This window comes from Phyllostomus hastatus, unplaced genomic scaffold (genome assembly GCF_019186645.2).
Source record: "Phyllostomus hastatus isolate PE091 unplaced genomic scaffold, TTU_PhHast_1.1 phas_contig_468, whole genome shotgun sequence".
NCBI lineage: Eukaryota > Metazoa > Chordata > Mammalia > Chiroptera > Phyllostomidae > Phyllostomus > Phyllostomus hastatus.
In genome coordinates, this window is record NW_025333884.1 from 1,817,411 (window position 1) to 1,888,442 (window position 71,032).

At 46.1% G+C, this 71,032-nt stretch overlaps 2 protein-coding genes across 14 annotated transcripts; both read right to left on the reverse strand.

Annotated features, from left to right (window-relative positions):
- Positions 1–9,378: 9,378 nt before the first annotated feature.
- On the reverse strand, positions 9,379–33,046 carry ZNF180 (zinc finger protein 180). 8 transcript variants are annotated; one of them, XM_045845155.1, is made up of 6 exons: positions 32,818–33,046; positions 29,797–29,870; positions 29,452–29,600; positions 20,157–20,231; positions 13,188–13,311; positions 9,379–11,847 (listed from the first exon to the last, which is right to left on the reverse strand). In XM_045845155.1, exons 3-6 carry the CDS (start codon positions 29,452–29,454, stop codon positions 10,112–10,114), a joined length of 1,938 nt encoding a protein of 645 aa, XP_045701111.1. In that variant the 5' UTR covers positions 29,455–29,600; positions 29,797–29,870; positions 32,818–33,046; the 3' UTR covers positions 9,379–10,111. The 8 variants fall into 8 exon arrangements, with proteins under 8 accessions (XP_045701111.1, XP_045701112.1, XP_045701106.1 ...); XM_045845156.1 differs by having other exon boundaries at positions 32,913–32,924; XM_045845150.1 differs by lacking the exons at positions 29,452–29,600; positions 32,818–33,046 and adding exons at positions 31,003–31,096; positions 31,885–32,807.
- Positions 33,047–34,126: 1,080 nt separating this feature from the next.
- On the reverse strand, positions 34,127–53,495 carry CEACAM20 (CEA cell adhesion molecule 20). Of its 6 annotated transcripts, none has more exons than XM_045845166.1 (13): positions 53,225–53,492; positions 50,751–50,968; positions 49,410–49,487; positions 48,558–48,836; positions 47,820–48,101; positions 46,185–46,463; positions 42,941–43,219; positions 40,701–40,815; positions 40,388–40,473; positions 39,530–39,594; positions 39,130–39,165; positions 38,795–38,904; positions 34,127–35,082 (listed from the first exon to the last, which is right to left on the reverse strand). In XM_045845166.1, exons 2-13 carry the CDS (start codon positions 50,959–50,961, stop codon positions 35,043–35,045), a joined length of 1,860 nt encoding a protein of 619 aa, XP_045701122.1. In that variant the 5' UTR covers positions 50,962–50,968; positions 53,225–53,492; the 3' UTR covers positions 34,127–35,042. The 6 variants fall into 6 exon arrangements, 5 of the variants coding, with proteins under 5 accessions (XP_045701122.1, XP_045701121.1, XP_045701125.1 ...); XM_045845165.1 differs by having other exon boundaries at positions 38,782–38,904; positions 53,225–53,491; XM_045845169.1 differs by lacking the exon at positions 42,941–43,219 and having other exon boundaries at positions 38,782–38,904; positions 53,225–53,495.
- Between the last annotated feature and the right edge of the window lie 17,537 nt (positions 53,496–71,032).

Sequence of the window (71,032 nt, forward strand, 5' to 3'; positions counted from 1 at the left end):
GTGTATAACCTTTTACAATATTATTTTACGATTCTTTGTATTTCTGTGGTATTCATTGTAACTTCTTTCATTTATGATTTTCCCTTAAAGATTTTATGTGTTTATTTTTAGAGAGATGGGAAGGGAGGCAGAGAGGGAAAGAAACATCAATGTGTGAGAGAAACAACAATCTGTTGCCTGTCACACACACACCACCCAGGGACTGGGCCAGCAACCCAGGCAGGTGCCCTGACTGGGTATCAAACCAGTGACCTTTCACTTTGCAGGACGATGCTTAACCTATTGAGCTACACCCATCCTGGCTCATTTCTGATTTTATTTGAGTCTTTCCTCTTTTTTCCTAAGTAAGGCTAGCTAAGGTTTGTAAATTTTGCACATCTTTTCAAAGAAAAACTCTTTATCAATCGTTTCTGTTATCTTTTTAGTCTTTCACTTATTTTTGCTCTAATTTTTATTATTTCCTTCCTTCTACTGTCATTGGACCTTCTCATTTTCTAGTCCCTTAGAGTGTAAGATTCCATTATTTGAAGTTTTTTTGTTTTAGACAGACCCATATTGCTGTAAATTTCCCTCTTATGCTGCCTTTGCTGCATCCCAAAGATCTTGGTATGTTGTATTTTCACTTCTCTATGTATCTTTCCACTTTCCTGTTTATTTCTTCCTTGACCCCATAGTTATTCAGTAGCTTTTGCCTTATTCTACCAGCTAGGGCCTCATAAAATGTTAAATAGAAATGGTGAAAGATATCCTTGTCTTGTTTCTAGTATTAGGGAGGGAGAAAGCATTCAGTATTTAGCTATTAGGTAAGATGTTAGCTTTAGGGTTTTTGTAGTCCTTTGATCAGGAAGTTTACTTTTATTCCTAGTTTACTGATTTTTAAAAAATCATGAATGAGTGTTGAATGTTTTCAAATGTGTTTTCTGCATCTTTTTAGAAGAGCATATGTATTTTTCTTTTAGCTTGCTCATATAGTGGATCACATTACTTACTAAATGTTAAACTTGTTATTCCTAGTATACTTTTTATAGACTGCTGGATTTGACTTCTTACAAATAATTTAATAATTCTTGCATCTTTGTTAATCAGGGATATTAGTATGTAGTTTTCTTTTAATGTCTTTGTTGGGTTTTGATATCAGGTTTATACTGATAGCATATAAAATAAGTTAGAGTATGTTATCTTTTTCTTAAAATTTGCTAGAAAATGTGAAGGATTGGAATTAATGTTCCCTTAAATGTTTGAGAATTAACTAGAGAAGTCATCTGCACCTGGAGTTTTCTTTGTTAAAAGTTTATTTCATAGATTTATAAATAAAACTTTGTTTACTTGTCTCAGATGCATGGCAGATGCATGGTAGTATCCCAGATACAGTTTTCTACAAGAGGAAGTAAGCCCGTATTTTCAGTCAGGTTCTAACACATCTGCTAAACAATCCTGGGAAAATCATGAGTGGTGTGGCATTCTTCAACCCTGAACAATGGTAACGACTGTTAGATGCAGGAGGATTAAGGAAAACGAACTGGAAAAAGAAGTATCAACTGAAATTCCATTTAGATATGTGGTTCCTAAGCCTTGCTTTAGAGTTGGTACTCATATTTCTCTCGGATAATTTACACTTTGCCTGCCCTGCCCCATGTAATGACATGGGCCATATTCACTTTTTTCCTCATTTTCTTCCTAAGCTCTAACAGAGAAAATAAGGGCTCTCACTAAAGGTGAGTGTCAACAATCCCAATCACTTCTTAAAACCTGCTCCTTTCAGTGGTAAACATAACCAAATAAAGCTGAGGATGGGCCCATGTATGTTTCCTTACACAGCTCATGGTCCACCCACCAGAGAGGCATGAAATAGAGACCAACCTTTGAGTGTCAGTGAGGGGCCTGAGCAGGAATTTTATATGCCCCTTTCAGCCAGTGGGATGAAATCTGTAGTTTCTAAATCATCAGTCTTGTGAAGGTTTTATTTCCTGTGTGAACCCATATATGACTATTTTATCATTTGTCATAAGCTTACATGCTGACCCAACACTTGGCCTGTAGGATGATTTGGATTGATCAATAAGCATTTTTCAGGAAGACTATTAGAAGTTGAGTTTGTGACTTCCGGCAAGATGGAGGAATAGGTGGACGCACCGTACCTCCTCGCACAACCAAGATTAGAACAACAATAAAATACAGTCAGCGTAACACCCAGGACCGACAGGGGATTCATCTGAATGGAAGTCGGACAGCCAAGAAGTTGAAGTAGACCCGTACATCCAGACTGGTAGGAGACAACGAGCCGAGCGGGCGCAGGGCTGGCGCGGGTCGGCAGCGCACGGAGGTCGGGGGAAATTTGGCGCGGAATCGGCGCGACAGCCATCGGGCGCAGGAACGCAGCGGTGGACCCTGAGTACGCAAGCTGCGGCTGCCGGACCCAGTGGGGGCAGCGATTGTGGACCAGGGCAGAGCTCGCAGCCCAGGAGCCCGGGGAAAGGTCTGGGCCCAGGAGAATTGAACTGCCGCCATTGATTCACCCCCCCCCCGCCCCCGCCCCCTGCCCCCGCCCCCGCCCCCGCCCCCCGCCCCCGCCCCCCGCCCCCACATATAACGTCACAATCTAGCGACTGGGGCGCCCAGCCCCGGTGAACACCTAAGGCTCCGCCCCCCACCTTAACAAGAGCGACCAGACCGGGAAAAAGGAGAGACAGGGTAAGACATAAGACATGTGTGCAACAGAGCAGATCAGTCCCCCAGGACTCATCCTTTTGAGCGACCAAGAAATAGCCAATCTATCAGATGCACAGTTCAAAACGCTGGTGATTAGAAAGCTCACGGAATTGGTTGATTTTGGACGCAATTTAGATGAAAGGATGCAGGTTACCATAAAAGAGATGCAGGAAGATACGCGGAGGAGAGCCAATAGAGAAAGGAAGGAATCTGAGTCTCAAAACAATACAGTGGACCAGAAGGAAGATAGAATCAACCAAGCAGGAAAGCATGATGAAATAAGAATTAAAAAAAATCGAGGAGAGCCTTGGGAACATCCAGGACACCTTTAAACGTTCCAACATTCGAATTATAGGGGTACCAGAAGGGGAGGAGCAACAAGTGGAAAAGTTATTTGAACAAATAATAAAGGAGAACTTCCCCAATCTGGCAAAGGGAACAGTCTTCCAAGAAATCCAAGAAGCTCAGAGAGCCCCAAAGAAGTTGGACCCAAGAAGAAACACACCAAGGCACATCATAATTACATTAGCCAAGGTAAAAACGAAGGAGAGAATCCTAGAAGCAGCAAGAGATAAGGGGACAGTCACCTACAAAGGAGTTCCCATCAGACTGTCAGCTGATTTCTCCAAAGAGACCTTACAGGCAAGAAGGGGCTGGAAAGAAATATTCCAAGTCATGAAAGACAAGGACCTACATCCCAGATTGCTCTATCCAGCAAAGCTGTCATTTAGAATGGAAGGGAAGATAAAGTGCTTTTCAGATAAGGTCAAATTAAAGGAGTTCATCATCACCAAGCCCTTATTTTATGAAATGCTAAAGGGACTTATCTAAGAAAAGAAGATAAAGAAAAAGACATGTATAGTAAAAGGACAGCAAACTCACAATTATTAACAATTACACCTAAAGCAAAACCAAAAGAAACTAAGTAAACAACTAGAACAGGAACAGAACCACAGAAATGGAGGGCACATGGAGGGCTAGCAACAGGGGGGTGGGAGGAGGGGAGGGAGGGAAAGGTATAGAGAATAAGTAGCATAGAATATAGGTTGAAAATAGGGGGAGGGCAAGAATAGTACGGGAAAGGTAGAAGCTAAAGAACTCATAAGAATTGCACATGGAAGTGAACTAAAGGGGGGGGAACGTGGGTGGGAGAGGGGGGTACAGGGTGGAGGGGAGGGAAGGGGGTAAAGGGACAAATGTAATAGCATAATCAATAAATTAAAAAAAAAAAAGAAGTTGAGTTTGTGCCTATGCTGGACTGAATGCTTGTGCGCTCCCAAAATTCATGTTGAAATCCTAACTCCCAATGTGACTGTAGTAGGAGGTGAGGGCCTTTGGGAGGTGATTAGGTCATGACGGTTGAGTCCACATGAATAGGACCCAGGCCCTTATAAAAGAAGCCCCAGTGCCCTGTCCCAACTGTCCTCCCATGTGAGGACACAGCAAGAGGACCACCTGATAACCAGGCAGTGGGTCCTCAACAGACACCGAATCTGCTGATGTCTTGATCTTGTTTGTTGCTTCAGCCACCTAGTCTATGGTATTTTTGTATTAGCATCCTGAGCAAACTAGGACAGTGCCTTTTTGCAGCACTCGATACTGCATCTCATGATGAACCCATGGCTCTGTGCAGACCTACCGTGGTCCAGCTGTTCATAGCTAATGGTTTCTCAATGCTCCAAGTGTTCCTAATAGCTGGTAGGAATTTCACTCAGGTTAGTGGCCCCTATGGCCAATGTCACATCATATGAATGTATCTGAAAACATTTTTATCTATTACCCACAAGATATTACAAGCCCATTTCTATTATTCCTTGAGATATAATACTCAATACTGCCTCGAGATAAACTACTCACCAAACAGCCCTGGTTCCACATTGCTGCTGCGTAACTGATGGATCCTCAGAATGATGTGCAACCCAAAGGCTGTCCAGCCTTTAAGGGTATGAACTAAAGCTGTTGTTTCCAATTTAACTCTTGTTTTAACCTAGTCTCCATCTTTTACTCAAACTTTTTTTTTCATTCAGTGTTTTCTGACCAAGTTGAATATTTTATAAATACAAAAATACCCCATAATTCTGTAGTTTCTTTTAAAGCTAGAAACTTTAGTTTTCCTTTTATAAAAGAAACACAACTGAACTTTACCCAGCAGTAACAGAACAAAACCCCAAACACAGCAGTCTTCCCATCTTCCTTTTGGACATAGCAGCCGTAATTGGAGACTCATCTGCAGAGAGAGGCTACAGCACTCAAGGATGGGTGTAGCCTGTGGTGACTGGGTGTCCAGTTTCTCGGGGACACATCTTGGAATTAGCTATACTACATACAGGTCTAGATGATCAACACTCACCAATATCTAGTTAAAGCACCAGATCATGAAGAGCATCCAATGGACTCTACCCCAGTGCAAGTATTTAGTAAAAAAAATACTAAATCAGAAAGTTCACCAGTATTATCCATGGCATCCCCATGTAATTAGTAGAGAATAGTAATATTAGAGAACACAAATAAGTAGTTCAAGGTTTCATCAGAATAATCCTCTCTGGCTTTTCTGTTTTGTCCTTTATTACCTAATCACTACTCTAAAAATTCAGCAATATTCCACTTATGATTGCATTCTACATATTGTATGTTTTAAAAAAGAAATTACCAACCCGGGTTAATAGCATGGCCTTGACATTTTTCTGATGCACAAAAAAATCAGGAACTTACACCCACAGACAGTTCCAGTCTGCAGGAGTAGTGTGGTTCTTGTCCTTTCAGAAAGCAAGTAATGGTGGAGAAAAAAACATGGACAAACCAAATACAGAACAAGAGGACGTGCTTATGGTGAAAAGAATCACCGACCTGTTTGATCTGTGGTGCAGTCAATCAAAGGCAAAAGATACCAACAATCCAGACCTCAGCAAACACTGCCAGGGAATGAACTAGTAGAACTTGAACAAGAGGGAGGTACAATATCCAAGACTATCCGTGTTTCAAGAACTTGACCCAACAGTGAAATTCCAGGAATCCTCCCTAAAGAAGATAGGCAATGATCATGAAGATGGTCATGGCCTCAGAATGAACGCTCAATAGAACACAGATGTTGAAGAGTCCAGACAGGTGATGTGAGGACCATGGAAAGGTTTATCAATGCTATTTATCAGCCTATGTCCACTGAAATGCCATCCTCAGTGGATTACAAATCAATACCATGTGGGCCACAAGATATTTTGAAAATCCAACATTAGTGTTCCAACATGAAGATCCACTTGTCAAATGTCAGAAGTGAAATTTTCAAAAGTAACAATACTATTTTCACTGTAATGAAAGTCATTGCTTTAGTTAGACCCCAAATGAACCCAAATACAGATTAAATTATCCTAAGCAGTAAAAACTATGTCACCAACATAGTGGTTTCACAAAAGTGATTTGAGAAAGCTTCTGAATACCTACTGGCAACAAGCAAGGTAACTGAAATTAGCTTAGTAAAATTTGACCTGGTTTTATGATCTTTTTTCTTAAGGCTCAGCATCTGAACTGTAGAAAAGGAATGAACACCACCCAGAGATCTCAGACTTGGAACTGGATGCAATGACAAGAGAGGGTACACACATTTTTTGCTGTAAGAGAGACGTGTTATGTTAAGTAGGAGGCTACATGTACAATGTAAGTATAGAAAATGAAGAAAGTGTTGACATAATAGCTAGGCAAAAGGGTGGACTGCACTAGAAACTTTTTTTTTCCTTTGCTGCCGCTTAGCAAATGAATAACAATTCTGTGAATAACAAATTGCCCAAACAATTAGAGTGAGTGGAAGGTAGAGCCCACCTAGCACTATGGATGCTCTAGGACACACCAGGCACTAGCATCTCTGACTTCCCAACCTCCCACATAGCTTCCACCAGACCTAGGCACCTGCCCCAGACTTGCAACCAGAAGTAATCAATGCAGAGATATATTAAGGAAATTAATGTGCCTTAAGGAACTTTGAGAACATTAAGGAACTCTCATAGACCCTTCAGCATGACTTGCCAATTGCTTTTGTTAACAAAGCCCCCAACATAGTCTTTCTTGCCAGGAACTGGAGCCACCTCATACCCTTTTAATGAACTCCTTTTTCTGAATCAACTTGCTAGAATTGACTCATGTGCCTTCCAACTAAGAACTCAGGCTGCCACAATTTATAAAGAGCCAAATGCTATTTACTGATGTGACTCATCTAGTCTTCTAGAGGGAAACTGAGTCCACGTGCAACCTCTTCAAACAAACTGAAAAAAATACAGATTTTTTAAAGATAAAGTTCTAAAGGCTGAGGTAAGATTAATTGGTCTTATCAAGTATACTAAAGAAAACATACAGAATGCATAATATTGAACACAAAATCCAGAAGAAATTAAAAAATACAAAAATCATGTATGAAAGCAGCAGTGCTGTGTGGTATATCTGAAAGTTGCTAAGAGAGTAAATCATAAGAGTCCCAATCACAAGGAAGAAAACATTTTCTTTTTTTATATCTATATGAAATGATAAGTGTTAATTGTGGTAATCATTTCACAATATATGTAAGTCATTATGTTGTGCACCTTAAACTTAAGCTTGTCAATTATATCTCAATAAAATTGGAAAAAATGTAAAACACAAATGGTTCTAGGAGTACTTTTCAATATCCATGTAGTTAAAAACATTTTGGTCACCTTTCATTTATTTCTAATTTTATTGGAGTATGGTAAAAGAAATTTCACCTGTAAAATCTCTATTTTTCTATGGCAATGTACTATTTTATTTTTGTGAGTTTTATACAATTTTAATGTAAGGGGAATATTACATGTAAGTTATATGGTATATATGTATATATACATATAGATGTAACATACATCACATATGATTATATATAAACACATACACATCATTAAAGTCAAGTTATTGACTCCCTTTTTCAATCCTGAATTTTAGTTTCAGAAATTTAATTACATATTTTTGGTATATTTTTACTTTAACTTCTTTTCATTTTTGGTTAACCATTTTCATAATTAAAAGACTACCTTTCCAACAAAGGGAAATTATTGAGAAAATGATAGAAATTAACATTTTTGTTTACTTATTGAATGTCCTATTCAAAACACTTGGTAACCATAAATCACCACCTATGAACTGATATAACACACACAGATGACTCTCATATTCAACCTGGCCAAGAAAATTACACACACACTCACTTCAAAAATTGTTTTTGCCATTTTATCAACTTCTCATTTTCAATGACATGTTTTTAACATTTACTCAAGAGGTTACTTTGCAATAGATCACTTCCAAAACTTGAAATCTTTAGAGCCCTCCTTAGCCATCTGGCTTTATATGTACTTTTGAAATCATGACTCCTTACCTTCAAAGTAAGATTCAACATGTCCAGCAACAATAATCCACTTGTACCTAGCACTGGCATCAATTTTACCTATGATTTGGGGTGGGTGAGCTAGTCAGATTTTCACAATTTCATGCCCTCTCCAAAAGGCAATGCAGGTCGAACTCCAGCTGTTCCTCTGACTATGCAGTCATGGGCTAACTACAGATTCTCTTGGGGTGGCAAGCCAATTTTCCAGCCATTGACACTTGTTCCCCCAGAACACCAGTCACTTCCCAGTGTGTTGCAATGTTGGGCTTAATCCTCATTGAGATGGCTGCACTTAGGGTCATGTTCCAGGGACAGAATTTTACTGGGAAAACACCCAGTCAGATGTCACTTTAGCTTTTTCTTTCTCTCTCCAGAGAATTTGCCTCTATTTTTAGGTTTCTCTGTTCAACTCCAACTATTTTTTTTTTTTATTAATTCTCTGGGAGGAGAGGTTCCAGGTCCATAATCCACAGGGTTAGAATTCATGATTTAGGGGGAAAGGCCAGGAAGATATGTGAACCAAATCTTAAACAAATCAATAAGATACAAATCTTACCTCACTAAAACCCTTCTTGCAAGCATAAGTAATGAGCATTTAGCCAGGGCAGTGCCTTCCCATTCAGAGGACTCTCACATAGAGGAACATATTTTAGACCAGAAAAGACAATCTACATGAGGGGAGAGGGGAAAACCACCTTAAAAATAGAACTCCTTTACACTGCTTTGGATTTATGAAAAAAATTCCACTTGCCCTTACACTGCCCATGAATCTCAATCCCTCCTATGAAACCCTTTCTGGCCTAAATTTCCAGTTCCACATTCCCATGAAGATATTTTATTTTCAACAGGGAATATTCCTGGGTAATATAAGCTCTACCTAAGTGACTTGATCACGCTAATCCAAATGGAAATTTCAGAACCCTGAGGAAACTTTGTTATCTGGCTGTCAGTCAGATAACAGTCTTATCAGTCTTTTCTGAATGGTCAAAGGAGATGAAAACCTTTCTTTCTTTTTCTTGTGACTAATATACACTCATCATATCATTTATTATATCAAAAACAATCCCTGAATGGTGTGGCTCAGTGGAATGAGCACACCAGCCTGTGAACCAAAGGGTTGCTGGTTCAGTTCCCAGTCAGAGCACATGACCTGCGAGCCAGGTCAGGTCCCCAGTGGGGGGCACAGTGAGAGGCAAAAACACATTGATGTTTCACTCCCTCTCTTTCCCCCTCCCTTCCCCTCTGCCTAAAATAATTAAAATCTTTTTAAAAAGTATACATTCCCCCCCGCCCTGAAAAAGAAAAGACCAGGCATAAACCTAAAAATCAAATAGAAATACCTAGAATCCCTTTTAATTCTGATTCACAACACAAATATCTTATGACAATGGTTTGAGAAATGAATGTTCTAAATTCCATCCTGCATTTTCCACTTTGTATCATAGCCATTTTCCTAATTTTTACAACATCTTCACATGTAAGAGAAAGTGCTGTATGAAAGAGAATACAAAGTAGTTAGTGGGGAAATCATGTTTTAAGATAACTGAACTACTGTTTTTCAGCCTAATTCCTAACAACTACAATTTTCAAACTTCTCAACACCACCACAGTGTTAGCATTCTCATTTACTCTTTATTGGAAAAGAGGTCTACCTCACTGGCAATCACTCCACGGCATGCTGTTCATTTAATGGTCATGGTAATTCTAAGTGCTTTCTGCAAGGAAAAGTGCCAATATTTATTACTTTTGTTTAAAATGTCTCATTAAACAAAAGACTAAGTCTTTAGTCTTAAACAAAAGACTAAGTTTGATTTTGCACATGGAATTGCTAAGTAAGATGTATGATCCACAGTCCCCCATTTCTTCTCCAGGAGAAATTTCCAGATACATAATAGCAGAGGGCTAACTGAAAGCTTTTCCACATACATTATTTTTATACATGTTCTTTCCCATACATGTGCTTCCTTAGATGGGAGGGAGGGAGGGAGGAAGAAAGGAATAGACTCTGGCTAAAAAATTTCCAAACTATTTGCATTCATAAGGTTTTTCTTCAGTATGAGTTGCCTGATGTCTAATAAGTTTAGAGCTGTTAATAAAAGCTTTCCCACATTGATTACATGTAAAGGGTTTCTCTCCAGTATGTGTTCTTTGATGTACAATAAGTCGAGCACTCAAACTGAATGTTTTCCCACACTGATTACACTCATAAGGTTTCTCTCCAGTATGAGTTCTCTGATGTTGAGTAAGGCAGGAACTCTGTCTGAAGGATTTCCCACACTGACTGCATTCATAGGGCTTTTCTCCAGTATGAGTTCGCTGATGTACAACAAGAACGTAACTCTGGCTGAAAGACTTCCCACACTGATTACATTCATAGGGTTTTTCTCCTGTATGAGTTCTCTGATGCATAACAAGATGAGAACTGCGGTTGAAAGATTTTCCACACTCGTTACATTCATAGGGTTTCTCTCCAGTATGAGTTCTCTGATGTGCAACAAGTTGAGAGCTCCAGCTAAAGGATTTCCCACACTGATTACATTCAAAGGGCTTTTCTCCTGTGTGAGTTCTCTGATGGGCAACAAGTTTGTAACTCTGACTAAAAGACTTTCCACATTGGTTGCATTCATAGGGTTTTTCTCCAGTATGAATTCTTTGATGTGCAATAAGTTTATAGCTCTGGATAAATGATTTCCCACATTGATTACATTCATAGGGCTTCTCTCCGGTATGAGTTCTTTGATGTGCAATAAGCTTGTAGCTCTGCCTGAATGACTTTCCACACTGACTGCACTCATAAGGCTTCTCTCCAGTATGAGTTCTCTGATGCACAACAAGGACATAGCTCTGGCTAAAGGATTTCCCACACTGATTACATCTATAAGGTTTCTCTCCAGTATGAGTTCTCTGATGGGAAACAAGGTGAGAACTCCGGCTGAAGGATTTCCCACACTCATTACATTCATAAGGTTTCTCCCCCGTATGAGTTCTCTGATGTGCAACAAGATGAGAGCTCCAGCTGAAGGATTTCCCGCACTGGTTACATTCAAAGGGTTTTTCTTCAGAATTTCTCATGTTTGAAGCAAGCGATGAATTCTGGGAGATTTTACTACATTTATATTGTCTCTCTTCAACAGGAATTCTCTGCTGTTCATTATGGGATATGCTATGGTTCAAAACTTGCCCATATTCCTTAAAATCAAAGGATTTCCCTCTGGCATGTATTTTCTCATGTATATTTAGGGGCATACCATGGCTAAAAGACTGGATACTGTTGCTAAATCTATAAGATTTATCTTCTGTTTGAGTTCTTGTAAACTGAATAAGGTGAATGCTCTGCAGTTTTTTTCCACATTCATTATTTTCACATAGTTTCTCACTGTCATCAGTTATCTGATGACTATTCATAACTGAATGATGTAATTTTTTAACATGTGAGGCATGTTTGTGAAAATGGTTTCTCATGGGTGTCATCTTGGGTGAAAGAAGGCTGGAATTCAGACCACCCTTCTCAAGTTCATCACTTTTGCAGACTCTCTCATGAGTAATAGCATTCTTTTGAGTGAATGCCACTTTCTTTAAAATTCTTTCTGGTTTTTCTTGTTGCTTCTCCAACTGGTCCTTACAAATCCAAACTTCTTCACCTGAAGATAACCAAAGATCATCTCTTGCCAACCCTTCTAACTTCACTCCATGGGATGGTTCATCATCAAAACTTCTCTGTTTTGATGTTGACTCTCTTCTTCCAAGTGCAGTTGCCAAGTCTGGAAGAAAGCAAAACAAAACATCCTAACCAAAAAATGTTAGAGCTAGAATAGTGGAACACAGCTGACAAGAAAGGATGCAAAATATCAATACAGGTAGATTTGTTTTCAGCTAGTAGAACCTGGATGGAGAAGCAAAAGGATGGGATAAAGCAGTAAGAAGAAAACTACCAAAGCCCAACAGTATAACATGGCATTAAAATGCAATGATTTAATCTTAATTTTACTGAATATTGAGAGCAGATACCAAATCTAAACTTCCATATTCCAAATTAAGATCACCTATACAGACTAAAACAACTTTGCAATTCTTAGCAAAGTAATAAAGGGCCCTTTCCATCCTCTTTAGTGCTAAACACATTTTCACTGAAATAGAAATTAGTGTCTACATTTCTAGGAATTTCTGAAGGCATGAAACTTGCTAACAGAGCCTGTGTCAGTGAGACATGAGCAAATGACTTTGAACCAGGAAGAAGAATGGGGACATTGTTATCCCAGAGTCCCCTAAATGCCTTAGGGGCTAATATGGCCCCCTGGATTCCTGTCATTCCCAGTGATAGAGAATGGAGGTTAGCCCATAAGCAGAAGCCTGGGTGGCTAATAAAGCATTAGAGAATACCTGGAAAAGTGGTGATGTATACAGTTCACTAGAAGGTGGAAAAGGGAGAAAAATGTGGCATGCCCTTTGGGAATTTTTCAATCAAACTTTCTATAGCTATAAGGACTTCTATGTGTCTGTTGCTCACCTGGATATGTGTACTGGGAAATTCTTTTTATACTCATCCCTTGCTCCAACTAAAAAACTTTGTCTGTTTTGAAAAGCTGGTAGGTTAAGATATAGGATTCTGGGTTTCTTGGCTAGAGACAAAAGAAAATTACTGCAGAATTTGTAAGACCCAGTCTTTGGCCTTTGGGAACCATGAAGATTAAACAAGCTCAAACCCAAGAAGCTTTTCTACCCTACAAATTAAAATTAAATCTTCACTGGGGAATAAAAAACACACAAAAAATCTATGTGTGGCTAATCTTACCTCTGAACTCCACAACTTCTTTTAAAAAGACTTTATTTATTCATTTTTAGACAGAGGGGGAAGGAGGTACAAAGAGAAGAAGAGAAGAATCAATGTGTGGTTGCCTCTCATGTGTCCCTTACTGGGGACCTGGCCTGCAACCCAGGCTTGTGCCCTGATTGGGAATCAAATTGGCGGCCCTTTGGTTCACAGGCCAGCACTCAATCCACTGAGCCACACCAACCAGGGCTGAACTCCAGAACTCTTAATCAATGAAAACAAGAAATAATTTCAACATGCACACTTCACTAAAGGAGACTATATCCTTACCCCAAGAGTCCAAGTCCCTGTGGTTCTCCAGGATCACATCTCTGTCCAGAGTCCTCTCAGCGGGAGTCAAAATGTCCTCTTCCTGAATGAAGTCCACAGTCACAATTTTGAAGTTCCCTCCTTCCTAAAACAGGACACACATTCTTGTGTCATTTCCTTCTAATGTTCAAAGAGGAAGAAAAGTTTGACAGATGGAAGAAAGGAAAATCGATGCCCTGGAAGTTGTCCTGAGATAAGTCAGTGTTCAATGAATTCTAGTCAAGGTGTACATGTGTCTTCTAGGTAAGCCCCTTTGGGTTTTGGATGCTGGATCTGTTTTTACAACAACAATTTTCAACAATTTACAACAATTTTCTCTTTTGATCACCTTAAAGAAAATGCTTACTCAGATTTTTGCACTGGTATATAGAATTCTCTCCAAATTCCCAAGACACTAACAGAATAAGGACCAGTAAACTTTTTCTACCAAAGGCCAAAGAGTAAATACTTTAGGCTTTGCAAACTATACAGTCTATTGCAACTACTCAGCTCTGCTGCTGCAGCAAGATAGCAGGTACAGAAAATAAACAAATGGGTATGGCTTTATTACAATAAAATTTTATTTACAAAAACAGGTGGTAGGCCACACTTGGTCCATAGGTTCCACTTTGCTAATGCCTGAAATAGGAGATGAAATGTGGGCCCTAATGAAGTAGAGGTTAAGAGCACTGGATTTGGAAGAAAAGAGACTTGGGTTTTCCCACCTATAAATAGCGTATGTCTAAATTAAAAAAAAAAAAAAGATATCTAATGTGATAATCTGTGTTTTAACGGTGAGTTTATTCTATTTCTATTTATTAGGCTTAATCATATCCAAGTTATTGGGTTTCTGAGTCAGTTGATTGTGATGATATATATAGATAGATAGATAGATAGATAGATAGATAGATATAGTGATGAATATGTACTTAGTGATAAATATATACACATAGTGATGAATATATATAATTCAGTTAATTGTGAGATATATATATATATATATATAGCCATTAGCAGAGTTTACTGAACAAAGCATAAAGGCTGGCAATTATTATTATGTCTGAAACCCCTGAGAAATTAAGTGAGAGCCAATGTGGCCTTTACCCTGAACCTCTAGACTTCAGATGACAGTTCCAGCTGTCTACACTCAGATCTGTACTATCAGGACTTTAGGGGATGTTCAGTCATGACTGCCATACACAATAAAAGGGACTGCCTCCTCTGAGCAGGAAAGGACCTATTCTCAAAACTAGTGGGCAGAAATTTTGATCTCAAAAAGAAGTGCTGAGGGTGATCAATCCTCACCCGAAGGCAGCGAAAGCCAGGAAACTCCATGCCACTTGCCACTAACGGCTTTTTTAACCGAGCAAGTGTTACTGATATTAAGCTGTAATCCATAAGTAGGACACAGGGCCCGTGGATCCCATGAAACTCCATGCAAAATGCTGCCATACTGCATTTTTCTAAGTTGGGGCTGTAAGTTTCACTAAAATCTCATAGGTTTTCCTGATTAGCCCAAAATGGGATTGACATATATCACTTATTTCTCAGCCTCTGCTGAATATGGTTCTACAGCACTGTTTTCCAACCTCTCATCCATGCTTCCATCTAACAAATTTAATATATAGGGGTGGGCAAAAGCAGATTTACAGCTGTGCACATGGAAGAAGACTGCAAGTTATGATCATACTAATGCAAAAATAAACTGTGTTTCACATGCTCTGATCTATAAACCCACTTTTGCCCATCCCTATACTCCTCTTTGCTATTTCATGTAGGTATCTTTATGAATAAGCTTGTTCAAATATCAAATAAATAATACTAGACTAGATTAGCACCTCCCACCCTACCCCAGCTATATGTTGGCAAAATGCCACACTTTCTTATCATTTGCATAATGGTCATCTTTGTCACTAGTCTGCAGTCCCTGAAAGCAGGTACAAAGCATTTATAGTATGAAACTCTAACTCCAGTGCTTAGCAGAGTGTTGGTGTATAGTAAATACTAAATACATATTTGGTAAATTATGTCACTACATGAATCTATAGAATTAACTTTGTAATATATCAAAAGAATCCTGGTCCAAATTCTTATATAGGTCTTCTCTCACCTAAAACTCAGAGCCTATCAAATACTCAAGTGAAAAAGTCCTTAAGGCCCTGGCCGGTGGCTCAGTTGGTTGGAGCATTGTCCCATACGCTAAAAGGTTGCAGGTTTGATTCCTGGTCAGGGCACATACCTAGGTTGTGGATTTGATCCCTGGTAGAGGCGAGTATGGGAAGCAACTGATCGATGTTTCTCTCTCTCCTTCCCTTCCTTTCTCTCTCTAAAATTCAATAAATATATCCTTGGGTGAGGATTAAAATTAAAAAAAGTCCTTCAACATGTGGACACTGGCTTTTCTTAACTTCTATCCCCACACATTCTATTCTTCCTCTCACTTGGCCCCAATTCCCCACTCTTCCAACTTCCTTCCCAAACCCTTCAACCATGCCCGTTGGAACTCATCTTCTAATAATGACACCCCACAGCTTCAACATGTTCACCAAATATTCCCTCCACACCCCTGTGTTAATGGAAACCTACCCTCCCCGCTGTAGACTCCCTTCTCCACAGTCCTCACAGGCTTAGGGTGGACATGCTCTTCCATCCCAGGGTCTCAGCATCAAAGGGGAAGGGGGTGAGTCTCCTGGTTACACTGAAATCCTTATCATTTACCTCACTTCTTAGAGCTTTGTCCTACCAACCTCTTAAACACCACCATCCCCATCCCCTGAAGACTGAGAATACCTAGGATTCATCCCCCATTCTAAGAACTTGAATTGCTTTGTCTCCCATTGTCTACAGCAGTGATTTTCAACCTTCTTCATCTCACAGCACACATAAACTCATTACTAAAATTCTGTGACACGCTAAAAAAATATATTTTTTGCTGATTTGACAAAAAGTAGGTCTAATTTTGATTGATTTACAAAAAAAAAAGTAATTTTATTTTTTTGCTTCAAAGCGACTTTTTAAAAAAAATTAGGTGCCTATATTTGTATATAAGGATTTCTGGTACCCAGAATTAACTGATCAGATGCAACCTTATTATGCGACGTGACCAGTAAGATGTAACTCTATTATATGACCTACATGTTTATGGTTTAAGACATGACATTCACATTGGACGGCTACCATTGTGTTGGCTGTTGTCATTTTTTATTTGACAATCAAAGGGAAAAGAGGCCAATGTCCCTAACTAACTAGTCAAGCATTGCATGTTTTAAAAATTCTTGTGGCACACCAGTTGAAAATCACTGGTCTATAGCTTCTACTTGTACAATTCTCTGATAATACTCTAAAAATAACCGACTTTAATATAGCATTTACTGTGTGGTGTCAGGCAGTGTGCTAGCCATGTCACAAATTAACATGCACTTAATCCTCACAAGGTCCCTGTGAGAAAATTCTATTAGCAGGGCCATTTTTCAGATGAAGAACTAGAGAATTTAACACATGCACCTAAGGCTGGTAGCTGGGATACAAACTCAAGGTTGCCTGACATCAGAGCCTGTGCTCTCAGTCATCACGTCACATGGCTAGCCAAACTCCTGGGCCCTGGAATTGCTCTTCAGCACCCTACTCTTAGAGTGAGACCCCAGACTTAATGAACATAAAGTATTCCACCTATCAAATCACACACAGAAATGCCTACTCTTGGATTAAATCAGATTATTATTTTTTATTACACCAGACTATTTTTAAATTTTATTTTCAATTAGTTTACATTCAGTATTATTTTGTACTAGTTTCGGGTGTACAGCTAGTGATTAGACAATCATATACTTCACAAAGTGTCCCCCCCCCCACCGATATTCCCAGTACCCACTTGGCACTGGAAATACATAGCTGTTACAATACTGCAGGCCATATACCCTATGCTGTACTTTATATCCTCATGACTGTTTTTTTAACTACCAATCAGTATTTCTTAATTCTTTCACCATTTCACCCAGTCCCCCAACCCTCTCGCCCCTCTAGCAGAATTCTCCACTTTACTTGATCAATCATTCCCTTTACCCTCCTTGTCCTTGGATGGTCTGGGGCCATTAACTCTACTGGTATGTCTACTATTACTATTTACCAGTCTATATTCTTTTCCTTTCTGAATAATGTCCTCCTTATCTTTTCCACTTTTAAAAAATATATTTTATTGATTATGCTATTACAGTTGTCCCATTTCCCCCCTTCATTCCCCTCCACCCTGCACACACTCTCCCACCCACATTCCCCCCCTTTAGTTCATGTCCATGTGTCATAAGTTCTTAGCTTCTACATTTCCCATACCTTGCCTTCCCCCTGTCTATTTTCTACCTACCATCTATGCTACATATTCTCCATACCTTTTCCCCCTCTCTCCTCCTCCCACTCCCCTGTTGCTAACCCTCCATGTGATCTTCATTTCTGTGGTTCTGTTCCTGTTCTAGTTGTTTGCTTAGTTTGCTTTTCTTTTTGTTTTAGGTGTGGTTGTTAATCATTGTGAGTTTGCTGTCATTTTACTATACATGTTTTCTTATCTTCTTTTCTTAGATAAGTCCCCTCAACACTTCATAAAATAAGGGCTTGGTGATGATGAACTCCTTTAACTTGACCTTACCTGAGAAGCACTTTATCTGCCCTTCCATTCTAAATGAAAGCTTTGCTGAATAGAGCAATCTTGGATGTAGGTCCTTGCCTTTCATGACTTGGAATACTTCTTTCCAGCCCCTTCTTGCCTGTAAGGTCTCCTTTGAGAAATCAGCTGACAGTCTGATGGGAACTCCTTTGTAGGTTATTATCTCCTTATCTCTTGCTGCTTCTAGGATTCTCTCCTTCATTTTTTACCTTAGCTAATGTAATTATGATGTGCCTTGGTGTGTTCCTCCTTGGCTCCAACTTCTTTGGGACTCTGTGAGCTTCCTGAACTTCCTGGAAGTCCATTTCCTTTGCCAGATGGGTAAGTTCTCCTTTATTATTTGTTCAAATAACTTTTCCACTTGTTGCTCTTCCTCTTCTCCTTCTGGTACCCCTATAATTCGGATGTTGGAATGTTTAAAGATGTTCTGAAGGTTCCTAAGCTTCCCCTTTTTTTTTTTGAATTCTTATTTCCCCATTCTTTTCTGTTTGGTTGTTTCTTTCTTCCTTCTGGTCCACTCTATTGTTTTGAGTCCCAGTTTCCTTCCCATCACTATTTGTTCCCTGTGCATTTTCCTTCATTTCTTATTGTAGCCTGCATTTTTTTCATCTAATTTGCAACCAAAATCAACCAATTCTGTGAGCTTCCTGATCACCAGTGTTTTGGACTGTGCATTTGATAGGTTGGCTATCTCTTGGTCGCTTAAAAGGATGGGTTCTGGGGCTTTGATTTGTTCTTCTGTTTTGGCCATCTCACTTTCTGGTCACGCCTGTTACAGTAAGGGGCGGAGCCTTAGGTGTTCACCAGGGCAGGGCACCCCAGTTGCTGGGTTGTGATGCTGTATGTGGGGGTGGGGTCGAGAGGGAACAATGGTGCTTGCTCCGTTCTCCGTGGGACCTCAGTCCCTTCTGTTGCTTCCCCCGAGCAAACTGGGCCCCTCTGGTGCCAATTCCCATGTAGGTGGGCTTGTACACACGGTGGGACCCTCCAAGGATGTCTCCTGTGAGGCCGAGTGTCTTTTTGTGTGCTTCAACTCCCACAGGTGTCCTCAATCAGTGTCCCAAGGCTCTATTTCCCAGCGCTGGCATCCTGGGTTGCGAGCACTGCCTTGCTTTACAATTGTCACCTCACTGGGTCTGCCAGTTGCCAGCCCTCGGCTGGGGTCTGCCAGCTGCTGCTTGTGCACTCAGGGTCCACCTGCTGCGGTCTTGCGCATTCCAGGTGCCTTACGCACCCGGTCCCAACTCTCTCTGCTCTCCGCACTGTGACCTGTGCAGGGCTGCCCAACTCCACCCCTCCTACCAGTCTGGATGAATGGGTCTATTTCAACTTCTTGGTTGTCCAACTTCCATTCAGATCAATTTCCTGTCAGTTCTAGATGTTATTCTGTTTCTAACTTGTTGTCGTCCCTATCTTGGTTGTGCGTGGAGGCATGGTGCATCCACCTATGCCTCCATCTTGGCTGCAAGTCCTCCATCTTTTCCATTTTAATTGCTCAGTTTAGAGTCTGTGGCTCATTCATTTCAATCCTATTAAATATATCCAAAAATTCTCTTTCAAATATTACCTTGATCTATGGGGCTTCCACTGAATGTACGTGCCTACAACAACTAAACAAATCTGAATGTCAATCTGCCATCTGTGGAGAGTAGGTTACAGACTGCCCCCATTTGGGGGGACCCACAAAAGCAGCTGGATAGTGTGTTATCAATTAATGGTCCTATCTTTGAATGATCCTTTCAGACCCACCAGCACCCTGACAGGCTTCCTGGAGCAGCTTGAGCTCCCATAATCCAAAATTACTGTTGTAAAGCTTCTCCACACTTCACAAACAGCTCTCTATTCTAGTCCCCACCCTCATGCCTAACAGATAACTCCACCTGCTTGCTCACAAAGACAAATCCAAGTCTTCACGTAACTCCCTCAACCTCATTCGTCCCATATGCATCCTTCCTCTATAGAGCCAGTTTACTCACATATACTCTGAATGGGTTCCTCTGGCCCTAATCAAGGACTCTGCCTTATAGTTTTATCTTATCTCTCCTGATCATTAATTTCTTGTTCTTCACTAATTCCTTCCAGCAATCACTTAGAGTCAAACCTTTTCAATCCTTAAAAAAAAAAAAAGTCCCTCAACTTCAATCTTTCATAATAACCAAATTCTGTAAAAGTTGCCCACTCTTATCTCCATTTCCATTACTTTCTACTCATTTCCCAGTTCATTTCAATCTGGTTTCTGCCACCAACCAGCCACACACACTTCTCAATGTGAAGTGGCCATATGTCCAACTCACCTGGGATGGGATGGCCAGTGACCCAGCATCTTCTCTCTCAACCTTGATGATCATTTTTTGAGGAAGGATAGAGTCCTAAGAAGGTAAAATAGACAAGAGAAAGGAAAATAAAGGGAGTTAAGTGACAGCTCAAAACTCTCATTGTAAGTAGGCTCACAACTCTTGTTGTGAGTAGGCTAGGATTTGACATACTACCTGTTTTAACACATCCCACCAAACTTCTACTCCCTCCTGTCAGTAAGCTCATGTGAGCCATGGGGTGGCGGTAACTCTGGAAAGGCACTGAAACATCAGATGTGCCTATGAGGTCTTTGTGGATCTTCCAGGCCAGCCCTGTTCCTAGCTGAATGGAGCTGTAAGTGACTCAGGAACTAGGGAGATGAAAAGCACTGTCCAGCTGGGCCCGGTCCGAATGCCTGGATCTCAGACTTGTGAGCAAATGAGACAGAATACAGCATGACCAAGAAAAAAAAATTATACACTAACTTCATAAAACATTTGGCAGAAAGTACCACCATAAAGGCACCGGCAATAAATATCTTAACATACTTCTTCCAAATCAATAAGAAAAAGGTAGCCTTGACAGAAAAATGGAAAAAGGAAAATGCAATGTAACTCAACTACAAAGAAATAAAATGGCCAGTGAATATACAAAAGATGGTCACCTCTTTGAATCAGATAAAACTAAAACTCTTTCTATGATTATCTATCTCTATATATTAGAGACTGTAAATTCACACCGGTACCTCCAATTACAATTCAGTACATTTTATTCTAGCCTTCCTGCTTTCCATATTTGTACCTTTCTTCTCCACCTCCCATTATCCTCCTCCTATTACTGATTTGCTCAAAACCCCTGTATGTAACCAAAATCCCAACCACATGGAGTGGGCCATCTGCCTGTTGCTAACAACTCCTCCTATGGTAGCCCACTGGTCAAGAGGGTCATATAGTGGATGACCCTCTGAGCGGATGTTTAAGTTGATACAATCTTTGTGGACTGGCAATATATGTTTTTAAATACAATTTTATTTTGAAGTAGTTTAAGACTTACAAGGAGCTGCAAAAATAGAACAGAATTGCTGTGTACCCTTCACCCAGCTGCCTCCAATGCTAGTATCAGACACAACCAGAGCACACTGTCAAAACTTGGAAACTGATACTAGTACAATATTTCAAAATTAGGCACAGACTTTACTCAGATTTTTTAAGTGTTTGTCGATACTTCTTGCTTTTCTTTTTGTCTTTTCAATGGAAATATTTTTAAAACCATAATGTAACATTCAGTAAGTCTACTTGTAAGTATTTCCTTAAGAAATACTGTAGAAAACACACTTACGTGTGTACAGGAAGTCTTTTTAAAATATATTTTATTGATTATGCTATTACAGTTGTCCCATTTCCCCCCTTTATTCCCCTCTGCCATGCACACCACCTCCCACCCACATTCCCTCCCCCACCCCTCACTTAAGTTTATGTCCATGGGTCATACATGTAAGTTCTTTGGCTTCTAAATTTCCTATACTATTCTTAACCTCTCCCTGTCTATTTTCTACCTACCATCTATGCTACTTATTCTCTGTACCTTCTCCCCCGCCCACTCTCCTGCTGATTAACCCTCCATGTGATCTCCATTTCTATGATTCTGTTCCTGTTCTAGTTGTTTGCTTAGTTTTTGTTATTTTAGGTGTGGTTATTAATAACTGTGAGTTTGCTGTCATTTTACTGTTCATATTTTTTATCTTCTTTTTCTTACATAAGTCCCATTAATATATCATATAATGAGGACTTGGTGATAATGAACTCCTTTAATTTGACATTATCTGAAAAGCACTTTATCTGCCCTTCCATTCTCAATGAAAGCCTGGCTGGATGGAGTAATCTTGGATGTAGGTCCTTGCCTTTCATGACTTGGAATACTTCTTTCCAGCCCTTTCTTGCCTGTAAGGTCTCTTTTGAGAAATCACCTGAGTCTTATGGGAACTCCTTCGTAGGTAACTGTCTTCTTTTCTCTTGCTGCTTTTAAGATTCTCTCTTTATCTTTAATCTTGGGTAATGTAATTATGATGTGCCTTGATGTGTTCCTCCTTGGATCCAACTTCTTTGGGACTCTCTGGGCTTCCTGGATTTCCTGGAAGTCATTTCCTTCAGCAGAATGGGAAAGTTATCCTTCATTATTTGTTCAAGTAAGTTTTCAATTTCTTGCTCTTCCTCTTCTCCTGCTGGTAACCCTATGGGTTGGATGTTGGAACGTTTGAAGATGTCCTGGAGGTTCCAAAGCCTCTCCTCATCTCTTTGAATTCTTGTTTCTTCATTCTTTTCTGGTTGGATGTTTCTTCCTTCCTTCTGGTCCACACCATTGATTTGAGTCCCAGTTTCCTTACTGGTTCCCTGTACATTTTCCTTTATTTCACTTAGCGTAGCCTTCATTTTTTCATCTAATTTGCTACCATATTCAACCAATTCTGTCAACATCCTGATTACCAGTGTTTTGAACTGTGCATCTGATATTTTGGCTATCTCTTCATTGCTTAGTTGTATTTTTCCTGGAGCTTTGATCTGTTCTTTCATGTGGGCCTTTTTTGTTTGGTCTTGGTGTGCCTGTTGTATAAGGGGCCGAGTTCCAGGTGTTCACCAGGGCAGGGCACCCCACATCGCTGTGTTGTATGTGTGGGGAAGGGGTCTCAGAGGGAACAATGGCACTTGCTCCACTCTCTGCCAGTTTTCAGTTACTTCCCCGCTACCCACAATCAAATTGGGCTCTTTTGGTGCTGACTCCCAGGTGGGTGGGTTTGTGTGCATTCTAGGACCTTGTGAGTCTCTCCAATGAACTCTCCTGTGAGGCTAGGAGTTTCTCCCACAGCTGCAACCTCCACAGGTATTTTCAATCAGAGATTTGAGACTTTATTTCCCCATACTGGAGCCCTGGGCTGCACAGTTTGTCTTGCTCCCCAGTTGTTCCTCCCGGTTTATCTGCGCATGAATGTGGAACTGCCCAGTCCGCAATCCGCTGCCTCGCTGGGTTTGCCAGCTATCACCTTTCAGCCAGCTGCAGTCTTGCCCACCCCACTTCACAATCCACTGCCTCACCAGGTCCGCCAGCCACCACCTTGCCGTGAGTCTTCTCTGCCCAGCTGCCCATTTCCACTTCTCCTACTGGTATGGATGAATGTGTCTTCTTTAACTCCTTGGTTGTCGGACTTCCATACAGTTTGATTTTCTGTCAGTTCTGGTTGTTTTTTGTTTTTAAATTGTTGTTGTCCTTCTTTTCATTGTGTGAGGAAGCACAGTGTGTCTACCTATGCCTCCATCTTGGCCAGAAGTCTCAGGGAGTCTTATTAAAGGGTTACATTATCCTGGCAAAAATGGGAGGATGGATTAAATGTCCATTAATAAGTACCTGGTTAAATAAATTATGCTTTATCCAGATAACTAAATACTATTTAGCAGGCAAGAAAGAGATTTGCATGAACTGAGGAGTATAAATGACAAAAAGATGTCTATAATACATTGCTGAATGAATAAACTATGAACAGTCTATAAAATATGAATAGATTTTTACAGAATATAAAAATATACAGAAGAGTCAGGAGGGACAGTCTCCAAAGCATTAAAAGCAATTATTTTGGGGAGCAGAAGAACTGAGTAGGTTCACTGTCTATGTTTTAACACTGTATTTTTTTAATAATTCTTTTTTTAAAGATTTTATTTATTTTCAGAGACAGAGAGGGGGTGGGAGAAAGAGAGGGAAAGAAACATCCATGTGAGAGAGAAACATCAGTCAGCTGTCTCTCGCACCCCCTCAACTGGGGACCTAGCCCACAACCCAGGCATGTGCAACACACTCAAAACTGCTCAACACCTTCTGCTTTAAAAGTTTTCACAGAGTCCCTGGCTGGTGTGGCTCAGTTGACTGGAGCGTCGTCCTGTAGACTGAAAGGTTGCAGGTTTAATCCCTGGTTGGAGCACATAGGAGAGGCAACCAACCGATGTTTCTCACATCACTGTTTCTCTCTCTCTCTCTCTCTCTCTTCTCTCAAAGCAATGAAAAAATGTCCTAGGGTGAGGATTAATAAAATAAATAAATAAATAGAAGTTTTCACAGGGAAAGTAAAAGGGAGATGAGTTCTGCTCAGTCAGCTCTGCATAAATATCCTTCCCAGCCCTATGCAAACAGTCCATTCTGCCTCTTATGCTGCTTTTACTTCTTTACACCTTTGTTTTGCTTTTAATTCCCCTTCCACTAGAGTGGATTCAGTAAAAGCTGAGCTCTCCTGTTCACCATGCTTTCACTGGGCTTAAATCAGTACTGACGCACAGTAGACACTTCAAAAATGTGTGCTGACAGTAACATAACCACTGAGCAAAAGGACAAGGCATGTGCTACCTGAGCCTACACATTTGTCCCTGTGGTTCCTGAAGTCACCAAACCATGGCTGAGCTCAAGTCCCTCCTGTGGCTGGAAGAAACCTCTTTGGGAGCCCTTCCTTCTCAGAAAATTCAGAGCTTCACCCTCCAGAGCCTACTTCCAACTTTCTCTCTCAAACTAAATGCTCAAAAATCATCTTGTCACACAAGTGAACACACACATCCACACTCTTGCTAGCCACTTTGGGTTACTGACTATTTTAGGAAGGTCTCCAGTATTATATCTGATCTGTATCTTCACTCCCACCATCTATCATTTGCCTACTATGTTTAACAACACACAGAGTACTCCAACAAAGAACATCTCACACAACTACCTAATTTTTTTTGAGAAGTGATGTCTATTTTACCCACATAGAAATTAATGGTTGTAAAGTTTAGTTAACTCTTTTCAGTGCATGGAGTTCACCAGGGATGGCCCACACACCGACTGCCTGATCCGCACTCCTCCCCTTTCCACTGCTCCACTGCTCCAAGTCTGATCATTCAAGCCTCAGATCAAATGCCACCTCTTCCATGAAGCATTCCCAGATAGCACAAAGTTTCATCTCTTATTTCCTTAGGATTTCTTAGCTTTCTTTTTACCAGAGTCTTACTGTTCCAGTAAAATCATTTTCCTCGTATTACTTACCTATATGCCTCTTCTGTGGGTCATGAATTCTATACTGTAAAGAACAGTGTATTTTTCAACTTTGTATTCTCTCCCAGCATCGAGTCATCTGAATTTGACAGGACTAGATGTATATTCAGGGTTGGGATATATGAGTCTAATTAAAAGCCTTTACCCCCACTTCTGTGTGCTCTGGACCATTTTCCCCCCACTATTTTGCAGCTTGGAAGTATACTTGACAAATAAAATTTATACATATTTAAAGTGTACAACATGATGCTTTGATTGTGAGTATATATTGTGGAATGAGTACCACAATCAAGCTAATTAACACACCCATCACCTCACATAGTTACCATTATTTTGTGATTATTTTGTATGGTGAGAACATTTAAGACCAACTGTCCTAGCCAACTTCAAGTTCACAGTACATCACTGTTAACTTCAGTCAGCACGTTGCACACTAGGCTTCCAGGACTTACTCATCCCACCTGACTGGACCTTTGTGCCCTGTGACCAACATTTCCCCACGTTGCCCCAACTCCAGGTCCTGGCAGCCACCACTCTCTGCTCTTACAAGTTCGGCTGCTTCAGATTCCACAAAGAATGATCATGTAGTATCCATCCTTCTGTGTCTGGTTTATTTCATTTAACGTCTATCCTCCCGGAGCATTTCATTCTCACCAGAGGACATTTTTTTTGCATTGCTTTTAGAGAGAGAGGAAGGGAGAAGAACGGAGAAAGAGAAACATCAATGTGAGGGAGAAACACTGATTGGTTGCCTCCCTTGTGTGCGTGAACCAAGGATTGAACCTGTAACCTTTCAATGTATGGGATGATGCTCCAACCAACTGAGCCACACCAGCCAGGGCTGGAGCATTAAAAGATTATCCTTTTTGTTCTATGGTCACCTCCCCTCGGAATGAACAGTTTCCTTTTTCTTTTCATACTTTACAGAGTGGGAACAGAAACCAGACTGTTGAACTTCTGCACAGAGAAGAGTTACAGGCAGAAGATAATTGTCCTGTGACCTGGGTAGAACCACATGTGACCCAGAGCAGAGGAACAGGGACAAGCAGAGCTGTCATGGAGTAACCTGTCACATGAGCCTGTAGTCAAATCAGACACAGGACTCTTCGGCTTTTTCCTCACCTATAAATAAAGTTGACCAAACATACCCTCCCCACCACGGGGGAGGGGGCGGTTCTTGGGACAAAACAAAGCTTCCAGTCAAATCACAGAATCAGTACTGAACTCAGTCCCTGAAGCTCTGCATTTGGGATATGCTGGCTGGAAACGCTCTAAATCTGTGGGGGGTTGGAATACTAACTCTAATAGGCATCCGTCACAGCAAGAGACCTTTCCCTCTTTGCTGTGTTTATTTCTCTCATTACCCTCGAGAGATGAAGGGCAGAGCTCACATTTTAGCGCAAGGGGTGTGATATATGGGGCCCTGGGGTAACACCACCCACCGCCTTGATGAGAAAGCTGCAGGTTCCCTGCCTGCCTTTCTCACAGATTCTCCTGACCAGAGAGGGTCTTGCTAATTCTCACACACAAGAAAATCCTCTCTCCCACCCGCTATGATCACCATGAATATTCATGAATAACTCAGGTACACAGAACAGACCCTCCACCATGGAGTCACCACCTCACAGACAACCTGCCCATCTCTGAATGCTGACAATGACAGGGGACAGGTGAGCCTCTACCACAGGCCCCCAGAAGGATTTTGGGTCTCAGCCCCTGAAGGAAGGCAGGCCTCAGAGTGACCTCAAAGTCTCCCCACTCCGTCCAGCTACTTCCAGGTGAGTAAGTCACCGAAATCTCTCAGACAATGCCCCAATACAGTTTCTTCCTAGGCCAGTTCAGTGGACTCATGTCCCTCATTGAAAGCCAAGACTTGGGCTCCCTTGATTTCTCTCTGCCGTGGCTCTATTTAATATCTGTCAGGCCCAAAGTACCTGTGCATCTTCTGATAATGATTAATAAAACCAACTAGAGAACATTCAGATTTGAGAAGTATAGTAGCCAGCCTTCAAGATGGCCCCCAATGACAGCGCCTCCTGATGGTTACACCCTTAAGTGGTCCTTGTCCACATGGTACCAGAGTGGGTCTGTGTGACCAACAGATTACAGAGGATGTGATGATGTGTCAGTTCTGAGATCAGGTGATAAAGGACACCACGGCTTCCATCTTGGTTGTATGCATTTAAACATGTTCTTGTTCTTGCTCTCTGCGCACCCTCCCCAGTCACTTGTGCAGGGAAAAACCAGCTGCTGTGTTGTGCAGCCCTGGAGAGAGGGCTACGTGGTATGGAACTGGGGCCTCTTGCCAACAGCCATCTGAGTGACCCTGCAAAGGGTCATCCTACTCAGTCAAGCTTTTGAAGGCAGCAGCCCTGGCCAGCAACACGGCACCTTCGTCAGAGACCCTGAGTGCAGAAACATCCAGAGAAGCTGCTCCCAGATTCCCGACCCTCAGAAAATTCGTGAGATAATACATGTTGGTTGTTTTAAGCTGCTGTGTTTCAGGGTATGCAGCTATGGGTAACTAATACAAGAAAAAAGTTGTTTTTGTTTTTCCTATGTAACCTTGGGATATATAAGAAGCACAATTCTTCTGTCTATGAGAACTAAGTCATCTTTCTCCCCAGTACCTCCCATAGGGCCTTACACTGGCTAGGCAATCAATAAATATGTGAAGAAAGTAAAAAGTATCACGAACAGATTGCTAATTCAGTTGTATGACATAGAAGGGCCTTTAAGATTATGAGAAAAGACATGAAATCACTAGCTTATAGTAGAATGCTAATGATAACAAAATGTGTTATACCTGTAGTTTTGATAAAAACAGGAATGTAAATTTATATTTGCATAAGTCCCTTGAAAACTCTTGGGCACATGTACAAGGGAGCATATACAAAAACATTTAGGGCAGTGCCATTGTCCTAGAAAAAAAATGAACACTAAATTTCCATTAACAGTGAGGCCATAAAAGCCACAGCAGGCATTCAGGAGTCGCAATCTGGGCACCAGGTGTGCACATCAGTATCAGAATGTCACCGCTCCCAGGGCCTCACGTGGACAGGGAATATAGGTGTGTGTGTCTATACACATACGTGCCCATACACACGGCACACACACATCTCTACGTACTTCTACACTGACACACTGAAAACCAGGAGCCGAGTTGACACCTCGCGTGCCCGCTGACAGTACCGTTCACCCCAGGGTTCTCTCTCTCCGTCTCTGACGGTGAGAACCCTGGCAAGATGCTCCATGGTCCACCTGGGCTCTGCAGCCCCACGGAGGCCACCCTCGGCCAAGGGGCCCTCTGCATCCTGCTTGGGCTCTGACTCTGAAGGCCGAGTGGACCCTTCTCCTGGACTCACTCTCGTGCCCATTGGACTCGGACTCCATGTGGGTACCCTGGACATCAGGCTTGGGCTCTGATACTCCACGCCAGGCTACACTCAAGTATGGATGCCCTCAACTTGCTTAGAATAGGGGGGCCACACGAGGATGTGCCCCCCCCATCCCCCCCACTCCACGTGTTGCACATGTCACCCTGCTCTGGCTCTGACACCCCATGCTGGATACCCTCACTGCACATGGGCTCCCACACCGGGGCATGCCCTGTGTGGATGTGCTTCTCAGCTGCTCTGGTCCCAGCACCCCAAACCCTTATAGACACTCACCTCACCTGATGTGGGTGCTGACTCCCAGTGCCACCTTCCTCACCCCACTGGGTTACTGATGCCCCTGCATACAGACACCCTCCTCACTCAGATCAGGCTGTGACACCTCACACCCGGGAGCCTTCCCTCAACTGCAGATAACTGCCTAGCTTTGCCCCCAAAATAGCTTCTGGACTGTACTGTGCAGGAAGGCAAAGGTGACACCCTAATTTAACATTTTAAAGAAATTAAATGTTTTCAGAGAATATTTGCTGTAGGGAAATGCTTTAGGTTGTTCATTTCTTAACCTTAAAATGCACTGTACAGAAGTGCAAAAATATAGATAAATAAATGAAAAAATAAAGTCACCTGGAATGTAACACACAGATAATCTTTGTTAACTACTGTATTTACAGTCTTTTAACATGTTTTCTATACACAAACTGCGTCCATTTTTAAAAAGGCGGTCATTTCTAAATGCTACTGGCTTAACACATATCATAAATAAGTATTTTTAAGTTGGTAAATACTCATTATCATATCAATGACTACAATATATTCCATTTCATGGTCTTACCATAGCTCACCGAACTCTCCTCTTGCATTGTGTATTCTCAAACATTCTTTCCAGGTGCTCATTCTCCAGCAAAGCCGTGTTGTTGGCCAAAGTGCAATCTGTATTCTAAGGGCTTTTGACACAGGATGCCCAATTCCTCCCAGAGTTATCTGGGTTAAAAGCGTGAAGAAATGCCTCATTAAATGCATGGTGTGTGTTAGAACCTTGCAGGTCAGGAGGGGCCAAAAGCCTCCAAAACACTGCAGGGAGCCAGAACAGGCTCCCAAGCCCAGAGGGCTGGGTGGTGGGGCCTGGGTGGGAACAAGCTCTGGGTCTCCAGGGTGGGGTGGGGAGAAGCTCACTCACCTGCACACAGGCCTCCAGGGGCACTGGGGGCTTCTCATCCTGCTCTTCCATGCTCTCCTCCCTCGGGTCCTGAGCTGCAAGGGGAGAAGCCCTGAGAACAGCACCCTCCTCCCTGGATTAGTCTCCACTTCTGGGAAGCACTTCCCATAAGAACTGTGCAGATTTCTAGAGGTTCCTGCCCAGCCTCCAGCTCAAAGAGCTGTGCATGCACCTAGGTTCTCTTGGTGTCTCTCCTAAGCCAATACTCTGCAGCTACAAACTGGTTCCTCCACTATCTCAGGCTTCTGGGACACATACCAGTAAGCCCACCTCACGTCCAAATGCAGCCTTTGCCCACCACCACATGCAGCACAAACCAGTCCCTCCCTATCCTATTGGGTCCTGGGACCCCCACAGACACCTGGCATGCTCATCAAGGACCCCCTGGTGTGCACCCCTTCTTCCCCAACCTGGAATCCACAGCCCCAAACCAGCACCTCTTCCTAGGACAAGCAGCAGGGCTCCGGGACTGATGGTGCCGCGTCACACTCCCTGACTAAACTCAGGAAGCTCATGACCCAGGCCCTAGGGTCATGACCCTGAACAGGACCCTACCCTCCTGTTACCCAGGCCTGACTCCCTACCAGCCTGTCACCAGATGCTTCCCATGTCCTGCCCAAATAGCCAAGCATATGCACAGAGCTCAGATGCACCCCAGACCTGCTCCCAACACCACTCGGGGTCGGCACTAGCCCAGATTCCCACTCCAAACCCTCCTAGGCCCTGAAGGTATAGCTCTGACCTGGTCCCTCCACCAACCTGGAAGTCCTCAGGCCTGAACTGGCAGCAGAGCCAGCCTGGCACTGGTGGCCTCCTGACAGATCCCAGCATGTGCCAGCCCCTCCCAGGCCCAGAATGTGTACTTCAGTTGTCTTTGTACCAGCTCAATGTTTCTGGGCCCAAGACAAGACTAGAACAGCCCCTGCAAATCCCACCCTACGCATCTCACCCCCACTACACCCTCCCTCTTACCCATCCCCTTACCCCCACGGGAATCTCATTCAACCAGTATAGTGTGGGTCACAAGGCCGCTGTACCCTGAACCTGCACCCAAACTGTTTCCTCCACAACCTCCACAGGACCCACTGGAGCCACACCTGCCCAGAGTCCTGCCCAAACATCTTCCCGGGCACCTGCAGCTCAGAAAGGTGCTGTCGTTTTACCAACCTGGACATCCCCAGGCTGTGACTTGAGTGCCATCTGCACAAAGACTCCAGCACCTTTGTCTAATACTCCAGCCTCTTGTTTCTCACCCAAACACCTGTGTGTGTGCGGAGAGACCTGGTGCAGCCTTACATCTTACCCCTCTGCAGCCCAGAATCTGCAGCTGTGCCCTCTACTCACCCGAGCATCCTCAGCCAGTACCCGGGCCCTGGGACTGCCCACACCTCTCCATTCTGCCCAAACGCCAGTGCATGTGCAAACTGCAGCTGGAGCTGCCCCAAGATCAGAACCTGTACCTCCAAAATGGGGCCCCAAGGCCTGCACTCCCAGGGGTCTATCCTGGCTCTCTTTGAAGGGGCCACTGCGCAGAGGCCACCCACCCAGGTTCCTTCCTCTTGCTGGCATCCACAGAGGAGACTCATGCCCCAAACCTGTATCCAGAACCTGGCCCTCCACCAGCCTACAGGTCCTATGCAGTCCCTGCTCTTCAGATGAGAATCTATTGACGTATTTCCCCTTCTGTGCCTCAACCCAGCTGACACACAGATGGCACCTGCAAGTCTCTGTGAGGGGTCACCTGCGTCCACTGCCTTCTTGCCGCAAAAACATCCAAACATCCGAACAGCAGCTCAAGCACAAAGCTCCAAAAGCAGCCCCAGGACTTGGGCACTGGCCTGAGAGTTGTCAAGTCTGTGAGATACCAGCTCCCAGGGGAAATGGGACATCCCACTTCCTCCCACCCAAACGTGAACACCTAGGTGCCATGCTGAATACAGCCCCTTCCAAGTTCAAATCTGCAGCACAGTCCCTGTCCCTTTACCAACCTGGGCATGCTCATGCCTGCAAGCAGAGTAGCCCCTGAGCAGAGGTCCCGGGAACACCTACTTCATAATCATGCTGGCAGCATCCTGATTCACTCCCACACAGCTGCCCATGTGAAGACAGCTGCTGCAACTCTGTCCTTCCTGGGCTCCAATTCTATACCTCCAATGTGTCTCCACCAAACCTAAATGCCCTAGGGCTCTGCACGAGCCTACATGAGACCCAAGATTACTAGTCCAAATTCCCATTCGGAATTCCCATTCGGGTGGTTCCCATTCGGAACCACCTCACCCGACTCCCCCCGCATGTGCAGGGAGCACTTTGGCTAGATCCTGCCTCTAGGCCCTGGTCCTTCCTTCCACCTGAGAGTCTGCAGTCTATCAGCCATTCCCACTGAGGGTTCGCTGGAGCAACACTGCCTCTCCAAGGGCAAGAATCTGCAACTCCCGCCCGGTGTCTTCACCACTCAGGGGGCCTCCAGGCCTGCAAGAGCAGTGCCTGCTCCAGGATCCCAGAGTCAGGTGCCTAGGATCTCACCTCTAACCTTGTGCTTCCTATTCAAACACCTGCTCAAGGGTATAGGGACAATGACACAGTCCCTCTCCTCCAGGAACCAGAATCTTAAAATGAGTACTTCATCAACCCGGGGGTCCTCAAGTCCTCCTCCACTAACTAGGCCTAGCCTTGGACAAGGGGAGGAGGGATTCTGAGAACCCTCCCCCTCAATACTTCCGCCCACAGCGTGTCTTCCACCGACCTAGTAACCCTCAGAACCTAGACAAGAACATCACCTAACCCAGGACCCGCGCACGCGCCGCAAAGCAGTGTCAGAATCTTCAGCTGCGTTAATACGTCCAACTTCGATAACCTAAAGCTGAAGCAAGCGCTACCTGCGTAGGTCCCAGATTGCCCGCACACACCCCCAATCCCAGCTTCCCGCCTAGACGCTGCGCGTGCGCTCAGGGGTCAACCACCTCTGCCCCGCCCCTCACCAACCTGGGCGTCTACAGGTTCGCCGCCCAGGCCGGGCCTGTCCCAGCCTCAGTGTCCGATACGGCTCTGGGGCCGGACGAGTTTGGTGAACCCCCTACCCCGATTCTGCACACGACAGACTCAGGTTACGCTAGTTCTGCCCCTCCCCAAGTCGGCATTCGCAAGGCCCCTAGGGTTAACCTCCAAGGGCCGAGGTGCACGGCCACAGCCAGCAGCTGTGCGGTGGACAATGGCTGCGCTTCTAGCCGAACCCGGAAGTGCATTTGGGCCCGGCGAGTCCGGACTACAATTCCCAGAAGCCTCGGCGGCGCTTGGGCGGGGTTCCAGCGCGTTAGGGGAGGTGGGCTCCGAGACTCGCTAGGACCCAAACTGGGCGTGAGGCTGAGGGTAAGAGCTGGGAGATGGGTCTGTGGTTTCGAGTTTGTGTAGCGCCAAGAGAAATGGGACCGGGAGGCAGAGGCTGAGGAGCCGACGCGGCAGGAGTGGCTGACTTGGGAAAAGGCTGGCCCTGGTCCCGGCTTGATGCCTAGGAGTGGCCGAGAAAATGGGATTCGGCGGAACCCACCGGACCCCTCCCGAGCACCAGCGTGTCGGAATCTTGGCACGCACAGCCTCCTTGGTCCCCAAGGCCAAAGATAGTAGCTGAAAACCCGTTAGTCCAGAGAGCTCAGTTGAAGCCCTTCAAGAATGTGTTACTTTTGTACCCTCCCTCTCTTCCCTTTGCCTTCATCTCGTTTTTTGTTTTTTGTTTTTGGGGGTTTTTTTTTGCCTCAGCCCCAGTCATGCTGGCATTTCTATTTTCTACGGCAACTCAAGAAGACTCCCACGTCAGGACCTTTGCATGCGCTGTTCATGCTGCATGGCAGGCTCTTCCTTTGAGGATCCCCCACAATCTGGTCTGTGAGCCGATGTCACCTTCTGTCATAAGGCATTGCCCCACCAACCATTGTAAACTTGCAAACAAGCCCTTCACTCCCCACATAATCCCTGTGTCCCACCTCTTTATTTTCAGAGAACGTTTCACTATGAAACACAATGTATTTCACGTGTTTCTGTTGTCTGTTGTCCATTTATCCTCACCACTAGACTGTCAACTCCTTAAGAAAAATTATCTGTATCTATTTTATTACTGCCTTATTCCCAGCACCTAAGGTGCCTTGCAATAATAGATACTCAATAAATACATGTTTTGTTTTGAATAAATAAAGGTTCCCGGTTCTATGTTAACAGCCAACATCTCATTAACCAGCCCAGTAAGGGAATTGTGATATTTCCTCCCCACCAGGGAGGAAGCAGAAAATTGGAATCCTACTGTATGAAAATATGGTATTTTTAAGTTTATTTAAATGCTTTCAAAAGACTCCTAGTTTTCCTCACATACATTCTGACCTTTAACAACTACAAGAAATATTCTATTTGAAATATAATTTCTACCCTTAGAGCTCCTTATAACTTTGTTGTTGCTTTTATAAGAAATATTTATTTTGCCCTGGCCACATGGCTCAGTAGATTGGAATGTCATTCAGTGTGCCAAAAAGTTGCTGGTTTAATTCTCTGTCAGGGCACATGTGTAGGTTGTGGGTTCCATCCCTGGTTGGAATGCATACAGGAGGCAACCAATTGATACCTCTCTCCAGAAATCAATGGAAATACATCCTCAGATGAGGATTTTTAAAAGAAATATTTATTTTGTATCTGGTTAACCTACTGAAATGTTATGAATTCTTATAGTATTCCATTTGATTCTCTTGGCTTTTCTAGTGAGATAATCATCCACAGGTAAGACTCTTAAGTATTTTTAAGCAGATATCCCCTTTCATGTTGGGTTGCATTTGGCTGCTATTTTCAAAACACCATTAAAAGCCTAAGATCTTTGGCTGACTCCCACACTTCTCTCTGAATGCTGTGTCCATCGGTGGTGTTTGCCTGTTCCTATGATACAGCTACAGCCATTCTAGCTGCTAGGTCTCAAACATTGGCCCTCTAATTCTAGGTTACTTTTCCCCTGTTTCTGTTGTCTTTAAAGAAATATGAGTCGAAAGCCTAAGATTTAGTAGAATCTAGGGTCCAGAGCCCGAGCAACCCATTGAGACAGAATGTCACAAAGCTTACAAAGAGAGTGGCTGGAATATAATATGCATCCAATAAATGTCATTGAGCATATGATTGAGCATGGTTTCTCTAGGATTTCTGAAAAAAGGGTCTTCACTTCCATTACGCTGACGGCTTCATTTGGCAGTAAATGCTGCATTCTGGATTCTCAAGCACCTGTTATACAAGGAGAAAAGGTGAGTTCCATCTTCTGGGTGAGCCCTCCTTTTCCTTGCTGTCCGTCAGGACCCCAACACTCTAGCACTCTCCTTCCTCATCACTGAAAATTCAAAAAATCTTCCTCCTTTGTTACTGCAGTTTAGTCACACTGGCCCCTCACTGTTCCTGGAACGGCCCATATATTTCCCCACAGTGGAGGACAGTGGCTAAGGTGGCACCCATAACCCCCATATCCTGGTATTCATGCCTTGATGTTATCCCCACCGCCCGGCCTTGAGGGCAAGACCTGTGACTGGCATCTAACCAGTAGAATACGATGAAGGTGACCTGAAGTACAGGATTGTATGCACATGATTCTGTTGTATAAGATTGCGACTTCTTTCTTGGCTTTGAGGTGGTATTGTGAACTGCCTGTGGAGAGGCCCACATGGCAAAGGAGTGGGGGTGGCCTCTGGCTGACAGCCAATAAGAAACAAGCCCTCAGATGACAACCTGCAAGGACCCGAATGCTGCCAATAAACACATACACTTGAAAGAGGGTGTTTCTCCCAGTCAAGCCTTGGATAAGATCTGAGTCTTAGCCAACACTTTGGTTACAGCCTTGCAGAAGACCAATATGAGCAGTGCCTGGACTCCCGATGAACAGAAATTGTGAGATAGTAAATGTATATTGCTTTAATTGGATAAGTTTTTGGTAATTCATTATGCAGCAACAGATCACTAACACACCCACCTCAGGGCCTTTTGACTTGATGCCCCTCAACTTGGAATGTTCCACTCCAGACCCTCTGCATGGTTTGCTCCTTCTCATCCCTCCAGAATGTAGCAGACACTGAGTTGACTTGACCTGACACCCTTCCCCATGTTTCTCCCTTACCTGTTTCTGGGAAGAGACTGGGAAGTATACCACCTCACTTTCCCAGCTTTCCTTGCAACATGGATTATCACATGACAGCACTTATGCCAAGGGGATATAAAAGGAAGTTTGGGGGGTGGGACTTCCAGAAAGAACTTTTCCTTTACTGATACAAGGGAACAAACGTGTCCCGAGACCCTGATAAAGAGAGGCGCCAAGGAGGCTGAATTTGTACCAGTTCACAGCTGATTGGAGGACTGACCAACCTAAACACAGTCCATGCAGTAGCCTGAGCCAGTCTGATTCTTCTCTGGAGAGTCTGAACCTAGAAACCCTAACATAGTAGAGGATGTTTTATGTAATCTGAAGTTACAAAAGAGGAGTGACCAGGAAAGTTGCCTAGGATTTCAATCTGGACTGAGAAAAGTGGAACAAATTCATAGACCAGCTAAAATGAGCAGTCACATAAGAGAAAAATCTTCCTGATAACATTCCAGTCCCCACGTGGCCCACAATTTCTGAAACTGAATTATCTGAGATTCCCCAGTGTTCTTCCAATTAATCCCCATTTTATTTGAACTACTTTCAGAGGGTTTGCATTGTAACGAATCCCTAAGACAGCCTTGGTCCAATGGCTCAGTTGGTTGGAGCATCGTCCCATACACCAAAAGGTTCTGGGTTTGATTCCCAGTCAGGGGACATACCTACGTTGTAGGTTTAATCCTTGGTTGGGGCACATAGGGGAGGTGACTGATTAATGTTTCTCATTCACATCAATCTCTCTCTCTCTCTCTCTGTCTTTCTCTCTTCCTCTCTCTCTAAAATCAATAATTATATCGTTGGGTGAGGATTTTTAAGAATCTCTAAGCTATGTAGGACATTCACATACTTCGAGAATGGTTCATCTGTCAACTGGGCTAACATCGGCTACCCTTGAATTGCCTCCAAGGTAACTGACTTACCCTCTGGAATAACAGGGAACACATTTGTCTCTCTACTCCAAGCCGGCCTTCCGACACTAAAGTATTGGAATCCTATGTCCCTAAACTGTCTCTTTTCCAAACCTAAAAAACATTGTCAGTAGGGCATGGATTTGGCCTTCCACCTCTCCCTCTTCAAAGTCGATCAGTGACTGCCTCCTTTAGAGTATAAGATCTAAAGTTCATCTCTGGACAGGAAGTAACCCAGCTAGTTCCAACAATAGGTGTTATTACTTGAGTTCTCTGAAGTAGTTTTACTTGCCCTTAGAACTAGGAAGCCATCACCCAAGTTAGCTGAACTTGCTATGGGAAGCCCCGCTTATGCCTGGATGAGCCAATGGTTTTCTTCCTTTCGGGTGATGAAACCGATAGTACTTCTCTTTTTCATTTGGCCCCCAGGAAACTCAAAGACAAATGAGAAGTATAGGGACAGACACTATGCAGATCCAGCATATTTTTACATTTTATCCACATCTTGACTTCCTACTATTATTAAAAATACTTTTCTGATTGTGATTCCTATTTCTGATTTAGCACCATTTTATAGTGTGGTGTGATTATAGCACCATTTTATAAGCTTGCTGTGAACTGCCTCAAATCCCCCATGGGAGAAATGTAAGGGAGTAAATATCGTGAAAGAAATGAAGAATCACAAGGGAGAAGACATGAGTTAAAAGGAATAGTCAGCAATGTAGCTGACAGGGACGGGAAGGGCATGAGTGGGGCATGAGTGGGGTGGAGAGGAATGGAATGGAAAGGAACAGAAAAGAGTGCAATGGAAACAAAAGGCAGGGGAAGGAGTGGAATAACTGGCATGCTGCCCCAAGAAGTATCAATGAAAGGAATGGAATGGAAGGGAAAATGACAGTGGAAAAGAATGAAGTCAGATAAAAGGAAGTGGAAAGACGAGTCATGAAACAAAGGCAGGATCAGAATGGAAATGAGTGGAAAAGAGTGGAAAGGAATGAACTTAAGGAAAGGAGTGGAACGGAAAGCAGTGAAGTGAGAAAGACAGGAAGGGAATGGAGAAGAAATGAGAGGAAAACAATATAATGAAGGGACATTGTGGGAGGTAAAGGATAGAAATGAAGCAATGAAATTGAAAATAATGGAAAATGAGGGAATGGAATAGAATGCTGCGGACTCTAAAATAGTAAAACAGCATTGAATGAAACTGATGCAGTAGCATGAAATAAAAGGGAATGAAAAGATTTGAAAGCAGGAAATTAAGTGGGAAGTATGGAATGGAAAGTAACAAAGACATGTGGAATGGGGTGCAACTGAAGGGAATGGGAGGAGCAGGGGGAATGAAAAGAATGGAGTGGAATGAAGTGGAATGGAACACAGTAGAGTGAATGGGTAGAGAGAAATGAAAAAGGATGAAGGGAAGAGAGCAGAGTGAAGGGGAATGGAAAACAGTGAAACGGAATTGAATGGAAGGGGAAGGGATGGGAACAAGAGAGTTAGGGGAAAGAAAGAAGGAAATGGAAAGAGAAGAAAGTGAATAGAAAAAATTATAAAATGAGAAGAAACAGGATGCAGTGGGATGAAATGAAAGCCAATCACGTAGAAATTAATGTAAATAGGGACGTTGAATAGAGAGGAAGTGAGTGCTAAGGAAGAGAGTGGATGGGCTGGATTAAACATGTGGATGGAAAGAACAGGAAGGGAATGGGGTGGGGAGGAAAAGGATGGCAATGAAATAAAGTGATGGGATGGGGATGGATGACATGGAGTTGAAAAGGTTTTTAAAGGGAAATTCTCTTGATAGTTTATTCCACAGATTCTTCAGCAAGGAGGAAAAAGCAAATCAGTGATAGCTCTCAACCCCTCCAAAGCCTCTTCGGGACATGAAAATACCTCATAGACGTACTCTGTGTTTCCTTGTGGTAGAGTGGAGACCAATGGATGCAACGCAAGTTGAGGCGATGGCTTCCTGGAGCCATGAGAATAGCCCCCAGGGGTTGCAGAAGGCGGCTTCATCTGCAAGTGAACGGAGAGACTGATTAGGGTCCACAGGCACAGACTGCCTTAGAATCACACTGTCTGGAAAGTACCGATTTGCACTTTCTACTTTCTCCCCATCCCTGGCCCTGCAATGCACCAGAAAGATTTAGGCAAGATGGCTCCTCATACTTGTCAAATCTAAAATTCTAGGATTGCATTCCCTCTGCAGCTTTAAAATCAAATCCAGCAGTGTTAATGTACCTCATAGAAGTGCTCTGGGGGCTCTTGAGGCAGCATCTGGTGACAGAAAAAGAAATGAAGAGGTCACAGGGCTTGGGGTTGGGGCCACAACAGGAATTCTCAGAAATGGCATTAGCCTCAGAAGCAGTTACATCCCTTTTGATTCCCAGGGGGGCTCAAGGCTAGGCATTGTCACACTGAAGAACAAGAGGACAAGGAGAAGAGATGGAAAAGCCAGGAGGCTCTTAGGATCCCCAGAGAAGACAGAGGAGGAAATACAGAGACCCAAGCTGGCACTAGAGTTGTCAAGAAAACATGCCTGACTCCCCGCCACCCCAAGGCATAGGACTGGAACAGCCCTTCTAGGCTGAAGAAGAGCCAGGCAGAGGAGCACGGAGAGTCCCTCTGGAGCATCACCCACCTTTTTGACTTTGACCTGGCCTTGAAGTTTGAGGTCTATATTGTCATACACGGACCTTGGCCAGTCTAGAAAAATCAAATGCCAGCCCAGGGCTGGAGTTAGGGAGAGATCTGAGGGGAGGGGCTGTTTTTCTAGGTCACTTCTATTCCCAGGAAGGAGGTGATAGAAACCTTGCTTTTTTTTTCTTTTTCTTTTTTTTTTTTTCTCTCCAGGATTCCTCATCAAATCTCCGGCAAGCTAGACCTGAGATGTCCCAGAAAACTAGCTCCTGGTCAGAGAAGGCTGTTTGATGAAACAGATGAGGATGGAAATCTAAGACCTAGCCCCAGTTGCACAAGTGGGTCCCCGGTCACATGGGTTTGTCCAAATTGAGCGGGACAGGACAGTCTCTGGAGGACTTCCACCTGGTGAGGACCATCCTTCCAGAATTCTAGGCTAGAGATGGCAGAGATGTTTCGCTTTGCCTTTGGTCAACTCCTGCCCATCAGTAGAGGTGCCTGGTCCACTGTGTTGAGATGGATCATGAGGCAGGTTTGGATTCAGCAGAGAGGAGTGTTGTGATTGATTCCCTCTGTCTATAGCAATCAGTTAAAAAAGTTCTCTGAGAGTGAGGGAGGAGAGAAGGGCAGCATGATGCCTTGTTTTTGCTGTGGCTGTTGGAACAGGCAGAACTCCTTAGAGTTCTTGACTCTAATCTCACCCATTTCCCAGATGGAGACACTGAGGCTTGGAGAAAGCAGGGCTTGCCCATGAAATCATGGTGACCTGGTAGCCAAGCCGAGAGCAGGAGGGCTCCCAGCACCAGTGGCTCCCCCAGCCCTCACCACTGCCCTGGGTATCAGCTACAAAGCGACTTACCAGAGCTGGGCTGGGCAGGGTGCTCCTCCTTGGAGGTAGGTGTGGTGACCTCATGGATGGGGTCCTCTGCTGTTTTCCTGGAGGGCCTGAAACCCCAAAGCCCTCATACTTCTGTGCATCTAGTCCCTCCCATCTCCACGGGCTCTGCCCATGTGGCACATCCATTCGTAGGCAATGCCACACACCCTCTGAATTCCCCAGGTGCCACGGACACAGCCCATGGTCAGCAACACCCCCCCATCCCCACCCCCTGCCACGCACTGCAGGGCAGGGCCCCCAAAGGCCACGCCTCCCAACCCATTCCCAGTTTTACCATCTGGCATTTCTGGTGTAAAGGAAATAGCCCAGGCCTACGCTCAGGGCGATGACTGCCAGGACCCCAATGGTAATGCCAGCAATGGACCCGGCAGACGGCGGCGACTGGGGACCTGGGTCAGGAGAGAGAATGGGGACCTGGGCCTGGCGCACTCGCAGCCCCGCCCCCCAGCCCCCGCTCCTGAGCTTGTGGCTTCATCGCCACTTCACTTGATGAGCGCTGGTTTTCCAGTCACGGAGAGATAGGACTTAGTGGTAGTGATAGTATGACCTATCAGCTGTGTGACATTGACCATGCTCTTAACCTCTCTGTGCTTCAGTTGTATCTTCTGTAAAATGGGGACAAGAGGGGGAACTTCACATGGCTGTGTTGGTGTGACGATGATCCTGTTTGGGACGATGGATCCTATGTGGCTTCCACGGGAGAGGGCTTTGACAACCGAACCTGGCTTTTCCCCACGTCACCTTTCATTCTCTGGGACCCTGTGACCAAGGACAAGTGACTTCCCCTTCGAGTCTTATTTCTTCATCTGCAAAGTGAGGGAAATGACACCCACTGCCCAGGGCTGTTTTGAAGATGAAATAAGATCCTGAATGTTGCCCTGGCTGGTATAGCTCAGTGGATTGAGCACAGGCTGTGAACCAAAGGGTTGCCAGTTTGGATTCCCAGTCAGGGTACATGCCTGGGTTGCAGGCCAGGTCCCTAGTGGGGGCCACGTGAGAGGCAACCACACATGATGTTTCTCTTCCTCTCTTTCTCCTTCCCTTGCCCTCTCTCTAAAAATAAGTAAATTGATTAATTTTTTTTAAAAAAAGATCCTGAATGTTAATACTGGGCACGCAGTAGGGGATGGATTCATAAATGGCAGTGGTCATCATTAATATTGGCCTGCTGTGTGCCCATCCTGCTTCTGCCCAGAACCTTTCTCAAAGGGGCAACGTTCAGCCACAGGGATGGAGAAGGCAGCCAGTAGGGTCAGGCTGCAAGCAAGGGGCTCGGCGCTGGAGGAGCAGGAGGGGTTCCCTGGATGCCTGGGCAGTTCTTGATTTCATTCACAGAGCCTCCATTTCTTTATACGTCAGACAAGCGTAGCAATTCATAACCCTATTAGCTCTTTAAGGGATACAGTGAGATCACACGGAAAAGGCCTGGCATCAGTGCCTGGCACACAGTGAGTGCCCGATAAAAAGTGATGATGATGATGGTGACGACGATGATGATGATGATGATAGAAACTGACATCGGCCAAGCTCTAAGCTCTAAGAGCCTTTCCTTCTGCATCTCATTCAAATCCTACATCCCCGGGCATGTCAGGTGAACTCACTGCTTCCTCTTCCGAGCCTCTGTTTCTCCATCCAGCAAACAGTCCTGACAAGACCAGGAGGCTTGTTTGAAGATTAAATGAGGTAATTTGGGAAGCCGCATGGGGTCCTCTGCTTAGTGAACCACCAAGAACCTTGCTCTGGAGGCAGCCAGCCTGGTTTCCAACCCTAGAGACAGGGCCGGAGTCTCCTCTGTGCAATAGAGATACAGACCCGCCTCGTGGCTGGCGGGCAGAGGCACCCAAGAAACGTTTGCAGATTTTATACATAGAAAGACTTGCTCCAGGCATGTGGCACAGGCTCAATGAAGAATAATTTTATCTGTTTAACAAATGCAATATGTCAAGCACTGCCATAGAACTTGACACGTTAACTAGTCTTCAACAAACATATATATATGCATAATTATTATGTTTGTTTTACAGGTAAGGGATCAGAAGCCCAGAGAGGTTAAGTAATGTGCCCACAGTCACACAGCTTGTAAGCACTGGAGCCAGGATGTGAGCCCCAGGCAACACAATGTGACGCCTGTGACATTGTGTTGCCTGTTCAAGACCTCAAGACAGAAATACAGAGACTCACTGCCAGTCACATGCGGTTGCTATTGATGTAATTCCTGATTCCCTTGCCAGCTCACTCCTTCTCTCCCCGGCTCACTGTACTTCTAGACAGCTATGAGAGGCAGGCATCACATACCCCGTTTACTCAGGTAGGAAAACTGAGGCTCAGAGCAGCTTCAGAGGTTTCCAGGGCACACAGCTAGAAAGTAGAGGTTCTAGGGCCTGAGCATTAGGGGTTGGGATTGAACAGCCCTTGATTGGCAGCCTGCCCATGCAGTGCACTCATTTCTACGCCATGGGCCCAGGAAAAGCCACTTGTACCCCCAGGAGAAGGCAGTGCCCCTGAAGGACTCACCTACCACGCTGACCAGGACCGAGGTGGAGTGGGCCAGGTGGGTCTGAGGGTTGTGGGCTGTGCAGTTGTAGGTCCCCTGGTGTTCCCAGGTCAGGGCCTCGATGACCAGCTTCTCCCCCACATACACCACGGTGGAGTGTTCCAGGGTCCAGCAATACTCAGCGTCTGGCTGGGACTTGGCCCAGCACTGCAAGGTCAGATTGGAGTTGAGCTCCGCCTGGACGTGGGTGACCGCCCCGGGCTGTGACCCCCTGGTGATGTTCACGTGGTCAGGGCCATCTGCGTGCAGAGCCAAACATGTGCCTAACCTCCACTGGGAAGTTATCGCATTTTCTTCCACATTGGAAGTTTCGCCTTTTTCTTTCTTCCTAATTCTTTTTTTATTTTAATCTTCACCCAAGGATATGTTTATTGATTTGAGAGAGAGAGAGATTTTGATATGAGAGACAAATATTGATTGGTTGCCTCCCATATGCACCTCGACTGGGGATCAAACCTGCAACCTCAGTCTGTGTCCCGACTGGGAATCAAACCCACGACCTTCTGGCATATGGGACGATGCTCCAACCAACTGAGCCACCCAGCCAGGCCTCTTCTCAATTCTAACTCAGATTAATTCCAGGTCATACCCCAGGCAGCAAAGGCTCTTTTAACTGCAGTTGAAAGGAGTCTCAGCAAGATCAGAAGAAAACGCTCCCTTTCCTGCTTAGCTGCGTAGATAGTAGTTTGCAGCATGGAAGAAGGCAAATCAAAATCGAAACCAAAAAATCCTACTCCTGCCAAAGCAAATTCTAACAAAGGAGCCTCATAAGACATCAGGCTTCAGAAGTTGTTGCCGTGTCCTGTGAATTTCCAAAGAAATTGTGATGGGATTTCTTGTTTAATGACACGTGGCTCTGTAACAATATTTACTTTTACGTCTATGTATTCTCAGCAGTAGAGATGCTGGGGGATGTTCTTTGTAAAGAGCACTTGAGGTCCTCTCACAGCCGTGAAGGAGACCAACGAAAAGCCTGTGGGTTTCTCGTGCAAACCAAGAGTTTGAGTCTTGTCTTGTTTAAATTATTGTTAACTACTGGGAAAGGAGCTTGCAGAGAGTTTCGAGTTGGAACATTCCAGGAAAGGAGGAAAAGCCTGCCCCCACCCCCTGCTAAATATCCTTTGAATCTGTCCTTTTCTCTCCGTCCTAACCCTGGGGCCACCGGGATCCCTCCTCTGTCCCCCTGCTTCCCAGTCTCAGATCCTCGACACAGCAGCCAGGAGGGTCTTTCCACGTGCAACCACGGCACTTCCCCAGCCTTGCTGAGAGCCCTCCGTGGCTCCCCAGTCTCCTTAGGACAAAGCCCACGGCTGGTGAGCTCACTCACAATCCAGCCCTTGCGGGTCCCTCCAGCGGCATCACTCACCCCTCCACACTTTCCACTTTCAATCCAGGAATAAGACCCCACTTGGATAGTCCATCCCGGTCGTGTTCCCCCTTGCCTCAAAGCCACCCCACCTTCTCTCCCTTCTCTGGGACGCTCTTCCCCGAGCCTGCTCTACCCAGCTAACTTACTGGTGCATCAGATCTCACGAGAGACACCTCCCCGCACGGTGAGCCTGCCCACACCCCGCTGGCTGGCTGGGCTTCCTGTGGGTTCCCTGAATCCTCTCATCCCACGGCAGTGCTAATGGCACTGGGTTTTCTTTGCCTGGTGGTTTCTCTCCCCGCCCCGAGTAGGCTGTGAGCTCTGGAAGTCATGGCTGCCTATTACCAAGCTCCCAACATGCTGATCAGCATAGAGAACAAAATAGGTATTTTTGGTTTAATGACTGAAAATGAAGGCAGAGAGAGAGCAACAGAGGAGGGAAAAGAGGAGAAAGGCATTGCATTTAGCCCTTTAGCTATATCTCCCTGCTACGTAACATGTACAAAAGTGGACCCCTGCTTCCTCCTGGGCCAGAACCTCTTCCCCACAATCTTCTCCACCTCAGCTTATGGTAGCTCAGGCAGAAAACCTTGGACTTGTTCTTGACTGCTCTCTTTCTCTTTTGCTTTATGTCAACCAGTAGCAAATCCTGTGAGTTTGATATTCAAAACATATCCATAGTCTGACCACTTCTTATCACCCACAGCTGCCATCCTGACCCAGCCCCTTCATGTCTTTTGGACAATTGTGCCCGGTCACCACAGGGGGTGCCTTGCAGACCTCCAAGGGCCAGAGTTGAATTAACCAAAGGTTCAGCTGCTGTACCCTGCAATCCGTTCCCTGCCCTCCTGTGGGCGGCACTCTGCCAGTATCTGAGTGTGTTGGGGAAACTGAGGCAGGCCCCTTCCTGGGAGGCATGGGATTCCCGACAGCCTTGACAAGGTTCCTTAGACTACATGGTGGTCCATAGGCTTCCGTCCAGCCCAGGGATCCCTCCCTTTCCGTCTCACTTGGGGTCAGGCTTGCGTCCCAGCGTGACGGCTCTCCCAGCCGTCCCAGCTCCCTCTCTGCTTTTTCTCACAGGAGCATCTCCCCTAATAACATCCCTGCATACGCATTCCCATTTCATCCCACCTTGGGGGCTGCCTCTCCAAGGACCAGGACAAACAGGCCCTTTCTACAGCCTCCGCCCTCCCCCCTGCTTCCGCTCTGCAGACAAGGGCCAGGGAGACCTGTAAACCTGTCTAGTCTTATCCCTCCGCTGCTCAGCGCCTCTGCAGTTCTGGTGTCCCCGCCACTGCCTACAGCGCCCTGTGTGATCTGCCCCAACGCTGTCACCTGCCAACCTCTCCTGTTCCACTCTCCCCCCGATTCACCTCTCTGGTCACCTTGTCCCCCTTGGGGCCCTCTGACGTGCCACGCACAGTCCGTTCCCTCCCCCTGGAGGTCTCTTCCCTTAGCTGCCTGCAGGACTCACTGCCTGCCTCCTTCCACTTCTTCCCCAAGGCCACCTCCTCCCGGAGGCCTCCCCTGAGCACCCCAGCTAAGACTGCAATACCTTCCCCTATCGTCCCTTCCTGACGCTATCGCTGCCTCACGGTTCTCCTTGGCCTTAGCCCCGTCGGACACACCATGCATCTCTCTTGCTTAGCTGTCTGTGGTCTGTCTCCCCTACTACCGTGTAAGCTCCTCCAGGGCAGGGGCTTTGTCTCGTTCATGCCCAGACATGCGTGGCACAGAGCAGGTACCGGTAACTGTGGAATGAGTGGCTAGAGGAAGAACTACAAGCAAGGGAGGGAGGGAGCAGGAGAAGGTCCAGGCTGGGGCTGACTCACAGTGGATGGTCAGCCTGAGAGGGTCGCTTCGGGTCCAGCCGCCCCCGTGCCAGACCTCACACTCATAGGGCCCCGTGTCGTTCCGCCAGAGGGGGTGGATGAGCAGGGTCCTGTTGTCAGCAGACAGCACCAGGTGCTCGCTGGGCAGGAGGGGCTGGCCCCTCAGTAACCACTGGACCAGAGCCCCCTCATGGATGGTCTGGCAGGTCAGAGGCACGGTGTCGGCATTCTCCACGACACTCAGGCTTGGGGTCATGAGGAGAGGCTTGGTCGTGTGTTCTGGAAACACAGAGACACAGAGGAGAAGGTTCAGGGACGCTTCCCCACTCTCCTGCCCAGGCCAGGCCCACGGGGCTTTCTGAGGATGTGTGTGTGTGCCGTGTGTCATGTGTGTGTGTGTGCTTTGCATGTGACTATATTGTGTGGGTGGTATGTACAAGTCTTTTGTGTATGAGTGAGTATTGTGTGGTGACAATGATGTGAACATATTATGGGTTTGTGTGTGTGGAGTATGTGGATGTATTTTATGTGTGTTTGTGTCTGTTGTGTGTGTGGTATATGTGTATGTTTTGTGACTGTGAGCTGTGGTTATTATATGTATGCATGTGTGTGTGTGTGAGTGTGTGCTGTTTGCACATTCGTTTCTGTATGAGAGTGTGCTGTGTGTCTGTGGTATTGTGTGTGTTGCATGCATGTGTTACATGGTATATGTACATGCTTTGTACATGGCTGTGTGGTGTGTATAGTCTATGGATACACTGAGTGTGTTCACTGCATGTCAGTTGTGTGTGGGGCATGTTAAATGTATGACATGGTGTTTTCTGTGTTGTGTGTGGAAATGTTGAGTGTGATGTGCATGTTGTGGGTATGTTATCTGCAGGGTGGGACAAAAGCAGGTTCACAGTTGTGAGTACACAAAACGCAGAGTTTATCCTTGTATTTATTAGTTACTACATTTTTTCCATATGAACAACTGTAAACGTCCTTTTTTGCCCCATGTTCTACTATGCGTATATGTGGTTTTTGTGGGAGTTTTGTGGGAGTGAGTTTGTGTGTTTGTGGTTAGTTGTAGATGTGTCATATGGGAGATATGTGTGTCTGTTTTATAGATATATCCTGCATGTTCTATTTGTATATGCACGTGTGAATATATTGTACACATGTGTTGTGGGTGGGTATATACATGTTCTGTGTTTGCAAAGTGCCATGTACTATGTATTGTCTTGTCTATGCCTGTTGTGTGGATGTTACATGTGGTATATGTGCACCATGCCTGTGGTATTGCATGTTGCATGTTGTGCTCATGTGTTTTGTGTCTCTTATGTGCTGCACACACGTGATTATCATGTGTGTGGGTGACTCTGTGAGTGTATAAATGTGTGTGTCCTGTTAGTATTTCTGTCTGTTGAGAACCAACCCCCAACTTCCAGAGAACTGGATAACGACGACCCACACAGACAGACAAGGTCTCGTGGAGGGTCTGCCAAAGCAGGAACTGAGCCCTTCCCTGTGGGTGGAGCCCTGCTCTGCCACCAGCCACGGGGGACACCCCCACTGCTCTGGGTCCTCCTTGAACTCTGGGGGGCTCTGGTTCTCACAGGAACCAAGGAGAGGAACAGAACAGAAGAGACTCACCAAGGACTTGGACTCTAAGAGCAGCCAGGCGGGACAGCTGGGTGGCACTGTTGTTCGCCCAGCACCTGTACGTGCCCTCCTGTTCTCTGGACACGGCGTGGATGCGGAATGTTCTCACAGTGAAAGATGGGGCGGAATCGTTGGGGAGAAACCAGGAATAGGTTGGGGCTGGATAAGACCACGCTTCCGCTGAGAAGGTCACGTTGGAGCCCTCTATCACCTTTACCACCTCTCCGCTGGGTGCACTGGGCTCCACTTTGATGTCAAAGGGGTCAGGCCCATCTGGGAGGACAAAGGCAGTCACAGCAGCAAGCAATAGCGTCAGCACCAGCTCTCCCAGAGGATCTGACAGGGCTAATATTGCTATTTCTCCTCTCCCCACCCAGGCTCTGGATCAATTACAAGGAGATGCAGGGATCTAATGGAGATGAAATGCCAGCCTTATTCCTGGACAGAACAGGATTGGAAGAGATGTCGGAAGCATGCCAGCAAATGCTTTTTCCTTCTTCAGACCCAGGCAAGACTTTGAATCAAACAGGGGAAGGCTAAGCTCAGTTTTAGATACATTAAGTTGGATGCTTCTGGTAGAATCCAAGTAGAGCTATCAAACCATCACACATCTGGGGTTCAAGGGTAGACAAGTCCGAGTTTGGGTGGTATTTGAAGCTATGTGACTAAACGAAAACACCAAGGAAATGAGTGTCAGCAAGGGGTGAGGGGGCACAGAAAGGGACTCACAGTTCACGACCAGGTAGGTGGGATTGCTGCTCTGGGACCCCTGGACATCCCAAACTTCACACTGGTAACTCCCGGCGTCCCCCCGCAAGACAGGGAAGATGGTGAGCTCCCTGCCGTCTGGGGACAGGTGAATGCGCTCGTGCAACACCAGCGGGCGATTGCCGAAGACCCAGTAGATGTCAGGGTTGATGTCTTTAGTGTCACATTGGAAGGTCACCTTTTCCGCTTTCTCTGTGACAATGCCTGGGCTGACTGAAATGGTGGGCTTGGCTGGCAATTCTGCACAAGGAGCAAGAGAGACAGACAGACAGACAGACAGAGGCAGAGACACAGACAGACAAAGACCAAGCAAGACATCATCACAGAGGAGCCCAGAGAGACAGGGAGAGGTTGGAATTGTCAGAAGACACACAGGCTCAGGGCCTGGGCTCAAATCCTAGAGCTGCTGCTCACTCTGGGCGTGATCTCGGGCCACTTACTCCCCCTCTCTGTAGGTTTGTATCATGAGGTTGTAAAAACAAAGCTGACGGTCTGGGGCCTGACGCTGGGCTGATCAATGTCAGCTCCAAAGAGAATCCAGCCCACACCAGGGATGCCCACTGACCTCCCCCACCCCTGGCTACGTTGGTACCACTTACCGCCTGCCCCACCCCCCACCCCCCGTGCAGCTGATCCGACCAGCAGTTGCTAGACCCCGGCCAGGCCCATTGGGTTCGTCCCATTGGGACTATGGACATGGAACTCTGATGGGTGCTGGAGAACTACAGCCTCGCTTTCTACGCCCACATCTCTGAATCTGCCGTGAGTCTGGAGTGCCTAAGGGGTCCCAAGCACAGAAGGGATCCTTCTCACTTAGGCTGACGTTGAGCAGTGTGGCGTTGAGGTCAAGCTGGGTTGCAGCAGGCAGGCTCCACACGGTCCAAAGTGAGGCTGGTAGGGGAGAGAGGAGGTGCTCATGGAGGGAGAGGTGTGTTGAGCGGGCAGAGGGTGTCCAGTCATGTTCTTCATAAGTGGAGGATCATGGACACGGCTCTCCACCCCTAGAGGCTGGACTCCTACTCGATGCTTACTAGCTGTGTGATTTGTGGCATGTTTCTAGCTTCTCTGAGCTTCAGTTTTCCCAGCTGTGAGATGGGCACAATCCCACCTGCATCCTAGGGCTGTTGTGGGGTGGTAGTGAGCCCTGGCTCCCTCCAGGGGAGATGTGTGACCAGCTACCCCACTGCACACAGAGGGAGAGAGGTGCTCAGAGAGGAGAGACGAAGTCGTTCTCTAAGACCACATAGGAAGGAGGTAGCAGAAGCCAAACTTAAACCCAGCCCACCAGCTCCTGCAGACTGCGTTCTCCACACCCCACAAGCCCGGGGATGGGCCCAGATCCTACCCCTGATGAAGGGCGCTTGTTCTCTTCTGTTGGGGTTGGGGGAGGAATTCACCTGGCACCCCCTCAGACTTGCCCCCAGGCAGAGATGCCCCTTGCCCGGGGGAGGAAAGGGAAACGAGACAGCAGGACTCTCCCGTTTTCTGCCTGGCCATGCTGCTCAGTTTCCCGGAGGCCTGACGAGACCGTGGGCATGGGTGGGGGCCCCTAAGCTCAGCAGCCACGGTCCTGTGCAGCTGAGCTTGACATGCCCTCACCCTTCCCCGAGGCCCGGGCAACAGAGGCCGACAGCCATGCTTCTCTATGCCCCCCCGTGACCCCAGTCTGGCCCCAGCACTGCCCCGTTCCCTGCTCAGCTCTTTGGGAGCAAATACTGACTCAGATGCCTACTGGCTCTATTATTGTGGGCTGTGGGCAAGGGGCTCAGTCTTCGTGAGCCTCAGTTTCTTCAACTGCGAAATGGGGAGAACAGTAGAACTTAGTGCCTCGGGTTGTTGTGAAGTCTGTTGAGATCTCAGGGGTGACACGCTTAAAACAGTTCACAGAAATTGTTCAGTCACTAATTACTGTTCTCTTGTATGTCTGGATTTTCTGCAGCCAGTGCCATTAGTGGTTAAGTCCACAGGCTTGGAGTCTGCCTGCCTGGGTTTGAATCCTAGCTTTGCCATTTGGGGGGCGGGGTGATGTTCTCTGAGTCTCAGTTTCCCCATCTGTAAAATGGGATAATAACAGTCCCTGCCTTATTAAACTATTGTAAAGATCAATGAAAAAATGTGAGTGAAAGCATCAGCGGGGGGCCTTATCACACCCACCTGAAGTAAATCTCCCTCTGTGGAGAGTCTTCACCGGCGCCCCCCTCTCCCGCAGAAGGACTCTGGAGCCCCTGCAGCCCGGCTGAGCCCTCACCTCTGCACACCACACATCGCAAATCATTTCTTTGCCTGCAAAATGCTTTCCATATCCAAATATTGCAGTTTCCTCCTTTTGCCTCAGATACCCATTAAGCGTAAGTTTCACATCCATCCCTGTCCTGATGTTCCAGTAGGAGTTGGTTACATATTAACAGAAAGAAAGGGAGCAGAACGAAAACAGCCAGATTAATGAGGAGAGGACAGTGTTAGTCACTCGGTGTTAGGAGTCTGGAGCTAACGGTGTCTGGAGCCCTCAGTGTTCACTGGGTGCACATGCAGTGCAGGCGCAGTGGAAGCCAGGATGGAAGCCACAGAGGGGAGGAAATAAACCCGGGAAAATCTGGGGAAAAAATCTGATAAGAAGAGGACACAGACCTCGGAAAAGCCAGGAACGAGACTGTACAGTTTGAAAGAAATCCTGCTTTCTTCCAAGCCCCAGGAGTACAGGGCAGCTCATCAAAGCCCCAGTCTCTCTCCAAGACAGATGTGTGGGCAGATGTGTAGGCCGGACTGTAGTGGTGGGGGGACCAGAGGCTGCACCGGGGTCATGACACAGTCCGGGCCCTGCCCTCCTGGGGCGCAGGTGTGGGCTTATGGCCCTGGAAGCTGGACTCTCCCACAGAGAGACGGAGCTGAACCACCTGGCTGTAACTGAGACGCCGGGCGAGGGGCACCTGGGCCCAGTGGATGCGCGGCACCAGCTGAGTGCCGGGAAGTGCCGCGGCGAGTGCAGCAGCCTCTTCAGGGGCCTTCTTATAAACCTGGACACTGCTGCTCAAAACCCTCCTCCTCAAGGGACCCGAAGTTCCTTTCCCACTGCACCATGGGAGAACCCATTTCCAGAACAGTCTTCCTCAGGTAGCACTGATGCACGACTTCAGGACGCGCTCGGGGCTGGTGCATCCTCCCTCCACCTGTCTCACTCCCATCTGTCTGTCTGTCTGTTATGTTCCAACTTTCCCTGCCAGTCTCACTCCAGGCCTCTCTCTCTCTCTCTGGTTCTGTGGTTCTGACTTCGTCTCTCTCTGTCTCTGTGTGTATGTCATTGCCCCTGGTCTCCGTCCCCCTTTGTCAGTCTGTTTTGTGTGTGTCTTTATTTCTGTCTGTCTCTATGTGTCTCTGTTTCCCTGTGCTCTGTCTCTGTTCTGTGCACCTGGACGCACCCACGCAACCCCCATCCCACCCCTGTCTGCGGGGAGCAGGACACTCACCTGAGAGCAGGATTCCCGCCCAGTGGGGACCCATGGCTCCCAGCACCCAGCCTCGGTGCGGCCCGCCTTGCACACGGGGACACCGTCCTGTCCTCCCTCCGGCTCCCTGCTCGTCCCCTCTGGCCTGCTGCAGACTCACAGGCGCTTAGGTGACAGCAGCTCCCAGCACAGACAGGGGTGGTGGCGGCAGGGGAGGGACTGTGGCGCCACCTTCACCCTCCACCCCCAGTGCCCTCACTTTTCCTCCTCCCAGCACAGGGAACAGGAGCCTGGAGAACCCAGGGGGTTTCCCCCAAGGTGGACAAAGGGAAAGAAAACATATCCTTCCTCTTGGCCCAGGGCCCTCTTGAGAAAGATGCCCCCCAGCCCCCCTCCCCCGATCTTTGCCAGGATGCAGAGCCATCCAGGGAGGGGGAAGGGGCAACTGGAGCCCGAGGGAGCTAAAGGAACCGGGGACTGAGATTATGATGATCGACAGCCATGAAAACGACAACAATAATGGCTCACGGTCGTTGGCAGCTTCACAAACTCAGTTCCGATGCCAAGTTCACCACGAACAGCCTGGAAACACCGAAGGAGCCGGAATGACGCCTGTGGTAAGATTCCCGGCTCCACCAGGGGGTGGGAAACACAGCGTGAGCTGGGCTGGGAGAGCCCAGGGGTGCCTGACCCAGCCTGGTTTGGCGGCTTTTCTGGATGCACCTAGAGCTGGAATCCACCCGAGGCCTAGGTGTTATCTCCAGGGAGGAAAGGGCAGAGGTCCAAATCGCCGGACCAGCATGCCCGGGAGGAAGGCCACCCCGAAGGCAAGGTCCACCACCTGTTTTGCTTGTTGCTAGGCGCCCAGGGCTTTCCGCCCCGGTGACCTTCCGTACCTGGGTGACCTGGTTTGTTCAGTCCTCTGTCTCAGCTTCCCCATTCCACTTGCCCAGGAATTTTCTGAGCTGCTCACTCTCCGGCCTCAGCGGCTAGAACACCGAAGCTCGCGGAAGGGAGATGACTTGCCTCAAGTCCCAGGGCCTCTGGGCCGGGGGTTCTGGCGGCCTGGCTGTTCGGTCTCCCAGGGCGCCGCCTCCCACGGCCCTCCCGCGGCTTCCCGCGGCCTCCAGCCCGTCTCCTCTGTATGCCCAGCCCAGCCAGTCGGGCCAGGGCCACATCACTCACCACGCTCCCCGACTCCACGGTGCCGGGTGACCAGCCGGCGTCCAAGGACCCCATCATCCCCCACCCCCACGCTTCTGCCAGGAATGTTCTAGTCTTCTGACTCCCCACTGTTCCTCAGCCGGTAGTCCCCCCCAGGCGGCCTCTGCTCGGTCCCACCCTCCGCCCTGCTCGGCAGGATGAGCCCCCACTCCAGTGGACTTCCCAAATCTGTCCCCTTCATACAGGAACAGGGTCCTTCCTCCCCAAGCCCCTGTCCCCTCTCCACCCCTGGCAGGTTCCCTCTTTTCCGGCCCCAGCAAGCGAAAGGGGCTTTCTGGGCTCCTCCCTGGAGCACAACTTCTACTTTGTTTCCCACAAGTGACAATAAACCCAGGTCATCCACCCCCTCCCTACCGGTCTCAGTCGTGCAGGCTGGCCCCCAGCTGTGTCCCCTCATGCCTGACCCTGACTGACCTCCCAGTCCATGCGTGACCATGGCTGCCCTCCGGGAAGATTTGTTTGGCCCTACTACGTGTTGGGCATTGTTTTAGGGGCTTAGGGCACACCAGCAAATGAAACAGACCCAGATCTCTGCCCTTGAAGAGATGACGCGTTATTCAGGGTGGGGAGGGGGGAAGGGAAGACAATACGAGAGAAACAGGATAAATCATGAATCGTCTATGATGTTAGAAAGGGTTGAGTGTCATGGGGGGGAAAAGGTCATAGGCATCATTTCAGCTCATTTAGTGTTTCCAGAGTGCTGGGCAGGCACACAGGATGCAGGAGTGAATTTGGTGGTTGGATAGAATAGCGTTTTGAGCAACAACTTGGAGGGAGAAGGTGACACAGATGCGTCTGGAAGTGCCTGGAAATCGATCCACTTCTGAAAAAAGTGGAGGCAGCGTCCCAAGGAGCCACCCCTGCTTCTCGTATTCAAGTAACTGTATGAGCTCTTAATGAAACGTATTTGCAAGCCATCACCATAAAGCCTGGCCTCTCGGAACAACACAGATTCATCATCTCACAGTCCTGCAGGTCAGAAGTGCCGGCCGGCCCGGCCGGTTTCTCTGCTGAAAGCGCTGTCGCCCGCTGCTGCGCTCTTCTGGAGAGGCTGCGGGGAGGATCTGCGCCCAAGCTCATTCGGGTTGTTGGCAGAATCCGGTTCCCTGCACCTGTGAGACCGAGGTCCCTGCTTCCTCGCTGGGTGTCAGCCGGGAGCTGCCCTTAGCCCCCAATGTCACGTGAGCCCTGCTTCTCGGAGACAGCCTCACATGACCCCTTGCACACTCGGAATCTCTCCGGCTTTCCTTCCTCCTGAGTCTCTCTACTGCCTCCGGCTGGAGAGAGTCCTTGTGTCCAGCGTCTTGAATGGCTTGTGTCTTGGGACTAGGACTCCCTGGATACTCAGGGCTACTCTTCCTATCTTTTCTTTTCTTTTCTTTTCTTTTTTCATTTTAGAAAGAGGGGAAGGGAGGGAGAGAGAGGGAGAGAAACATCAATGTGTGAGAGAAACATGGATCAGTTACATCTTGCACGTGCCCCACCCGATGATCAGGCCTACAGCGCAGGCACGTGCCCCGACCGGGAAACCAACCAGAGACCTTTGGCTTTGCAGGACGATGCCCAACCAACTGAGCCATGCTGGCCAGGGTGCTCCCTATCTTGAAGTCTGTAATCTTAATTACATCTACAAGTCCCTTTTGTTATGTAACATAACACATTCATTAATCATAACATAATCTAATCATATCACATGAGGGCATGTTATCTGGAGCTGAGGCAGCCTTCTTGAGGCCATGAGGCAGGAAGCTGGGAAAGATAATCAACACACTGAGGATGGAGAATGGATAAAAGGGTTTATTTCACTGAGCCATGAAGTTAGCCTGGGGTCCCTGGTAAAGTCACAGCCACGGTTTTTGCCACTGGGAAGCAGGCTGTCTTTTGTTTGCAGCTGAATGCATCCCACCTGGTACCCTGTCCAGTCACCATTGGACATGTTTGTTGGAACTGCTCACTTTGAGATCAAAACCCTGATCACCTAGAAGCCTAGAGCCCATGGTGCTTGTGTCCTTTGTCTAGACACTGGTAAAACTTCTTTGAGAAGGAGACTACTCAGACTCATGGCTCTTTCTGAGAAGGGATTCCCATCTAGCTGCCTTCGAGCCCATACGGGGGAACTCAGGCTCAGAGGGGAGAACAAAGTTTTCCCCAGGGTCGGAGAGCTGAGCCTTCTTGGAGCTCCTGGGAAGCTCAGTTTGTGCTTGCGACTTTTTGTGCCTTGTATGTAGGAGAAGCAGAAGCAGTATGAATTCGAAGAGGAAGGGTGCAGGGTAAAGCACCCACATGACGCAATCCCAACAGCTCAAAGCTTCAACTGGAAGCATCTATAACCAGGAACCCCTGCACAAACACACATACACCATCCCACACCCCTGAAGGCTCTGCCCCATACTTGTTGCTATGACTAATAGGGTAACACAGAAGACAGACAAAAGATTAGCCTACAGACATGCAGACATTTGTAAATGGTTTTTTAAAAGATTTTATTTATTTATTTTTAGAGGGGAAGGGAGGGAAAAACAGGGAGAGAAACATCAATGTGTGGTTGCCTCTCACACACCCCCTGCTGGGGATTTGGTTCACAACACAGGCATGTGCCCTGACTGGGAATCGAACCAGCGATGCCTTGCTTCTCAGGCAGGCACTCAATCCACTGAGCCACACCAACCAGGGCTTATATGGGTCTTTAAATTGATTTTAGAGAGAGAGAGTGAAACACTGATGTGAGAAATATTGGTCAGTTGCCTCCTATATGCGCCCCTACCAAGGATCAAACCCACAACCTAGGTATGTGCCCTTACCAGGGATCAAGCTCTCAACAATTTGGTGTATGAGACAAGGCTCCAACCCACTGAGCCACCCAGCCAGGGCCACACAGACATGTTATTGAGCCCATGGGCATTGTAGTACAGACATATCATCTCTCAGTGATGGTTCACAAGCAAACTTGCTGGGAAGCTTCTCTGGCTGAGATATTCTCCTCTCGCCACCAGAATAACTTCACCAACACTGTCCCCATCCTACCCCCTCTATCCACCGCCATAACCATCTGCAACCCGCCACACCCAGTCTAAGCCGTGACTTCTAGAACTTGGGGCACCATCGATTGGACAGTGAAATGCTTCAGCTCTTCCAAATAGCCCGTCGCATACAAGGTGCTATAAGTTTGCCTAAAGGTCACACAGCAGCAATTTTGTAAGTTACCTGGCTCTCAACCAGAAGCAAGGAAGGAAAGAGTTTCTGATCTTTCATAATCTAGCCAGCCATGAAAACTGCATGTCAGGGAGATGGTGGGGACCGGAAAGCATGGGGGAGGGGAGGTTCCGGGGTGGGGCAGTGAGAGGCTCCCAGGAACTGAAGGACGTCAGAGACGCACCGATGATGTGAGGGTCTTAGCTCGAGTTGCCGAGGACCACGTACAAGCTGCTGTATGTCCTCAAAGAAGGGTGAGGGAAGGGGGGAATTCCTATTTGAACTGTGAATTTTTAAACAGATTTTATTTATTTTTTTTTTAGATAGAGGGGAAGGGAGGGAGAAAGAGAGGGAGAGAAACATCAGTGTGTGGTTGCCTCTCATATGTCCTCCACCAGGGTCCTGGCCTGTAACCCAGGCATGTGCCCCAACTAGGAATCAAACGACCCTTTGGTTTGCAGGCTTGACTGAGCCATACCAGTCAGGGCTAAACTGTGAATTTTTTAACGCAGTTCCACTCTGGGACTGAGCCACATGAGTTACGGTTTTCTCAGGGCTTACACAAAGTATGTAAATAATAATAACAGTAATGATGCAACATGAAGGAGGGTGTTCGCCATCCTAACAGTTCTTCATTAGTGGGATACAGGCTGTGGAAGTGATCTGTTCCCACTCAACATGCAGACCTCCGTCTAGAGCAGTTTTTTTAAAAAAGGTAAGAGATTGGGGAGTGATAAGAATCTTCTACTTACTATGCAAGTAACCTCAAGTCTGTCAAAACGGCTGGCCTCTGCAACAAGCCTCAGTTTCTCCATTTTTGGCTCTGGAAGAAGTTGGCCTCTCTGGGAAGGGCGCCGAAGGCTGGCCGCACTGTGGCCGACCTCTCCACTTCTCTGAGAGAAGGCAGGAAACCTTGGCCAGCCCTGTCCAAGGGAGGGGGGCTCTCTGTCCTGGCCTCCACTGCCCACAGATGCCTTGGCCTCCCGGCCCCCCCACCCTGTGGGACGGACACACCTGGTTCCTAACCCAGGGTCCACGGCCCTCACTCCCTGCAATTCTTTTTTTTTTTCTTTAAAATTTGAAAGATCTGGAAATCCCCCTGGATGCCCTCCTGTCCCTAGCTCACCTCCAACATCCAATCAGTCACCAAATCCCATGGGTTCCATCTCTGTTTTTTAAAGATTTTATTTATTTATTTTCGGAGAGAGGGGGAGGGAGGAAGAAAGAGGGAGAGAGTGCTGGCTGTTGTAGCTCAGTGGATTGAGCGCAGGCCGGCGAACAAAAGGGTCACGGGTTTGATTCCCAGTCAGGGCACATGCCTGGGTTGTAGGCCAGGTCTCCAGTAGCAGGTATGTGAGAGGCAACCACACATTGGTGTTTCTCTTCTTCTCTTTCTCCTTCCCTTTCCCTCTCTTTAAAAATAAATAAATATTTTTTTTAAAAGAGAGGGAGGGAAACATTAATGTGTGAGAGAAACACCATTTGGTTGCCTCTCACACGCCCCCAGCTGGAGACCTGGCCTGCAACCCAGGCATGTGCCCTGACTGGGAATTGAACCGGTGACCTTGTGGTTTGTAGGCCAATGCTCAATCTAGTGAGCCATACCAGCCAGGGTGGTTTCCCTCTTTTAATGAACTATTTTATCTATCCCCTTCTCCTCCTCCTTGTTATCTTGCCTTAGGCAACATCACCATCTTCTCTCACCTGCGAAATGCCACCACCTTCACCCTGGCCTGCATTGTCTCTAGACTTAAATCCTCCAATCCACCCACCCCAGGCTGGTCGCCTTCCCAAATCCCAGTTCTGAATCAGAGTCCCTCCCTTCTAAAGAGGGAGGCCCAAGACCCACCTCCCCCCACCCCCCGCTGACCCTGCAGAACAACCTCTGCACACACAGAGGGAGGGGGTTCGCATACATCTCCCTACACGCATTTTGGAGGCTGTTTTTTCCTCTAAACAGAACAATGCTTCCTTATCTTGCTGAGCTGAACTCCACAGAACTCCTGGGCTAGAGAGAAGGCTTAAGCCCCAAGAGAAGGGTGGGAAAGTGTGTGCCTCTTTGGGTAAGCAAAACCCACCCTACCCACCTGGTGGGTGGGTTGGAGGGTTTAAGTCTAGACACAATGCAGGCCAGGGGTGAAGGTGGTGGCATTTCACAGGTGAGAGAAGATGGCGATCTTGCCTAAGGTGAGAGAACAGGGTGGAGGCAAAGGGGGAAAAAGATGAGATTTCTGCTTCAAAGATGAGCCTGATATCCGAGGGAGCTTTGAAGGCAGGGTAAGTCTCATGGTGTCGTGGTGAGTAATGTTGGGGTCCCTCCCAGCAAGTGAAGCTTGTTTGGTGTCAGTCCACAGGTACAGAGGTGATGCACCCACGTGATACCTTAGTCCCAGCCCCCCTGCCCCCCCACCCCACTCCAGTCTTTGTGTGTTTCAGGGGGCCCTGCAGCAGAGTGGATAAGGGCCAGGTCAGACAGAAAGGGGTTCGAAGCCCTGATCCCCTACCTACTAGCTGTGTGACCTCGAGCAAGAGGCTGAACCTCCCTAAGTCTCAGTTTCTTCTCCCGCACAACGGGCGTAACCATGGCACCACCCTCTCAATGAAGTGATGAGAGGCTCAGCTCAACAGCTCAGCAGAGGGTGAAGTTAATTTTTAATTCATTTAAAGAAGTTCATCAATGGTTAATTAAGTTAATTCATTTTTTAACATTTGTATTTTCCCTGTACAGGGACAGGTATGAACTCTAACTCCTAATAACTCACCGATGGAGGTCCTACTATCAGCCTCATTTTACAGACCAGGAGGGTAAAGGAATCACCCAAGATGACCAAAGCCCGGAAGTGGTGGAGCAAGAACTTGAACCCAGGTCTCTGGGTGTGAGGTCAAGTGCAGGTCCTGTGCGACCCTGGCCAAGTCTCTCTGATTCTCTGAGCCTCAGTTTACCCTCCTCTCAACTGGAAAGAATAATATCCATAGCTTCTTCCTAAAATGGTTGGATGGATTTCCTGAGTAAACCCAGAACTGTGCCTTGTTAGTTCTTTGTAATTTAACTAGCAATATTTATGATTAACAACGATGTCACTTTAATAGCTAGAATTTAGTGGGCGCTATATGTTAGTTATAACTAAATATGTCTATTCTAATAATATTTGTAAAGATTTTATTTATTTATTTTTAGAGAGGGGAAGGGAGAAACAGAAGGAGAGAGACGTCAATGTGTGGTTGCCTCTCAAGCGCCCCCTACTGGGGACCTGGCCCACAACCCAGGTATGTGTCCTGATTGGGAATCGAACCAGCGACCCTTTGGTTCACAGGCTGGCACTGAATCCACTGAGCCACACCAGCCAGGGCTAACAATATTATTAATAGTAGATAGATTTAGTGACCATTTCCTATATGCAGACATTGACTAAGCCCCAGTGATACCAGTGACTTGTCATAACCACAGGTCACAGGAGCACCAACAAGGGTGACACTTAGAATAGGCAAATGCTTAAAATCCCTAGAATACAAAGCCCCTGAAAAACATGAGGAAGAAGAAAAGCATGCAATTTGTATGTGGGTGAAACACGCACTAGGCGATTCAAATGTGACCAGAGGTGGGTGGGTGGCTGCCTTCTCCTCCCTGCGGGCTCCAGACCCTGGATGTCTCATGTAAGGTTCTCTGACCTTCCAGCTCACTTACTCATCCCTCAGCCTGCTGCATCCCACGAAGCCCTTTTGTGTCCACTATTACACTGTTCATCACAAATGCCTTTAGTTGGGTCATTTTCATGGTTCCTCCTGCGTTATGTTTCCAAAATCCCCTTGCGTTACTCAGTGACATCAGACTCTTTCACTTCCTGTTCTGCCTGCGCCATGGAGTCTGCCGTCTGGACTGGGCGATCCATCCTCTTTCCGTTAGTTCCCTGTGGCTGCCGTCACACATTGCAACAAACTGAGTGGCTTAAGAAAACACGAATGCATTATCTCCCAACTCCAGAAGTTACCAGCAGTCAGAAACGGCTCCGAATTCCTTCTGGGTTCCAGGAGAGAGCCCATGTCCTTGCCTTTTCCAGCTTCTAGATGCTGTCTGTGTTCCTTAAAGATGTTGTTTTCTTTTTAAGTCCTCACACAAGGACATGTCTTATTGATTTGAGAGAGAGAAAAACATCGATCGGTTGTCTCCCCTATGAGCCCCAATCAGGGATTGAATCCACAGCCTATGTGCCCTGATTGAGAATTGAACCCACAGCCTTTTGGTGCGTGGGACAATGCTCCAACCAACGGAGCCGCCCAGCCAGGGCCTGTCTGCCTTCCTCAGTTTAGCCTGTGGCTCCTTCTTTGAATCCTTCCAACTTCTACTTCCACCATCTTGTCTCCTCTGACTCTCATTTTCCTGATTCCCTCCTTTAATGACCCCTGTGACTACATTGGGCCATTGGGTAAACCAGGGTAATCTCATCTCAAGATCCTCACCTACTCAGACTCAGCTTGTAAGCCCCCATTGGTATACAGGGAGAAAATGAAGTCCTGCATCAAGGACAGCAGAGGCCATTGTCCCTTTTCTAAACCCTCCCCCCACAGGGCTGGCAGGCTGGCGCCATATCTGAGATTCCATCAAACTGGCTAACACTGTTTGACCTGCCTTGGAGATCCCCGGAGACTCAGCCCCACCCAGCCGACAGGCCCACCCAAGCTGCTTTTCCCTGTGAGTGTCTGATCTTGTCTCCTGCTTCACAATATCCTAAATCCTATCAAAACAGCGGGGTTCAGTGAGCCCCAGGCCCAGCACTAGCAGCAGCCAGCCTGGAATCACAGCTTGGCTTTGCCTGGGAATCTCCAAGCCCAGAACAAGTAGCAGCCACCTCAGATTGCTTTGTAACTCAGGCAGCATGCCCTGGGCAAAATGCTTGACCTTGGCCTGCACCACCTGGGAAATCCCAGGGCCAGCACACCCACTGGACAGTTCCAGACATGTTATGGCACACCACCCTGTCCCTGCACAGCTACCCTCCACAGAGGGCAGAGGCTTGTGGTCAGTGGTCACAGCCAGTCCTTGCAGCTGACTGGCCTGGGTAAATCCCTTCCATTGCCCTGCCAACAGCAACTAAGGCTCAACTACAAGAGGAGGGTGTACTCAGCCTGTTACAGAACAGACCCGGGGGGTGGTGGTGAATGATATATACTACTACTGAATGGACCCACCCTTTTGCTCTGGGGGTTCCCCCATCCCAGTACTAGGTTCACCTTGCCCGCCACCAGGGAAGGGTGTCTCTCAATGCCAGAGATTGGTGAAAAGGAAAGGGATTATTTATTTTAAAAGTTACACAGATTTAGAGTAATGACTTAATGTCTTCATTAAAAATACTAAAGTCCTTTAGAATACCCACAAACACACAGTCCTTCCTTCTCCCCTTTGTGCAGTCTGGGGTACTGTATCTCAGGAAAAGAAGTACAAATCCATGGTTCAGGCAGCCCCTCGGTTCCAGCACCATCAGCTGTGTCACCACCAAGATCTCCAGTTAATCCAAAACCATGTGGCACCTTCTCATGGCCCAGCAGCAAGAGTCCTTTCACCCCTTTTCTTCCCAGCAAAGTCCCTCCTGCTTCCTAAGCCACGTGGCAAAACGGGTGCACCCTAAAACTGCACAGTCCCAAAAAGCCCCAGCATGGCTGCCGCGCCTGGGTTTAAATCCCAGCACCAATCTTCCTCTGCAGCACCATTTCCGACTCCTCCCACAATCAGTTACACCTGCCAGCATTCCCATATTCTTCCAGCTTTACTGGGCTGCCATCCTAAGTCTGGGCAGGCCTGGGCCCATGGCGTGGAGCCAATCATCTGCAAGCTTTTATGCAGGTGCTGTACCTAGAGGAAGTTGCCTCCCAGTTACACCATGGGTTGAAGTCACTCCCAACCCCCTAGTTCAAAGCATGGCCACAGCTACTCAACATGTCCATGAAACCAGTTAAAGGTTATAGATACGTTAAATGACCGTTCTAGATGTTATCTTCAAAACTGTTGCTATTCAAAACAACTCCTAATGGCCTTGCTCCGTGCGTCCCATCCCCAGCTCAGACTTGTGGGGGTGAGGACATACTATATACATATATATATATATTTCTAATATTTCCTGGACACCCTGAGTCCTAGATACCATTACTAATCCCCAACTGGGGCCCCCCTTGGCTGCACCCTGTTACAAGCCCACACAAAGGGTGCACCTCGAGTACCCAGCTTGGGTGATAAAAGAGGCTTTACCACTGGACCCTATAGGACACCTACTACATTAGGCCACACTACCAAGACACAGAATCAAAGAAGCTCTACCTAATACATAGAAACAAACACAGGAAGGCTGACAAAATGCAGAGACAAAGAATCATGACCCAAATGAAAGAACAGGTCAAAACTCCAGAAAAAGAGCTAAATGAAATGGAGATAAGCAATCTATCAGGTACAGAGTTCAAAACAATGGTTATAAGGATGCTCAAGGAGCTTAGTGATGACCTCAATAGCATAAAAAAGACCCAGTCAGAAATGAAGTATACACTAATTAAAATAAAGAACAACTTACAAGGAAATAACAGTAGAGCAGACAAAGCCAAGAATCAGATCAATGATTTGGAACATAAGGAAGCAAAAAACAACCAATCAGAACAAGAAAAAAGATTTTAAAAAATGAGGCTAGTCTAAGTAACCTGTGGAACAACTTCAAGTATTCCAACATTCACAACATAGGGGTGCCAGAAGGAGAAGGGAAAGAACAAGAAATTGGAAATCTATTTGAAGAAATAGTAAAAGAAAAACTTCCCTGATTTGGTGAAGGAAATAGACATGCAAGTTCAGAAAGTCCAGAGAGTCCCAAACAAGTTGGATGTGAAGAGGCTCTCCAAGTCACATCATAGTTAAAATGCCAAAGGTGAAAGATAAAGAGAATCTTAAAAGTAGCAAGAGAAAAGAAGTTGGTTAGCTACATGGGAGTTCCCATAACACTGTCAGCTGATTTCTCAAAAGAAACTGTGAAAGCTAGAAGGGACTGATGAGAAATATTCAAAGTCATGAAAAGCAGAGACCTCCTGTCAAGATTGCTCTACCCAACAAAGCTATCATTTAGAATGAAAGAGCAGATAAAGAGCTTCCTAGACAAGAAAAAACTAAAGGGGTTCATCATCACCAAACCACTATTATAAGAAATGTTAAGGGGACTTATTTAAAAAAAAGAAGATCAAAACTATGAATAATAAAATGGCAAAAAATACATATCTATCAACAATTGAATCTAAAAAACAAACTAAGCAAACAAGAAGAACAGAGATGGAATCATGGAAACAAAGAACATTTTGGTGGTTGCCAGATGTGAGGGGGTGGTCACAGAATAGCCATGGGGAAGTAAAGTACAGTACAGGAAATGGAGTAGCCAAAGAATTTATACGCATGACCCATGGACATGAACAACGGTGTGGGAATTGACTGACTATAGGGTGCTGGGTGGAGGGGGGCAGAGGGGGAGAAATCAGGACAACTGTAATAGCATAATCACTAAAATATAATTTTTTAAAAAAGAGATACATTGATTGGTTTTGCCTCTCATATGTCTCACGACTGGGGACAGAACCCACAACTTAGGTATGTGCCCTGGATGGGAATCAAACCCGCAACCTTTTGCCTCACAGGAGGAGGCTCAGCTGACTAAGCCACACGGGGCAGTGCTGCTATTAGAAGTAGTATCCTCTCTCTGCCAGCTCTCTCCAACCAGGTGGAAAAAATGGTTGTCATGATTCCCTGGCTTTATGTCTCCCAAAGAGAACCACTAGAGGGCGCCTGACTCTCTGGTTTTATTTTTGTGTGTGTGTATTTTTTCTCAGTATTTTTTATTGATTATGCTATCACAACTTTCCCAGTTTTTCCCCCTTTATCACCCCTCCACCCTGCCCCCCAACCCTTCAGCATCCTCCCCCTTAGTTCATGTCCATGGGTTGTACGTATAAGTCCTTTGAGTCCTCTGTTTCCTATACCATTTTTATCTTTCCCCATCTATTTTATGTCTACTAATTATGCTTCTTCTTCCCTGTACCTTCCCCCACATTCCTCCCTTCCCCCTCCCCACTGAAACCCCTCCTTGTGATCTCCATTTCTCTGATTCTGTTCCCGTTCTGGTTGTTTGCTTAGTTTTTGTTTTAGTTGTTTTTCTTTTCTTTTAGGTTCATTTCTTGATAGTTGTGAATTTGTTGTCATTTTATTGTTCATATTTTTTTATCTTCTTTTTCTTACATAAGTCTTTTTGATGTTTCATATAAGAAGGTCCTGGTGATGGTGAACTCTTTTAACTTGACCTTATCTGGGAAGCACTTTATCTGCCCTTCCATTCTAAATGACAGCTTTGCTGGATAGAGTCATCTTGGATGTAGGTCCTTGCCTTTCATGACTTCAAATACTTCTTTCCAGCCCCTTCTTGCCTGTAAGGTTTCTTTTGAGAAATCATCTGATAGCCTTATGGGAACTCCTTTGTAGGTAACTGTCTCCTTTTTTCTTGCTGCTTTTAGGATTCTTTCTTTGTCTTTAATCTTGGGTAATTTAATAATGATGTGCCTTGGTGTGTTCCTCTTTGGGTTCAATTTCTTTGGGACTCTCTGGGCTTCCTGGACTTCCTGGAAGTCTATTTCCTTTGCCAGGTTGGGGAAGTTCTCCTTCATTATTTGTTCAAATAAGTTTTCAATTTCTTGCTGCTCTTCTTCTTCTGGCACCCCCATAATTTGGATTTTGGAACATTTCAGGTTGTCCCAGAGAACCCTCAGCCTCTCTTCATTTTTTTGGATTCTTGTTTCTTCATTCTGATCCAGTTGGATGTTTATTTCTTCCTTTTGTTCCAAATTGTTGCTATGAATCCTGGTTTCCTTCTTGTCACTGTTGGTTCCCTGAATATTTTGCTTTATTTCATTTTGGGTATCTTTCATTTGTTCTTTTATTTTTCGGCCAAGCTCAATCAGTTCTGTGAGCATTTTGATTACCAGGGCTTTAAATTCTCCATCAGATAGGCTGGCAATCTCCTCATCACTTAGTTCTCTTTCTGAGGTTTTGCTGTGTTCTTTCATTTGGGCCATATTTCTTTTTCTTGGTGCAGCTGATAGGTTGTAAGGGGGTGGGCCCTAAAGTATTCACCCACGCAGGGCCACCCTCTGAGCTGCGCTGCCTGTGTGGGAGGGGCCAGAGAGGGAAAAATGCAGCTCATCTCTAGCGCACTTTCCAACAAACTCTAGTGTCAGATTGGAAGTGTCACTCACCTTGACACCCCCAGCCTTAGCCCACAGTGAGCTCTGAGTCTCAGTTTCCCCCTTAAGTCAGTCCCTCTGGCGCAGCTCTGCCGAGCTTGGTGGTCAGCCCCACCCCTCAGCCACCTAGTGCAGTTGTTCTGAGTTGGCCTGAGCGGTCTGCCTTACCAGTCTGGTTGTTCTGGTTGACTTTTTCTTTTATTCCTTGGTTGCCAGAATTCCATGCAGTTTGATCTCCTGGTGATTTTGGTTGTTTATTGATTTTAGATTGGTTGTTATCCTCCTTTCAGTTGTTCAAGGAAGCAAAAGGTATTGACCTGCGCCTCCATCTTGGCCGGAACTCCTCTGGTTCTAAATACCAGAAACGAGTTCCCCTGGAAGCCTGCTGGTGCCACAGACTTGGATACCCCGCGAGGACTCTTTTCCATACAGTTCCTGAGAATGGAATTGGATGTTATGTAGTCTTTCAAGTTTAGCTTCTGTAGCTCAGGGTCATGCATTGAAATTCACGAGCATTGTTGTCTGTCCCATCAGCTCATTGCATTTCACCCCCAAGTGGATTTTTACAGTTGTTCCACCCTTTGCCTGTGCACGGACATTCGAGTTACTCCCAGTCGGGGCTTTTGGGAATAAAATTAATGCTTTAAACATTCGTTCACCACTCCTTGTGTGGCGGCTCTCTTTCAGCCTGGAATTGTGGTTATGCTCTGTGGGGGGCAGCCCCCATCGATGATCAGGTGGGGTGCAGCTCCTGCCCAGCGCCAGACTTCTGTAGGGGGTCTTCTTGGTTCTGGAGCCCCTCGCCAGTGGCTGGGACTTCTGCTTTGTCAGGTCTGCACGCCGTCTGCTCCTGCCTCTCCTTTCCAGTTTGTGACTCCGACTCTGCAGACAACCCAGCCTGAGACACATGGAAAGCTCTCCAAGGAGTACCTGGCACATAGTAAGAACAGGCCATTATCAATTTTTTTCAAAGATTTTATTAAGGGAGAGAGAAAAAGAGGGAGAGAAACATCGATATGTGAAAGAATCATGGATCAGTTGTGCCTGACCAGGGACTGAACCCCAACCCAGGCATGTGCCCTGACTGGGAATGGAACCTATGACCTTTCACTTTGCAGGTAGGCACCCAACCAACTGAGCCACACCGGCCAGGGCCCTTCTCATTGTGATTATTACACAAAGGTGGCCCACGGATTCTGGGGCTGAGTGCCTGGGTTTGAATCTGACCCACAAAAGCTCCCCCTCCCCGCCCAAGTGGAGAGCAGCAGGGCCCAGCTTGCCCAACCTCAAGCCCGCCTTTCCTGAGCTTTCCAGGTGCCTCCCAGGGCTCAGCCTTAAAGAGGGAGGGCTCGGAAGTCCAAGCAGAGGAAATAGAGGAGAGTTGCCTCTCCCAGCCTCTGTGTCCTGTCCTTGACTGGCAGCCTAGAGCCATCTCCACGGGGAGAGGCAAGAATCTTAATGATGAAATGGGGCTGTATGCTTTGCTTTATGGTGAGGGGGGTGCACGTTTATGTCTCATTTAACCTGTCGTACGATGAACTTTCTAAGAAATGATCTTGGACTCAGTAAGTGTACTGCCACTTTAATCTCTTATTTTAAATAACTTCAAAGGATATGGATAAATATTAACCACAGCCAGTTGCAGTCCGTTAGGGTAATTGAGGCTGTTTAATCATTAAGCAATAGTTTAAGTTATCATAGTGCTTATTTATATAACCACCAAAACATTCACATGTACTTAGCCAGCCCAATAAACAGGACCCTCGGGGTATGAGGTATTGAAGGCGGCTTTAAATTGCTCACCTTCTTCTCCGCAGGTGGTTGACATGCTGGAAGTCTCTGGCTCACATGTGTTAACATGGACCTATGGCAGGAGGTAGAAGACGGTGAAGGGGGCATAAATGGCGATAAAAGGAGACTTGGGCAGTGCACACACGATACAATACACAGGTGATGGATTATAGGGTTGTACCCCTGAAACCTACATAATTGTATTCACCAATGCCACCCCAAGAATTTTTTAAAAATTAAAGGTTTTATTTATTTATTTTTAGAGAGAGGGGAAGGGAGAGAGAAAGAGAGAAAGAGAAACATCAATGTGTGGTTGCCTCTCATTTGCCCCCTACTGGGGACCTGGCCTGCAACCCAGGCGTGTGCCCTGACTAGGAATTGAACCAGCGACCCTTTGGTTCCCAGGCTGACACTCAATCCACTGAGCCACACCAGCCAAGACTAATTTTTTAAAAAGAAATAAAATAATAATGAAATTTTTTAAAAAGAAAATGTTTCACTGGAATATGTCCAGGGATTAAAAATGTATCCTATGCTCTTATTGGGTATTACTCACTTAGGCATGGAAGAACTAATACACTTCTTATGGCCAATAATTCCTAAAATACAGAAGACAGTATAATCCTGCTGCTGTGGGAACACACATTTTGTGAAGGAATAAAATATCCAAATTAGAGTAGAACATGACTCAGAGTTTTATCTATCTTTTACATGCATGTATCAAATGTTTTCTTTTCCTTCCAGTTTTCCCATGATATTTCTGGGCCTCTTAAGTGGATTAGGATGTTATGATTCTTAAAATAAAAATGTGTTATGCACCCTGACTGGTGCGGCTCAGTGGATTGAGCGCTGGCCTGTGGAGGGAAAGCTTGTCAATTCAACTCCTAGTTGTGAGAAGCAACCACACACTGGTGTTTCTCTCCCTCTCTTCCTCCCTTCCCCTCTCTCTAAAAATAAGTAAACAAAATCTTTTTTAAAAATGTGTTATGCTCATTGAATTTAAGAAAGTTAAAAAGTGAATGCCTCCATTTCATTTTTATGAAATGATTCATGCTGGAGGCAAACCCCTTTGTATTAAAAAAAAACACATTATTGTAAATCTTCTACCTTTGTTCTTGTTTTTCAGAACTGTTTTTTGAAACAATATTCAAGGACCTATTCTAAGTACTTTGCATTTCCATATAAATTTTAGATTAAGCTTGTCAAGTTATATAAAAACCCTGCTGGGATTTTCATAGAGATAATATTAAATCTGTAAATCAACTTGGGAAGAATTCATATCTTAACAATATTAAGATTTGTCAATCTGTAAATATAATATATCGCTTTACATATTAGGTCTTTCAAGTTTTCTCTCTGCAATGCATTGTAATTTACAGTGTGAAGGTCTTATTCATATTTTTGTTAAATGTATCCTGAAGTATCTTATTTTTTGATGCCAAAATAAATGATATGTTTAAAAAAAACATGACATGCCTGGTTATCAGGACACAGTGTGCAGACAAACAGCTCCCTCCTAAGATAACCTGAGGTGTGCAGGGAGTCTAGTTATGGGTCTCCCAGCTGGCAACAGCCTGTGGTGTCTTACCCCTGGCCTGTGCTGATTCTGTTGGAACGTCTTTAAACACTTCATTCGTTGGACACGTTGGCAGTTTCAACCTCAATGGTGGGAAACAACAACTCTCCAGCCTGTTGCGAGAGAAAAAATAAAGGCAACAGCCACAGGCCCAAGGCATGTTGGGCTGTGGGCTTCATATTGTCTTTGTGACGGCTTCTTGTCCTTGGCCTAATCTTTGCTGAAATTTCTTTACCCTGAAAACACACCCCAGCAGATGGTGGGTTTGTCCCAGAGAGGAAATCATTGCCCCCACCCCCCACCCCTGCCACCGTACTTGTCAGCTCAGCAGCCTGCCCTCGGCGACTCCCTGACACCAGGCTCTCAGGGAGCTCTGGTGAACCCAGAGGGGCTGTATACTTTTATGACTGACCCAAGATAGCTGCTGGGACAAACAAGCTTTAGGGCCTTTTATTACCGAAGAGAATCAGAAACATATGGCCCTGCCTGATGGTTTTCCCCAGGGCCATGAAAGAATTGGCCCTCACATCAGCCTATGGGGACAGGAGAGGAAAGAACACACGTGGGACCAGCGTGGGACCCTGGAGACAGGGCAGTTCCGCAGCTAAGCCCCTGGCCCTGGCCCTCCCTAAACACTTTGAGCCAAAAGACTGATTAGACTTCTAGCCAAGATGGAGGTGTAGGCAGGAATGCTTCACTTCCTCCCACAACTAGAAGAAGGATAATAACCAATTTAAAAGCAAAGAACAACCAGAACGGCCAGAAAAATATTTTCACTGGAAGTCCAACAACCAAGGAGTCAAAGAAACATTCATCCAGGTGGCGCGTGGAGACAAAGAACTATGGCCCAAATGAAAGAACAGATCTGAACTCCAGAAAAAGAACTGAGCGATGAGGAGATAGACAACCTGTCTGATGCAGAGTTCAAAACACTGGTGATCAGGATGCTCATGGAACTGATTGAGCTTGGTCACAAAATGAAGGAAGATATGAAGGCTACACAGAGTGAAATAAAGGAAAATATACAAGGACCCAACAGAGAAGAGAAAGAAACCAGGACTCACATCACTCATGATTTGGACTCATAATTTGGAACGAAAGGAAGAACCAAGCATCCAACCAGAACAGAATGAAGAAACAAGAATTCAAAACAATGAGGAGAGGCTTAGGAACCTCTGGAACAACTTTAAGCATTCTAACATCCGAATCATGGGAGTGCCAGAAGAGCAAGATACTGAAAATTTATTTGAACAAATAATGAAGGAAAACATCCCCAATCTGGCAAAGGAAATAGACTTCCAGGAAGTCCAGGAAACCCAGAGAGTCCTAAAGAAGTTGGACCCAAGGAGGAACACACCACAATACATCATAATTAAGTTACTCAAGACTAAAGATAAGGAGAGAATCTTAAAAGCAGAAGAGAAAAGGAGACAGTTACCTACAAAGGAGTTCCCATAAGGCTATCAGATGATTTCTCAAAAGAAACCTTACAGGCAAGAAGGGGCTGGGAAGAAGTATTTGAAGTCATGAAGGGCAAGGACCTACATCCAAGATGATTCTATCCAGCAAAGCTATCATTTAGAATGGAAGGGCAGATAAATGCTTCCCAGATAAGGTCAATTTAAAGGAGTTCACCATCACCAAGCCCTTCTTATATGAAGCATTAAAAGGACTTATCTAAGAAATAGAAGATCAAAAACTATGAACAGTAAAATGACAATAAACTCACAACTATCAACAACTGAGCCTAGAAAACAAAAACAAAAACTAAGCAAATAACTAGTAATAGGAACAGAACCACAGAAATGGAGATCCCATAGAGGTTATCAGTGGGGAAGGGGCGGTAGAGAATGCGTGGAAAGGGTACAGGGGATAAGAAGTGGAATAAGTAGGCACGAAATAGCCAGGGGGAGGTTAAGCATAGCACAGGGAATGGAGAAGCCAAAGAACTTCTATGT

Bases quoted from the DNA above. Each gene is read 5' to 3' on its own strand.
- ZNF180 (XM_045845148.1), bottom strand. From the start codon at position 29,847: ATGGAAGAGCAGGATGAGAAGCCCCCAGTGCCCCTGGAGGCCTGTGTG. The intron at 20,232-29,796 runs GTGAGTGAGCTT...TTACCTTCTTAG, and splicing joins CCCTGGAGGCCTGTGTGCAG to GACTCTATCCTTCCTCAAAA. The intron at 13,312-20,156 runs GTGAGTTGGACA...GTCCTGTTTTAG, and splicing joins CACTGGCCATCCCATCCCAG to GAAGGAGGGAACTTCAAAAT.
- CEACAM20 (XM_045845165.1), bottom strand. From the start codon at position 50,961: ATGGATGTGAAACTTACGCTTAATGGGTATCTGAGGCAAAAGGAGGAA. The intron at 48,102-48,557 runs GTGAGTCCCTTT...TTGTCCTCCCAG, and splicing joins CACCTACCTGGTCGTGAACT to ATGGGCCTGACCCCTTTGAC. The intron at 46,464-47,819 runs GTGAGTCTCTTC...CTGTGTTTCCAG, and splicing joins TCTTAGAGTCCAAGTCCTTG to AACACACGACCAAGCCTCTC.